The 55,000-nt window shown below is 43.5% G+C and overlaps 3 protein-coding genes across 3 annotated transcripts in view; 2 read left to right on the forward strand and 1 right to left on the reverse strand.

Annotated features, from left to right (window-relative positions):
• The first annotated feature begins 3,763 nt into the window (after positions 1 to 3,763).
• On the forward strand, positions 3,764 to 30,981 carry CFP (complement factor properdin). The gene is made up of 10 exons (XM_087956656.1): positions 3,764 to 4,064; positions 12,321 to 12,471; positions 14,867 to 15,033; positions 17,177 to 17,347; positions 19,121 to 19,318; positions 19,753 to 19,926; positions 20,938 to 21,126; positions 24,115 to 24,226; positions 29,134 to 29,273; positions 30,721 to 30,981. Exons 1-10 carry the CDS (start codon positions 3,986 to 3,988, stop codon positions 30,723 to 30,725), a joined length of 1,386 nt encoding a protein of 461 aa, XP_087812782.1. The 5' UTR covers positions 3,764 to 3,985; the 3' UTR covers positions 30,726 to 30,981.
• Positions 30,982 to 34,702: 3,721 nt separating this feature from the next.
• LOC148132320 (uncharacterized) lies at positions 34,703 to 47,746 on the reverse strand. The gene is made up of 5 exons (XM_087956655.1): positions 47,334 to 47,746; positions 43,202 to 43,361; positions 38,568 to 38,751; positions 37,937 to 38,008; positions 34,703 to 35,343 (listed from the first exon to the last, which is right to left on the reverse strand). Exons 1-5 carry the CDS (start codon positions 47,398 to 47,400, stop codon positions 35,200 to 35,202), a joined length of 627 nt encoding a protein of 208 aa, XP_087812781.1. The 5' UTR covers positions 47,401 to 47,746; the 3' UTR covers positions 34,703 to 35,199.
• Positions 47,747 to 49,141: 1,395 nt separating this feature from the next.
• SYN1 (synapsin I) overlaps positions 49,142 to 55,000 on the forward strand; it is a 110,605-nt gene continuing 104,746 nt past the window's right edge. The window contains exon 1 of the mRNA XM_087956657.1: positions 49,142 to 49,305. Within this exon, the coding sequence (XP_087812783.1) occupies positions 49,301 to 49,305 (5 nt within the window). The 5' untranslated portion in view covers positions 49,142 to 49,300. The remainder of the gene's footprint in view (positions 49,306 to 55,000) is intronic.

A 55,000-nucleotide genomic window follows, 5' to 3' on the forward strand; every position in this document is an offset into this window, starting at 1 on the left:
TCATTTTTTTTTTAAAAAAGGCCATACTTGTCTCAGGGATCAGGTAGTTCCAACAGACAGCCAAATAAAATGGATACAGATTAACAGAGTTGGAAGGGACCTTGTAGGTCATCTAGTCCAACTCTCCGCCCAAGCGGGAGACTCTACACCATTTCTGACAAATGGCTGTCCAATCTCTTCTTGAAAGTCTCAAGTGATGGCGCTCCCACAACTTCCGAAGGCAACTTCTGTTCCATTGGTTGATTGTTCTCACTGTCAGGAAGTTTCTCCTTATTTCCAGGTTGAACCTCTCTTTGATCAGTTTCCATCCTTTATTTCTTGTCTGGCCTACAAGTGCTTTGGAAATAGCTTGCCCCCACCCCCTGCCCTCCTCTCTGTGGCAGCCCCACAAATATAACAAATAAGGATGAACATTAAATAGCAGATACTATTGTTAAGATGAATTTTAAAGATTTGCAAAAATCAAAAGGCACAGACAGGTAGTCCTCAATTTACAACCATTCATTTAGTGACTGTTCAAAGTTACAAAGGTACTGGGGGTGGGGAATGACTTACAAATCGGTCCCCACACCTATAACCATTGCGGCATCCCCATAGTAGCATGTTCAAAATCTAGGTGCTTGACAATTGGCATGTATTTATGATAGCGGCAGGATCCTGGGGTCATGTGATTGCCCTTTTTGCGACCTTCCCAGCTGGCCTCCAACAAGCCCCGTGAGGAGAAGCTGGATTTGTTTAATAAACCACAATTCCCTTAACTCCAGTGGTTTGCTTTAACAACCATGACAAAAAGGTTATAAAATTGGACATGACTCATTTAACAACTACCTTCCTCAGCAATTGAAATTCTGCTCCCAACTTTGGTCGTAATCAGATCCCTGATTTGTGGGAAGAGCACCCCAGAGTATTGGTAGGGTGGACAATGGACCTCTTTCACAAGGCTGCTGTAATTGTATCTTTAACATCAGCTTCATTTTTAGACCATGCTAAAAATATTATCTTCAAACTGCATAGAGGAGGTTTTCCCAGCTTGGATCAGACAACAATTTTTGTCATCATAACTTGCAATTCTTCACTCAGAAATTGGCTAGGAATAACATGCATATGACATGCAGGGACCTTGGAGGTCTTCTAGTCCAACCCCCTGCTCAAACAGGATACTCTATACATTCCACACAAGTGGCTGTCCAGTGTCTTCTTAAAAGCTTCCAGTCATGGAGCACCCACAATTTCTGTAGGCAATTCATTCCACTGGTTAATTGCTTTGTCAGGAAATTTCTCCTTAGTTCTTGGTTGGTTCTCTCCTTGATTAGTTTCCATTCATTATTTCTTGTCTTGCCTGCAGGTGCTTTGTTTGGAAAATAGGTTGACACCCACTTCTTTGTGGCAACCCCTTAGATCAGGGCTGTCAAACTCATGGCCTGCCGGCCGGATTTGTCACGTCCTGGTCCTGCCCCCGCTCAGTTTAGCAAAGGGGAAAGAAGTCCCAATACGTCATGTGACGCCACCGTGATGACGTGAGTTTGACAACCCTGCCTTAGATAATGGGAAAATGCTATTATGTCAACCCTAGTCCTTCTTTTCACATGAATAGATCAACCAAATTCCTCCAACCATTCTTCATATGTTTTAGTCTCTGGCTTCCTAATAATCTTTGTTGCTCTTTTCTGCATTCTTTCCAGAGTCTCTACCTCTTTTTCATAACATGGGTAGCCAAAACTGGATGAAGTATTCTAAATGTGGTCTTACTAAGGCTTTATAAAGTGGTACTGTACTAATGCTTCACTTGATCTTGATTCTGTCCCTCTGTTAATGCAACCTAGGATTGCATTGGCTTTTCTGGCTGCTGCTGCACACTGCTGGCTCATATTTAAGCGATTGTCCACTAAGATTCCAAGATGCCTCTCACAGTTACTGCTATTGAGCCAGGTTTCACTTAATCTGCACCTGTACATTTGTGTTTTCTTGTGTAATTGTAAAACCATATGTTTCTCTACAATGAATTTCATTCTGTTAGATAGGGCCCAGTGTTCAAGTCTGTCGAGATCTTGATCTTGAGCCTATCTTCTGGGATGTTGACTATTCTTTCCAGTTTAGTGCCATCAGCAAATTTGATGAGTTCCCCTTCTTTGGTTCTTTTGCTGCCTCTTTAGGGAAAAAGGTATTTCAAGGGGCAAGGAAAGGAGAGAAGGGAGGGAGGATTTAACCAATTCTTATCTTGAGGTAGGAAAAAAAACTAGAAGTAAACTACTACTTCAGAACTGATAAGCTGCTGGTAGCAACCAGGCTCCCTTGTTGATAGCAACCAGGCATAGAAAATGCTGTCTCTTTGCTGCCATCTAATGGATCTGTGCAGCCCACTCTTAATTATGTAAGCTGTTGCTAGATTTACTGCAGCAAATCAGGTATTTTTACCCTCTGCATTTGAAGATGGTGAAGTCTGCAGGCTTTGGGACCAAACTTCAGCTGGGAGGAGCTCTACTCAAAGAAGGAGCCAACACAGATGGGAGAAAAACAAGTGTGTTGCAATAATGAAAATATAAGGTCAGCATGAAAACTTCCTCTTAAAGTTACCAAGAATTATTACACATGGTAAACTGTTATTGATACAGGCTAAATGTCTCCCCCCACCCCACTCTTTTATGTCTATTCAGCATTGTACCTTTTCTTTTCTTTTTTTTTTGTGATTTTTTGAGGGGGAAATCAAACTGCACTTTTCTTTCCCAAAATATAAGACATGTGCAATATTAAAAATGCTGAGGCAAATTTATTTCCCTTTGTATATTACTATCAGGCAGTTTCTCAGGAGGCTAAATTTCCACTAGCTGATAAATTCTAAGCAAGTCATTAATGTAAAACCTTTCCTGTCCATATTTAAGGGCTGGCAAATTTCTGTCAATGGCAGAGAGGAAGCTTCTGGATGGAAAGTTCAGCAAATACAGTGTAAAATGGGACAGTGACTTTATCTTTCTATCGTTAATGGATCCTTCTCTCTGGAAGGACCAGAAGGAAGAAGCAGTGGGAAAATACAAAAGTGTCTCACATGGAGGGCAATGACATTTTGATGCTCTATAAAATGTTATGAAGGAGGTGGAATGATTGTATGATTGAGGCCTCCTATGTGGCATCTAAAGATCAGCTAGATTAATTACAGCAGAATTTGGGGTTGATCAGAGTAGAAGTTACATCAGGTGCATCCTTATCTTAACAGACAACAGATAATCAGAGTTGGAAGGGACCTTGTAGGTCATCTAGTCCAACCCCCTGCCCAAGCGGGAGACCCTACACCATTTCTGACAAATGGCAGTCCAGTCTCTTCTTGAAAGCCTCCAATGATGAAGCTCCCACAACTTCCAAGGGCAAGTTATTGGTTGATTGTTGATTGTTCTCACTGTCAGAAAATTTCTCCTTATTTCCAGATTAAATCTCTTCCTTGTTCAGTTTCCATCCATTATTCCTTGTCTGTCCTACAGGCGCCTTGGAAAATAGTTTGACTCCCTCCTCTCTGTGGCAGCCCCTCAAATATTGGAAGACTGCTATCATGTCTCCCCTGGTCCTTCTCCTCACTAGACTAGCCATGCCCAGTTCCTGTAACCGTTCTTCATATGCCTTAGTCTCCAGTCCCCTAATCATCCTGGTTGCTCTTCTCTGTACTTTTTCTAGAGTCTCAACATTTTTTATATAATCTTGGTGAGTTATTTCCTGTTACTGCATTTAGACTATTGATGGTCTTATATACTGTGCATGCACTGTTTTACTGTGGACACACATCAGAACTCCCTTCCCTTCCAATGTCCATTGTCCCTGGCCAGAACTGCCCCTGCCCCTTCCTTACAGAGGCTTTCCAAAAGAGAGAAATTAATTCAAGACCTTTGAATGTCCCACCTACTAGGGCGGAGTCACCCACAGTCTTGGGACTTCCCCTGCTGCTCATTTAAAAGCCTTTCCATTTTTCTTATGCTTCTTCCTGGAGTTAAAACCCATCATGGAGACCCCAGGGTGGAAGAGTTTACAGTTCCTCGTGATAGTATGCTGGTTTTTCGTGAGCCTGGAATCCCTTGCAGGTAAAAGGGGAAAGGGAAGAGAGGTCAGGGGAAAGCTTTTATGCATGCACCTGTGCCTTTAACATCACTGTAAGAAATCCAGCCCCTTGCCCTATTCTTTTCCATCCTTGGGGGAAAAGCTTTATATCTATGTACCACCAACTAAGAGAAGCACAGGAACAAATCCAAGTTTTATAAAGTGGCAGTCTCAGTAACACTTTGCACTGGTCACTAGTTTTCTGTTGCCCAGAACTGGTGTACTTTGGATTAGTTCCATTGAAAGCAGTTCAGCCAGGGTTGTCTTCTATTCAGTTTCTGCCTGACATGCACCTGTTAAACAGTGGGGAAAAGAAAGAAAGGAAAAGAAAGGAAAGGGAAAGAGAAAAAGAAAAAAAAAAAGAAATATTTATGGGAGTCCTTGATGCTTAATGTTCTCTGAGCTTGGTTGTTGCCTTGCAGACATTTCATTACCAAACTGGGTAACATCATCAGTGTTAGTGATGTTGTGCTTCTGTTATCTAGTTTGGGTAATGAAACGTCTGCAAGAAAACCACCAAGCTCAGAGAGCACCAAGGACCCCTTATTTCAACCCCGAGCTACAAATATTCTCCTTTGTGTATTTATTTATATCCCACCTTTATTATGTTTATAAATAACGCAACAAACTTGCCTAATATTCCACTCTCGTCTTATTTTCTCCACAACAATAACCACCCTGTGAGGTAGTCTGGGCTGAGAGTGACTAGCCCAAAGTCACCCACCCAGCTTTCATGCCTAAAGCAGGACTAGACCTCATGGTCTTCTGATCTCTAGCCTGATGCCTTAACCACTAAAACCAAATGGGTTCTCCATTCTACTCCATTCAAAGTAGAATGCTTTTTGGAGAGTAACTTAAACCTGCAGAAATTGAACTTCAGCTGAAAACTACAGTGAAAAATATTTCCATGGAATTTGAGATGTCACCTCCAATGTGCTTCCCACGGATATATTGATTCTTTTTGAGTCTTTTGTTAAGAAATTGGATTAATACCTGGTTTCAGGTGAGACTGACTGCTGCCCAAGCAAAATCGATGTGAAATCTCTTTAGAAGTACTGATATTTAAATATCTATTTTTAGTACAAAAAAGATCTATAAAACAGTCGTAATAGTTGCTTTATATTGCTATATCTGCTCAGGCACTGAAACTGAAATATTAAGACAAATTATTCAAATTATTCTGAATTATTATCTGAAATATCTAGAATTGTAGCCAAACTTTGTAATATAGCAATGGCAGTTAGATTTTCTGAACATGATCACTTGCCCAGGGATGCTTAGCTGAGCCATAAATAATTTTTAGCAAACACTCATATTATGCACCTTTTTTTTGCTTTTTAAAATTTATGTGTGTGTTTGGTCCATGATCAAATATTTTATGATCTATATTTTAATAAGCGAAAGCAAACACACATGGAAGAGAGTTTAGAGAACATTAAGAAAGGCTTCTGTCTGTGAATGGAAACCTTCTATAATGTTAGTTTTTAATATGATCTTTATTAAAAGATTTTGGAAAAGGGAGTTTAAAAACCAATAGAAACTAATATAAAGCTAGAACAAGAAAAGAAAAAGAAATAAAAGAGAAAGCTAAAAAGTGTAAGAAAGTGGGGGAGAGTAAAAGAAAAATAAAAAAGGAAAATATACAAAGATATAGTTTCTGATTTTATAGATATTATAAATACAATCCTTACCACTTTCTACAGAGGGATGATAGAGAGCATTGTATTATTGGTTGGTTGGGAAACATTACTGCTTTGGACAGGGAGGCTTTGCATAGAGTGGTGAGCGGGACAGAAAAGATTATTGGAAGTTCACTTCCTTCTATCAGGACATGGCATATAAGCGCTGCTTGACCATAGTGTTGTCCGTAGTGTTGTCAGGGTCTCTCTACACATCCTGTCTATGATCAGTTTTCATTGTTGCCTTCTGGGAGGAGGCTTTGTGATGTCCAAAGCAGAACAACTAGATTCTATAACAGCTTTATTCCATATACTATTAACCTTGTTTTAACTCTCAAGTCTCTTTTTTCCACTATGTATTCAAAATGGACAATGATCAATGTAGGTTTTGGTGTCATTTTTGTATATCTTGGCATTTTTGGTGCTGCTGCTGTTATTATATTATTATTGTTATCTTGGGATGGTGACATTGTTTGGTGGGCGGCATTCCTTCTTTCAAGAGTGCAACATCAGAATTTCATATTAATGTGTTGTGTATACTGGTAAATGGCAATAAATCTTATCTTAATTGTATATTTACCTCTTACTCTGAGGTTACAAATTACTTTCTTCTTTCTATCCTGCCTCATCATCAAAACATAAACCATTAGGTCATTTTTCCTGGCATTCTGGTATGCTGGTATGCTTCCTAATTCCTCCCAGTCAATATTCTTTGGCTGATGGGATCCAGAGCATGCCCATCCTAGTGACCTAATTGGGCAGGGAGAAACATCTAGGAGAAGGTGTTCCCTGAGGGGCTATGAAGGGCTTTAAAAAAAGACAACCAGCACCTTGAATTGCATCTGGAAACACACCGGCAACCAATCCAACTCAAAAAACAATGGTGTTATGTGTGCCAAGTATCTGACACCATTTACTACCCATACATCTGCATTTTGTCCCAGTTGGACAAATGCTCTTCAAGAGCAGCTCCACGTAGAGTATCTTGCAATAATCTAGACGTCACATCACGAGGGCATAAGTCACAGCAAAACTAGGAATGGGCACAACCGGCCTGCAACCAAAAGGTGTGCAAAAGCCCTCTTAGTCATGGCTACTACTTATTCTTCCAGTAGAAGCTGTGAGTCCAAGAGGAGCCGCAGATTGTGCGCCAGTACCATGCCATTGAGGAGCAAAGCTGAAAAAACCTTGACACTGAAAGGCATAATTACCTAAAACCACGCAGTCTTGCTTGGGTTGATCCAAAGCCCATTGTGCCCCATCCAGGCCCCATGCAGCCTCCAGGCACTGAGACAGGACATCCTCAGCATTACCCTAGAGTGGCAATGTAAAGTTGACTACGATGAGCATACTGATCTCTTTAAATCATCGAATCACCTCATTCAGCAACCTCATGTAGGTTTTAAATAAGAAAGAGGACCGAGTTCTGCAGCACCCCATAAAGTAGGAGCTGTGGTCTGACTGTAGACATGCTCCTCCCCTAACAACAGCATGGAATTGACCCCAGAGGAAGGAGGAGAACCAGCAGAATACTGTGTCACCCACCACGTGGTCAACACACTATAAAAAGATGTTGAGACTCTCTAGAAAGAGTGCAGAGAAGAGCAACCAAGATGATTAGGGGACTGGAGACTAAAACATATGAAGAACAGTTACAGGAACTGGGCATGGCTAGTCTAGTGAAGAGAAGGACCAAGGGAGACATGATAGCAGTCTTCCAATATTTGAGGGGCTGCCACAGAGAGGAGGGAGTCAAACTATTTTTCAAGGCGCCTGTAGGCCAGACAAGGAATAATGGATGGAAACTGAACAAGGAAGAAATTTAACTTGGAAATCAGGAGAAATTTTCTGACAGTGAGAACAATCAACCAATGGAACAGCTTTCCCTCGGAAGTTTTGGGAGCTTCATCATTGGAGGCTTTCAAGAAGAGATTGGACAGCCATTTGTCAGAAATAGTGTAGGGTCTCCTGCTTGGGCAGGGGGTTGGATTAGATGACCTACAAGGCCCCTTCCAACTCTTAATCTGTTAACATCAACACTTTTATCCCTCAACTCCCAAAACTGCTTCAGAAGGATACCATGATCAATGGTACTGAAGGCTACTAAGAGCAAGGATGGGTGCACTACCCCTATTCTGCTCTCACCAGAGATCTTCCGAGAGCATGGTCTCAATCCATACCCTGGCCTGAATCCTGTTTATTTCATTCAAAATAACCTGTATTTTTCTTGACTTTTCTAAATTCGCTGTCATGTTATTCAAACTAACTTCTAATAAAAGCTTTTCTTGCACTCCAAACCATTCCTAAATCAGTACATTAACATAAACTGTTTTTGACAAATTATTTTAATTTCTCTTCACAGTCTTCCATAATTGCTTCTTTCTATTCCAATATTTCATTTAGTCTCCATCTAAAAGAATTAGATTTTTTTATATAAACCAAACTCACAGGATTATGATCTGAAAAACTCTTTAGTAACATCTGTGTTTTAGAAACCTTAGAAGCCAAATTATTTGAGGCCCAAATCATGTCTGTTATTGAAAAAGATTTACGTCTTTCAGGAAAGTATGTGTTCTCACTTAAACTGCCATTTTTTCTGTCTTCATATATCAATCAGCTCTAAATTGTCCATCAAATAATAATAAAAAACTTTTAATAATTTGTCTAGAGTAACCTTAATATTTTTTCTCAGAATTTCTGTCCAGTTGTGGGAAATTGTTCCACTCCAATTCCCCATCAAACATTTATATAATGTTAGATTGAACTGTAGGATTTCACGTTAATTGGAAAGACTTTCTAGTCAGTTCATCTAATATAATTGGTAGAAGTCTGGCAATTCATTCTGCTGTGCTCTCAAAATTTATCTATTTTAAAGGTTAGTTAAAGGTTATTTAATCTAATTATATATTGGGTAATTTTATTATTTATTATTCCTTGGGTTTACAGTATATGAGGAGTGGCACAATGGCTCAGTGGTTAAAATGCTGGGTTTGTTGGCTGGAAAGCCAGCAGCCCAGGTTTGAGACCGAGTCCCATGTGACGGGGTGAATTCCATTACTTGCCATAGCTCCTGCTCACCTAGCTGTTTGAAAGCAAGCAAATGCAAATAGATAAATAGGTACCACTTTGTTGGGGAGAATGACCGCAGAACCTTTTTGGGGACTGCTGGATCATGGCCTTGAAATGGAGATGAGTGCTGCCCCCTATAGTCAGCGGCGACTAGTGGAGTAATATCCGCACAGACTCCTTTCTTTTCCTTTCTTTTCCTTTCTTTTCCTTACTGAGGAGCACATGACATGGATTTTGTAACTTGCTAACTAACTTGTATTTTAATTTGATTTATTTTCTCTCTTTTAAAATGATGTTCAGGTTTTATTAGTTTCTAACAATCCTAAAACTGATAAACAGGCTGGAGACTAGCTCCAGATCAAAAAAGGTTTGTTGGTACAAATTGGGGTCTCTTTCATGAACTCCATACAACCTTTTTCCTTATAATTTACGCCCCTTCTTCAGGACCATCAGACCTCATTTTAATTAACATGTATGATATTATGAGATGCCAATGTGTAACATATTTGAGTACATGTCATTGATTTCCTATGCAAAGGGGAGGTTACTTTTATCCTATCCAATCAACTTTCCTCTTGTATTTCCTTTGTTCTGTTGATTATTATAAAAAGGAATGTAACATGGGGCTCGAGATTCTCCTTTTTCATAGGGAGATACCACTTTAACAGGGTACCCTAATAAACTACTTTTAAATGATCTTCCAACTCGGTTGCTTATTGGGAAGGTAAACTGAGGCAGAACCTAGGGTCAGATTTGGCTGTCAATACCATTGGAGCCAACAGAAATTACTCCTGTGAATAAACATTACAATACACTTTGAAGTTCTTAAGGAATATTTATTTTTTAAATTGCAGTATTGGCATATAGCCTTCCAGCAAACAAATCATAAGTAGTTAATATAAGGATATTATAATGATAAAAATTACAATGCAAACCCATAAAATCAATCTGTTACTTGAACACTATTTGTACCATAGCAGAAAGTCCGACTAACAGGAACTAAAAAGAATGAGTGGGTGTGTTGTGTTGATAATGAATTATAAACTTCTGAGAATATAAAACCTGGTGTAAAAGTGTAAACTTCCTGCTTTTGATTCAGAAATATATATTTTCCCGTGCTCCTTTTTCATTGAATGCAAGCTCTCCTCTTTATTGTCTGTGTTATCGGGCAGCTGTCAACAACATAGAATTAGGATTTATAAATTGCACTCTGGAGCTAGCTTCCATAAATCCCACCTTGAGATCTTTACCATCAGAAATAAAATAAAGCATGATGGTGTTTTTATGTTTACTACAGCAGAAGATTTCATAGATCAATGTCCACTTCCTTAGGCACATGAAATGTTACCCTTGCTTAGCTGGCAAGGGGAATGGGAACAATAGATACGTCGCAGAGACACATAAAAAGCGCAGTTGGTGAGCATTCCTTAAAATTGAAGCATCATAGCTATCAAATGACTGAAGGAATCAGGGCAACTACGATTCTGCAAAGACCCTAATCTGATTCAAGCAGAAGGAAAGATAGAAGAAAAGCAGCAGAGTAATCCTGGTCCATTTAAAAAGAAAGCTCCAAATGGAGTAATTTGGTGTGGTTGGGTCTAGCCACCATTTAACCCCCCCAATGTATGTCCTCAGGGGTGCTGCTATCTGAGTATCTTGTGGGAAATTTAAAAAGCGACCACGTTCAGCAATTCGAGGCGATGGTGGTAATTGGAGGGTAGGGAGCAGTAATAGTAGACCTTGTCTCCAGAAGTTGCTCCTAGACCTCTCTTCCAGCTGCTTTTTTGTTTGGAAAACAGAACTGGTTCTTCCCTGGGATCTTCCAGTACCCCACACAGCAGTTTTTCTGCCCTTACCATCCCATCTCCAGAACAGGCAGAAAATTCAAGAGTCAGTCAAGCTCGCTCCCAAATGAAAAGGTTTTTTTTTTAAATATCCTTTTCTGCAACTATGTGTTGCAGAAATCTACTCCTACATTCATAACAGACTTGGCTTTTCTGTTTGGTGTGGAACAAAATGTGAGGCCTTGGGTTATTTCTCTATATTAATAATCTGGATATCTATGGAAAGCAAGATCCAATCTGGGTTAGTCAACTGGACCAGACATTTAGCCTTCTGATTTGTGCTGGAGCCCTGAGAGAGAAGTTCTCTGAGGTGGATGGACTCTCTAGCACGAGCCCAAAGGTTCGGAAGACAAAACCTCTGGTCCCGGTGAGCGACCCAGATTGGATCCTGCAACATTATCATGGGACACATACAGGGGTGGGATACGACAGGGTTAACTACTGTTTCGGGATTCACGAGGTTCAGTGATTTATGATGTGCTTCCCTGCATGCTGTAAGCTGCGCGCCTGTAAACAGCCCTCTTTTCCTGCTTTTTTAACTGCAGCTGTGCCTCATTCGACAGCTGAGGTTGAAAAATCAGGAAATAAAAATCAGGTAAGAGCCCGGGTGGGCAGGTGGGCAAAAACATCAGCGGACATAGAACCGGTTCTATGTCTGCTGCTCTACAGAAGTGGACAGAACCGGTAGAAACCCACCCCTGGACACATATATTTGCCTTCCTTTGCCTATGGAGAGCATTCAGAGAGGGATTTGCTCCCTTTCATTTTTTATATGTCTATTTTATTTGTGTCCTAGGTAAATGGCTTTTTAAAAATGCAGATATTTGAACAAAACTGACATTGATTTTTTTTATTTTAAAATTTTTTTATTGAACAAAAACATTAAAAACAATGAACGTGATGAAATCGTCCTGGCAAACCTATTTGTCATACATATCCATTGTAGATAGCATATAATACCAATTTACATAATATATACATTTATACATTACAGCAATTTTCCATATTTCTAATCTACTATCTTAACATCCTTATCTTATTTTAATTTTAATTTTAAGTCCTTCCTTTTCCCCCCACCATTGGTAAAATTTATCCCATACTTTATAGCAGGGGTCCTCAACCACCGGGCCGCGGACCGGTACCGGGCCGTGGAGCACTCTCTACCGGGCCGCAAAGAATTTTTTTAAAAATGGCGGCTTTCTTCACCTTCGGTGAATGCTGCTGGGATCGGGATCAAGGACACAAATGAGAGAAGGGGAGGGAGGAAGGGGGACCACTGCTTTATAGTATTCAGTCTTGTCCTTATTTTTTATTTCCAACGTTAATTTATCCATTTTGGCGCATGTCCATATCTTTTTAATTATCTCAGTTTCATTGGGAAGTGACATTAATGATTTTGAATACCTATCCAACTAAGGGACTAATTGCTATTATGGACAACTAAATGCTCCTGAGGTATGAAAGGTAGAAAATGGAAAAGAAACAACCACTCTAAGAAACAAGCATCCTCTCAGCTTTCTGATTTTTATTTTGCTGTCCTTTCCTTGGCTCTTACACCTTCCTCTGGACCGTTCTGGTGTGGATAAAAATGTCTACCTCTGGGAAATGGCTCTCTGATCTCAGAGCTAAACTGGGTTTCCTTTTTCAGAGGCTGCGAATGTTCTGTGCTACAAAACTTTTGATGAAATCTCAGGGACCTGCAGTAACTTATTGGGAGATGGAGTTTCCCAGGAAGACTGCTGCCTAAATGATCAATATGGTTTCCAGTTGACCGAGAACGGAGCCTGCCAATCCTGCCGGTAAGTGAAACACTGACAGTTCTAATTAACTGCATATTTGTCATATGCTGCAGAAGTGGTCCTAAAACTACTTTCTTCGAACCCTCCAAATATTGCTCATTGGTTGAGTTCTGGGCATCTTCCCTTAGGGTTGCTTATCTCATCTCCCCTGTAGGAAGAGAGGCTATAGGGTAACCACATGCAATATGCATGCAGCAGCCTGCAGTTCTCATTTGCAATCCCTGCTATCCAGAGATGGGATTCAAATTTTTAACAACCGGTTTTGTGGGTGTGACTTAGGTGGCGGGTGTGGCTTGGTGGTCATGTGATTGGGTGGGCATCGCTTGGTGGTCATGTTATTGGCTGGGCATGGCCAACTCAATATCACTCACACCAAGGCACGCATCTCCTCTGCACGCATCTCCTCTGCTGGCCTCTCATGACTGTGGGGATGCTGCAACAGTCGTAAGTGTGAAAAATGGTCATAAGTCACTTTTTTCAGTGCCATTGTAACTTTGAATGGTCATGCCACACAAGCAAAGTACCAGCAAAGGAGGTGAAAAAAACTCCAGAGACGTTTGTGAGACAGGAAGTCTAGTCATGCCAAGAATGTAATAAGGGTTAACGGAGAGGCAGTTTCTGTAAGCAACACCAGAATGTTTCCTTCCTGCCTTCCTTACAGGATTAGGCCAGTAATTTCTTCTAACAACCGGTTCTCCGAACTGCTTAGAATGTTAGCAACCGGTTCTAGCGAATAGGTATGAACTGGTAGAATCCCACCCCTGCTGCTATCTCCAAGCAGGGCTAAATAAGTTCCTTCCCAAACATTCAAAAACTCCTTTTGTCCATTGACAACAATATTCCACCACATGCACATTGACAGAAGTGTTTAATTTATGCCCAGCCTTCCCCTTTTATACTTGACCCACCACTAAGGGCAACTTATTTAAAAGCCCTGGTGGTGCAGTGGTTAGAATGCAGTATTGCAGGCTAACTCTAACTACAGTCTCTAGACTAGAGTTCGATCTTGACAGAGCTCAAGGTTGACTCAGCCTTCCATCTTTCAAGATTGGTAAAATGAGGACCCAGATTGTTGGGGGACAATATGCTGACAATGTAAACCACCTAGAGCAGTGGTGGCTAACCTTTTTCAGCTCCCGTTCCGAAAATTGCACATGCGCTCGCATGCACGCCCTTGCATGCCAGCACCCAGAAGGCAGTGTGTGCTGGGCCCCCCATGCCCCTGCGTATGCATGCGTGACCTCCCCACACGTCTCTGCGCATACACACGCGTCTGCCCCCTCGTACATGTGCGGCAGATACCTGACAACCAGTTGTCAGGTGGCGGCACATGTGCAGTGGGGCTCTTCTGGGCAACCTCTCCCGTGCCCGTAGAGGTAGCTCTGCGTGCCACTTCCAGCATGCATGCAATAGGATCGCCATCACGGACCTAGAGTATGCTGTAAAGCAATAAGGGCTGGTATGTAAGTCTACTTGCTATTGCTATTATTTCAATAAAATGAGGACTATAAAACATAAGAACAGTGATGCAGTTAGAATCAAAACCTAAATTAAAAAGTTATTAAAATTAATTAAAATGGTTAATTTAAATATTGATCTGTGTCCATGAACTATGCTAAGCCACTGGTTTATTGAAGCCATTATCAGCCACAAGTAGCTGTAAACTTACGCTGTTTCCTACATTCCGATATTTTTTTTTTAATTTAATTTATTTTTGTACTTATAACTTCCAGATTTTTTTTTTCATTCTCTCTGCCTGTTGTTTTATCTAGCACTGGATTTGGTTAAGTGACCAATGCGTAGCTTTCATCACATCTGAGTACAGAGAAACACCTAGAGAAACAAAATGTTCTATTTTAATGTCAGATTATTCCTTCTAAAGAAATGTAACAGTAGATTTAAGCTAAATGTTGTTCTTGTTCATTGAATTAACACTCTGGCAATCAGATCTTCCACCCTCCCCCCATGTTCTTTGTGGAATTATGAAAGACAGATACTCTTACATACAATTCCCAGTTAAATTACAAAACATGTCATGATGATCAAAAATTTGGACAACTTTTTGACAAATTAATAATGGTTAAGTCTACCCTGAGTAGAAGCTTGCTCATATCTTGCTCTCTTTGGAGGCGTCTGGATGGCAGCTACTTTGGTATCAAAATAGCAATGCTGGGGAAAGATGGGCCTTTCCTCTTAGTCAACATGGTTCTTGTTGGCTTGTCAACAAGAAGCTCCGACTACTGAAGCTCCTTAAGTATTTCTTTTATTGTTGGGAAACAGGATGCTGGGCTAGATAGATCCTTGATCTGATCTGATGGAATCATTCATGGTTGGATTTTACATTATGGGGAAACCTTGACCCAAGTCAGTTATCTTTGCTGTGCTTTTCCTTTAGCGGAGCTCAGTGGAGTAAATGGTCCTCATGGAGTGCATGCTCTGTCTCCTGCACTGAAGGTGTCCAGCGGCGCAGTCGCGTATGTTATGGCTACCACGAAGGGACATGTCCAATTGGCACACGTGACAGGGAAATGAAATCCTGCCTTCTGAAAGAATGTTGCCCTGGTAAACATTTTTCTCTCCTCTTGATCTTTGCCTAAACATGAAGCTAGAAATGAGCCAGGGTCATATTTCTTTATCCTTGCATGACTTTGAATTTTGAGATTTTGCAGTCTTCAGAAGCAGGATTCTAAATTAGCTGGCAGTGTTACCTGTCCTACCCACCCATCCCCACCATTTTAAGCGATATTTCGAGAATCTCCCCCTCCAAAGCACCACCTGAATACTTATTCATTTATGCCATCTTGCTTTTCCTCATTAAAAAAAAAAAAACAACAGAAGTTGTGGGGGAGAGGTGTTTGTGACATCACAAGTGTTAGTTTGTCAGCACCAATCCCAATCAACTTTTAATGCCATGTTCCAGGATGTTTCCTTTTTCTTTTTTGTAGAATGTACCCTGGAGAGAAAAAGGTACATGTGAATTGGACTTCATGAGCGTCCTTCCAAATTTAGGCACTAGAGGGCTTTTGGTCTCTCGCCCACTTCAGTGCCAACAGCTTCCTATCAGCCTAAAATTAGATTCTCACTGTAGCTGCAATTTTACACCAGTCCCACTGAGCAAAACACAAGCTTATTTCTGAGTAACTGGACCAGACACAGTCAGGCTTAGCTTCAGGCAGAGCAACACCTCATCTTATTTATTTGAAATACAGGTAATCCTCAGTTAAGGATGGAAATTGTAACCGACAACTCTTGTCGCCAAGCAAGGTGATTGTGAAGCATAACATCAGGTGACTGTACCAAAACTACAATGGTCATTGTGGCAGTTTTGGTTGCCATTGTGAAATGAATTCCATGTAGTCATTAGGCGTGACATTATGTGATCGCCGTTTGTGACTTCCTGCCAGCTTCCCCGCTGATTTTTGCTTTGCTTGTGGGAAGCTGGCAAAGAAGGTCACATATGTCGATTGCATGGCTGCCAGGATGTCACAACTATTTGCAGTTATGAACTGGTTGCGAGCACTAGAACCATGATCTTGTGACTAAGGGGTCACTGTGATGGTTGCATCTATGAGAATTGGTTGCAAGTCTTCTCATTCAGCACTGTTGTATGTTCAAACAATCCCCGAACAAGTGGTTGTTAAATGAGGACTACCTGTATAAGCTTAGAACATTTTAGTTATATCCATAAATAACAATAACAATATCGCCCCCATAGTGCTTTACAGCACACTCTGGGCATTTTACAACATCAGCATATTGCCCCCAACAATCTGGCTCTTCCTTTTACTGACTTTGGAAGGATGGAAGGCTGAGTCAACCTTGAGCCGATCAGGATTGAACTCCAAGCAGTGGGCAGAGTTAACCTGCAATACTGCATTCTAACCACTGCGCCACTAGGGCTCCCATAGAGATAGTCAATGTTTGAGGCACCCACTTTGAGAGAGTATGTAGGCAATGTGGATAATATTGGCTTTGATAGAATTTCTATAGTTTATGAAATAAGGTTATTAATGAACTAGAAAGAAGAAAAACACCACAAGCATTCTCATTTTTCAAGTCTTCAGCAATTATTTTGATGGGCAGAAAAACACAAGACAAGTGTTGGCTTGGGGTGGTAGCTAAATTGTTTTTAAAGAGAATTGCAGTAGACAATTGAAAGCAAGCAAACAACACCTTTAGGTTTTGGTTTTTCAAAATGTTTCCATTGTTTTCCTTTAATATCTGTAATCTGAAGACAGATTTCTTGGTTTGATGATTTGCACAGGACATGGTTGATTCTGTGTGGAACAAAGATCCCATGTTTTTGCATTTTTGGGGCACAGCTCCAGAAAATGATGGCTAATAAGCCCACAAATGACCATTTCTTATGTGATAATTTGTTTTGATACTTTCACTTCCTCATGTGTGTAAGTATTTTGGAATTCCCCCCACTCCCCCAAGGAAATGGGTGTTTGCAATTTAGTAATTCCTGTGGTTGGATGTGGATTGCTTTATATCAGGAGTCTCCAAACTTGGCAACTTTAAGACTTGTGGAGTTCAACTCTTAGGATTCTCCAGCCAGCATAGGTGGCTGGAGAATTCTAGGAGTTGAAGTCCACAAGTCTTAAAGTTGCCAAGTTTGGAGACCTCTGCTTTATATTATGTCCAAGGGCTGATGAATCTCCAGGGTGCCCGAATCTTGATGTCAGCTGTTCTTTCCTTGCAGTGATGGGTGGATGGTCAGAATGGAGTGCCTGGAAACCTTGCTCAGTGACCTGTCAAACTGGGACCCAGTTAAGGGAACGAACTTGCACCAATCCAACTCCTGTCTGTGGAGGCACTTGCACAGGATACAACAGAGAAACCAAGCCATGCGATACCGGGCAGATTTGCCCAAGTAAGTTGGGATAGAGAGGCAGTTTGGTGTAGTAGTTAAAGCATATGTTGGAAGCTAGAAGACCGTAGGTTCTAGGCAGGGGTGGGATTCAAAAATTCCAGCAAACGGTTCACTGCCTGGCTGCTGGGTGGGTGTGGCCATGGTAGGCATGGCCTACCAGAACTTCCTGTTTCTGGCTTCTGGTGGGCCTCCAGAGCCTGGGAGAGACCGTTTTTGCCCTCCCAAGAGTCCAGAGGCCTCCCCTGGGCCTCTGGGAGGGCGAAAACAGCTTCCCCTGGGCTCTGAGGCCCTCTGGAAGCCAGAAACAGGCCCATTTCTGGACTTCCAGAAGGCCTGTTTTCCCCCCTCCCAGAGCCTCCAGTGAACCCTGAACTTACCTCCTGGGAGGGGAGGGAAGGGAGGGGCGGGGCCAGCCGGTCAGTTGAAATACCAGTTCGGCGAACCAGCTGTAACATTAACATCCGGTTTGCCCAAACCGTTCCAGACCAGTAGAATCCCACCCCTGGTTCTAGGCCTGCCTTAGTTCCAAAACCATCTAGGTAGCCCTGAGCCAGTCTTTTTCTCTCAGCCCTAGGAAGCAGGTAATGGCAAACCACTTCTGAAATCTTGCCAAGAAAACTGTAGGGACTTGTTTCCTGGAGTTGAAGGCATGTATGTACAAACACACACACACACACACACACACAAAAATTGGGGTAATTAAATACTGGAGTGAAAAGTAGCATGATGGAGAAAAGGGAAATGTTTACTAGAGATTGTATTTCAATCTCTAATTTAGAGTGGGCAATCCACTCTGCATATGGCTTCCCTGAATGTCCCTTCTCAAACATTACTGGATTTGGGCTGATGGGCAACCAGTTGCTGAAGGTTTGACAACAAACTGTACGGATTCCAGTTTCTGACTGAGGGTAATTTCACTGGCTTCCATTCCCCACTAGATAGGAAAAGGTTAAATAACAACTTCGTAATTATGCAAAACACCAGTGATCTCTTCAGTTTTACTAGCAGATTAATACAGAGTGGCTTTATTTGAAGTTGTTGACAAAAATCAAATTCCTCTTTAGGACTGTAAGATAAGAAACAACCAATAAACTTGATTTAAGGTTAAAAGACCTAAAACTGATAAGGATACAGTTGACAATTCCATAAGGAAGCTGTGACATTTTTCTGGCCTGGCTCACAATCTCCAGATTTGCAGCAGAATTTCCTTCCAACCATGAATTTTTGGTTTGTCAATTTTTTAAAAAGTTTGTACACTTCCTTTGCTATGGAAAAAAAAGGAAGGAAGGAAGGAAGGAAGGAAGGAAGGAAGGAAGGAAGGAAGGAAGGAAGGAAGGAAAGAAAGAAAGAAAGAAAGAAAGAAAGAAAGAAAGAAAGAAAGAAAGAAAGAAAGAAAGAAAGAAAGAAAGACTTTGAGAATGGGGAGATAAAAGATAGAAAAGTTATGTGTGTACTAAGGTAGTTAAACTTCAACTCCTCTAACTTCAGCTCTCAGGATTTTGCAAAATGAGTTCAACCCTTTTGGGAGGAACCAGCCGGGGAAATCTGAATTAAAGGAAATCTCCGTGGTAGATCAGTTTGATCAGATCAGTCAGATAGAGGGGAAGAAACCTGATAGAAAGAAGAAACCTGATAGAAAGAAGAGAGAATGAACCTAACATAGCAACAAGAAGTTTGACTGATATGAATTGTATCCCTGGTCTCTTCCACAAGTTTTTTTACCCAGCATCTTCTGATTCTCATTCTTCTTACATGTTCTTCTTCTCAATGCAGCTCATGGAAACTGGGGCAGCTGGGGACCTTGGCAGCCCTGCTCCCACACTTGCTCGATAGAAGGCTCAGCCGGACAGCCTCATCAACAACGATCCCGTCTGTGTAACAACCCCGCGCCTTCTCTCAGTCCTCTGGGCAAGCCATGTCCAGGAGCAAGAGAGGAATCCCAAAGCTGCACAGGACTGCCCTACTGTCCACGTAAGAGAAGGAAGCTACGCTTTCAGCCATCCTCAACCAGCAGGATCTAGAAGGCAACTTAGCCCTCCTATGAAGATGCTCTTTCCCTTTATAGGGGGCCATAGGACAGCCCTCTCAACAAAGCAGAGGACCAGAGGCTGTGCTCCTTGGGGTCTTGGGCCAACTAGTTCCAGGCGAATAGATCCATTGGCCCATTCGGATTTGCTCATATTTTGAAACATACTAATTGGTCATTTTCATTTGGCTTGAGGAGAGCTGCACTCCAGGACATCTGGAAGGTGCCAGCTTCAGGAAAGCGAGCCCCAGTTACTTTTTAAGAGCAGGACAGATGTAATATGCTTTTACGGCATTTCTCTAAACAAGTATGGGGCCCAGGAAGTTATGAGGATCTGCCTTTTCTCCCCGTTGACTCTACCTACTGTTTTCTCCCACAGGGGATGGCAACTGGGGTGGCTGGAAACCGATGCAACCCTGCACGGTGACCTGTGGGGTTGGCCAAATCTTGCAGAAGCGTCTATGTGACAACCCTCCACCAAAGCATGGAGGGAAGAATTGCCTTGGGGACGACGTGCGTAGACAACCCTGCACCGTTAAGGTGCCCTGCCCAGGTAATGGGGAAAACTAAGAAGGTCAAAGAATTAGGAAGAACCTCTGAGGGAGTAATCCACAACCTGAACACAGAGAGTTGCTTCTAAGGTAGCTGAGATGCCCCATCCCACCACCAGTTATGCAACTGTTCTGTTCTAGAAAGCTTTACCCAAGTTGACTACATTGGAATCTAAATTAGATGTGATTTCTGATCAATAAGGCAGAGGTCTCCAAACATGCCAACTTTAAGACTTGTGGACTTCCACTCCCAGAATTCTGGGAGTGGAAGTCCACAAGTCTTAAAGTTGCCAAGTTTGGGGACTCCTGAGCTAAGGGATGGGATAAGCTGAACACTGTGAAACAGGACTGATGGGTTTAATGGTGGGTCTCTTGAGTCAGGACCATATTTTATGCCTAGTCCTTAGTACTTCTGAGCTAGCAACATCAGATGTCTTCAGCAGAGTGGTACTGTTGTTCCTTCTCCCTCCTGGGTACACAGCGAGAGATAGGACCAAGATATATGGGGAAGGATGCAGTGGTGGGATTCAATTATTTTTTTACTACCGGTTCTGTGTAAGTAGCTTGGTGGGCGTGGTGTGGCTTGGTGGGTGTGGCAGGGGACGGATACTGTAAAATCTCCATTCCCTCCCCAATTCCTGGGGGAAGGTTACTGCAAAATCCTATTCCCTCCCTACCCCACTAACCTACTTTCCAGCTCCGTTCTCCTGTGCAGGACAACAAAAGAAGATCCAGCCAATCAGCTGGGTCTTGGGAGGCAGAGAATAGATGGGGGCGGGGCCAGTCAGAGGTGGTATTTGCCAGTTCTCTGAACTACTCAAAATTTCTGCTACCGCTTCTCCAGAACTGGTCAGAACCTGCTGAATACCACCTCTGGAGGGGATGTTCCTGTAAAACTGTGGGTGGCTTTGGGCTTAGATTCTTGTCTCTCAGAAAATCTGGCTGGAGAACTGCCCCCTGGCCCTCAACCCTTTTCTGCACTGACCAGATCTTTTTTTAAATATTTCCCACAGTGGACGGTCATTGGGATGAATGGGGTCCTTGGGCGCCTTGTAGCCGTCCCGGTTTTGAAATTGAGTGTGAGGAAATCCCCACCTCTCAGATGAGAAACAGGAAGTGTATTGGACGGCGCAATGGTGGCAAGCCTTGTGCGGGATTGCGCGCGGAAAGCAGGGTCTGCTACAGTTTCGAAGGATGCCCTTGTGAGTATTGGGAATCAGAAAAGGTACAAAGAGCTTCCTGTTCTGACCAAGGTTTCCTAGACCAGGGGTCGCCAACCTTTTGGACCTCAGGGACCACCAAATTCATAATTTTAGATCCCAGGGACCACTAACCGGTTCTGTGGGCATGGCCTAATTTGTGGGTGTGGCTTGGTGGTCATGTGACTGGCTGGGCATGTCTTGTATGTAAATATTATAAATATTTATATAAATACTGATTTTTTTTTATTAAAAAAGAGCAACTTTTACCCAAAATCAGGCAAAGCAGGCAGGCAGATTGAGTTGCTCACAGAATCACAATTCATTCAGAGATCTATCTATCTGCCATTGGCTAGCTCAGTCTGTCACATAAAATTTGCCAGCAAGCAAACTCACAAAATTAACTCGCAACACACCATGCATGTAAATATTAAAGGTTTTATAAAAAAGACCAACTTTTACCCAAAATCAGGCAGAGCAGGCAGGCAGATTGAGTTGCTCACAGAATCATTCAGTGATCTATCTATCTGCCATCGGCTAGCTCAGTCTCTCAAATTTGCTTGCCGTGAGTCTGCACTGAATTTGCTTGCAAGCAAACCTTCAGTCCTAAGGGAGGTTCGGCTGTGCTAAGCCGAAGATCTAAAGACTACTTAGAAAGCAAGAAATCCAACCATTTCCTGCTTCCTAGCTAATCTAAATCTCCCGGCACAGCAGAACAGATGATGGTTGGAAAAAGGAAGAATTTAGCAATTTAGCAGGCAAGTTTGCTGGGTAAGGAGTGAGTGGGTGGGGAGGGTTCCCGCGGTACTTGTGGGTGGTGCAGACTTGTGTTTCTGTGCAGCCTGGATTAATTGCTTTGTGGGGGTGCTCTGGGGGTGAGATTTCTCTGTGGCCCACCAAAATTTTCTCGCGGCCCACCAGTTGGCAACCGCTGTCCTGGACCGTAACTACGCACACACTTATTTTCAAAACAAGACTTATTTTATTGCAATGTTGGGAATTGTTTTCATTCCCAGCTGTAATTAATCTCAAACAGTTCCTTGAGATAAGCACCCACCTTTCTTTTCTGTGAAGTGCTGCCAATAACAGGTGTCAAATGAAGTAGGAAAAAAACCCCAAACGAAGTACAAAGAGCTTCAAGAATGAATCTGAACCGAACGAACGACTTTGCTTCCTGCAAAGGTTTCGTCATCGTTGCCTGTCCTTTATATTTGATGGGAGGGGCAATCACCTCCCAGCCTTACTCCCAAGTCGCCCCTTTTGTTTCAGCTCCTCTCGCCTTCTAGCAGCTCTGCGCACACGTTCACTGGGAACAGGATCCCCTGGATCCTTGGCCTTGCTGCTGCCAGACTCCGGAGGCTCCGGAGGCTCTGGAGTCAGCACCCCAGTCCCAGATGGTCCTGGCCCCATCCCTGCATTGGACGCAGAACCCTTGTCCGAGTCCTCTCCAGACTCCCTGACTGGTCCCTGTTCTTCCCCACTGTCCGATTCTGCTGCCATCTGCACCTGCTGCTGGCCAACCATAACACTTCCATGTGCCAGAGCAGTCTTCCCCAATCTGGTAGGCTCCAGGTGCCTGGCAATTGCTAATCTCATTTTACTAATTACTAGTTACTAATACAATTACTAATCTTAAAGACCTCACTGTCTGGGAATTGAATTTCAGGCCATCTGGAGGACTCAGAAGGTGGCTTAGTCTGTTTTTCTCTTACACAATCCTGAGAAACTTCTAAGAAGTAACAGGGATTCCACTGAAATGTGTTCTGAATATTAAGATCCTCCTAAGTGAGGGGCACATGGCATGGATTTTGTAATTCGTTAAGTAACACAGTTATTTTGAATTTTAATTTCACTTATTTTCTATGTTCAGACTCATTACAGATTGGAATGTAGGAAAACTTGTTTCCTATGTTTGTATGGACTCATTAGAAAGCTTTTAACATTCCTAAACTGAAAAGATAATTTCACAGAAGGATGTCTGGATACTGTCTTCTTATAAGAAACAGTTTCTTAGTTTATTAACAGTTTGTTAGATAATATCTGGTTCTCTACATTCAAACAAGCTTTGTGGTTGGTTTACTGTGCAAGGAGGGGTTACTCTTTTCTTGTCCAACCAACTTTCTTTCGTTTTTCTTTCTTGTGTTAGCTTTAAAAAGGAATGTAACATGGGGATCAAGGTTCTCTCTCCTTTTTCAGAGAGAGATCCCACTTTATCAGGGGATAAAGTAAATAACAAACTGCTTTTAAATGACCTTCCAACTCGGTTGCTTATTGGGAAGTTAAACCGAGGCAGAATTTAAGGCCAAATTGGGCTACCATAAGTCCAGGTAGAATTTATCTTTTTTATCTTTTTGTGAGGATATCTATTATCGTCTGAAAAAGTTCAGGGCTCCAGCATTTTGTGCACGACCTGATGCACATGGTGAGGTCAGTGCAGTAAAGGGAAAGCAAGAATTCTACAGAAGTAGGGATTAATTTAGAAGGGCTCTTTCTGCAAGTTTGCAGCAGAAGCTAAATTTCACAAGAAATTTGTGGTTGAGGATTAGACATTTTTTTTTTTTTTTTATTTATTTTTTTTTTTTTTTATAAAATTACTATTTTTTTTTATTAATTTTTATATTTTGTTAATTTTACTGGCTTAAAGTTTTTGAGTGGCTATGTTTACATGATGCCCTTAGCTAGTTTACTTAACAAACCTAGGAGAGTCATTCAATGTGTTTGGTTAGTTTAAACTGGGTTAGATTGTTTATGGGAGGCTTACTTTATCAGGCAAACATAACTCATCTGGTTGATTAATGGAAAGCCAAAAAGTTGCTTAATATAGTAATCAAGTTACACATGCCTGAACTCTATGATAAGGCAGGGATTCCCACTCATGTCTTTCTGGGCCCAGCCTGAGATGTCAATCATGGTCCTATATTAGATAAAGGGCAGTGGTGAGGGCTGCCCCCTGATGAAGCCTGTTGGTTTGATTGGTGTGTTTCTTCTCAGTGACGGGGACCTGGTCAGTTTGGAGTCCTTGGGGTCTTTGTGAGCCAGTCTGTGGACCTGAACCTAAAAGAACTCGTAAGAGAGTCTGCACGCCCATCTATCCTAATTATCCGTAAGTCTGAAATCTGGAAGGAAGGAGGGTTGGAATAAGAACAGTTTCAGTCAAAGGTTAGGACTGCCCTACTGTGTCTGAACTTTGCGCTTGAAGTGGAAAAGAATGAAACTTTGATTTTGGGTTTTAATGATTAGACCAGGGGTGTCAAACTCAAGGCCCAGGGGGCCAGATCCGGTGCTTCTGCCAGCGAAAATGGGCTCCAGAGCTCAGTTTTCAGCTGCCACATCCTCCTGCAAACCCTCTGTTCTGACCAAGGCTTCCTGAGACCGTAATTAAACACACACTTAGTCCAAACAACTCTTGTTTTATTTCAATGCTGGGAATTATTTGCATTCCCAGCCCATAATGAGTCCCAAACAGTCCCTCGAGATAAGCACCCACCTTTCTCTCCTTTGAATTGCTGCCAACAGCTAAAGTGCCAAATTAACTGTAAAAAACCAACTGAAGTACAAAGTCCACACAGAGCTTCAAGGTTTAATTCAAACAGAGTGAATGACTTTGCTTCCTGCAAAGGTTTCTCTACCTTTGCACCTTCTTTATACCTTAGGGGAGGGGCAATCACCTCCAAGCCTTACTCCTGAGTCGGCCCTTTTTTCTCAGCTGTTCTTGCCTTCTAGCAGCTCTGCGCGGATGCGCAATGGGAACAGGCTCCCCTTGTTCCTCTGCCTCGCTGCTGCCAGACTCTGGAGGCTCCGGAGTCAATACCCCACTCCCAGATGGTCCTGGCCTCATCTCTGTATCAGACGCAGGACCCTCGTCTAAGTCCTCTCCAGACTCCTGGACTGGTCCCCATTCTTCCCCACTGTCCGATTCTGCTGATGTCTGCACAGGCTGCCGGCGAACCACAATACCCTCTGCCAGTGAAAATGGAGCTCCTTTTTCACTGGCAGAGGGTTGCAGGAGGCCGTGGCAGCCAAAAACGGAGCTCAAGAGCCTGTTTTCGCTGGCTGAGCGCTTGGGCAACCACAGGTGCCCCCGACATGAGTGACATCAAGCTGACCACGCCCCCCTGGCCACACACCCCCAAGGTCAAACACAACCCTAATGCAACCCTCAATGAAATCAAGTTTGACACCCTGGGTTACATTGATAGATCCTTATAGAAATGGCTAGCTTATATTATTATGAAAAAACAAAAAAGTTGTGATTTGATGTTAATGTCTTATTTTACTGCAACAGAGAGAGTCGGAAGTCAATGCTTCTTTTTCCTTTTCCTAATCTTTCCTCAATTCTCTTCCCCCTCTTCCTCCCCATTGCTTTCCTATTTACTTTTGTATTTTGTATTTTATTTTATCATATAACTCAATAAAAATGTTCAACCGGAAAAGAAAAGAGGCTAGAACTGCACTAACATTTTTAATCTAGTTCTTAACTCTTGGATATTTGTTGCTACAGCTCAGTCTACTTGTTTTTATGGCGTTAGTTCAATCATGGTCGTTCCGTTGCACTTGCCATCTAGCAGAACTTAGAAGGAGATCCTGCTCATCCCTTCATATGTATGAAGAGCATGTTCTGACGGGGGATTTTCAGCATTCCTAAAAATTGCCCAAAGCAGCTTTTTATCTTTTGGAACCTTTTCAAATGGTTGAGGACTGATGGGGATTGCAATTCTAAGGATTGCAATGTGCGAGAAGGTGCCATCTTAGAGAAAGCCAGTAAGAAGAAACCCTTCTGCCCTTTGCAGCATCTCATTCTGAAATATCCTCAAAGGAACAAGGGAAACCATAGTCTGGGGGGTGCCAACAAGTATTTGGGAGAGATGTTTTTCATGCCTCCTTCCCAGAGGTGGTCTTCAGCAGGTTCTGACCAGTTCTGGAGAACCGGTAGCAGAAATTTTGAGTAGTTTGGAGAACCGGCCAGTACCACCTCTGACTGGCCCTGCCCCCATCTATTCTCTGCCTCCTGAGTCCCAGCTGATCAGCTGGGTCTCCTTTTGTTGCCCTGCACAGGAGAATGGAGTTGGAAAGCAGATTAGTGGGGTGGGGAGGGAATGGGATTTTGCAGTAAACTTCCCCTGCCACGCCCACCAAGCCATGCCCACAGAACCGGTAGTAAAAAAAATTGAATCCACCACTGCTCCTTCCCTGTACCCCTTAAGTACTTTATACAAACATAAAGGATAATGCTATTGTTTCCCCTGGGCTGAAGTATTACTGTACAGATAATTTGGGGAGTTTCTGCATGTGCATAGCTTCCTTCACAGTGTGCAATTTTTTGAGCCAAACTAATGGGTAGATCCTGATAGGCATCATCGCGAGGACGAGGGTTGCTGCATTCTTTTAGCAGACTTCTGGTTCCCCTGGGGGACTTTAATAATTGCTGGACTTGCAGGGAAGAAGCCTTCGATTTGGTTTCCAGGTTAGAGCTTCCTATATTTGGCAGTGCGGCTCCCAGTTCTGAATGAGAAGAGTCAGACCGGCAGCCGTTCTGGAGTCTTTATCTATGAGCAGCATGCCTTGATCCAATCAATAAAAAGCAAATCCCAAACCCATTAAAAAGGATTGTAGGTGTGACACCCAAACAATTCTGCCTAGGGGCAGCAGCTACAGCTTTTTCCTCAGAGATATATATATATATGATGAGGGACAGGTTAAGGAAAGCGATACATGATAGTGGAAGAAGCATTAACTTGTTGCTCCCCTGAACAACTTAGCCTCAATGGCAATCAGTTCGTGTGATAAATGATTTCCTGTTTCTGGGTAAAGAAACAGTTTCCGCAACTGCTCTTGGCATCTCTCCATTCCTGTTGCTCCCTGTCCATTTCTCACCTTTTCATTTACTTGCTTGCTAAGACATTGACTGGGGATGCTCTGAGCTGGCTTTCCAAACTTTGGGGCAGGGTTTGGGGGTGATTTGGCTTCCTTCCTTCTTTCCTTCTTTCTTTCTTTTTTAAAATCTGTTGCCTTTCTATCTGTTTGGTCTTCTTGCTTTCTCCCACAGCTTTCTTATCAGGGAAGTGCCTCGCTCTCCTTGATGTCCCAGGAACAGCGCCATTTGATGCTCAGAGCACAAAAAATGAAACCAGTACAAAACAATGGCAAATTTCCTGAGCCAGAAACCATTTTTGTGCCCCGCAGCCAGCTCTGCCATGAGTCCCAATGAAATAGCCACTGCTAGAAGGTGGGGAGCAGCAGCACATGCTTGGAAAGTGGGAGCAGATCTGACACGTCGCCCACCTCTGGGTCAGGAGAAGACAATATACCCCATGGCAAAGACAAAATGTCCGCCGCTCATCTGTGTACCACCTTGTTCTGCCCTAAGCAGCCAGTAGGAGGGTTGTGTGGGGTCTTCATGTGAGGGATGGGCTGTCTAGCTTATCCAGTTAAGATTGCCAAGAATGACATTCAGGTTTGGGGGTGTTGGGAGAAGAGGGTCTTTAACTTTGTCCCATTAAATCCTGTCACAAGGCAAGATTAGGGCTCTTCTCATTGTACACATGTAAATGGTACAGCGCCTCCTGGCTCCAGCAACCAGGAGGGGAGCAGAGACGGAGGGGATTCCGGCCATGGTCCGGCTGTCCCTGGCCTTCCCTTCTTGAGGGCTGCAGCCCCGATGGGGGCAAGGTCCACCTGTCTTCTGCCTCCCGTCTCCTCTGGAGCACTGACAATAAAGGTAATAATAATAGTAATAATTATATTTTTTCAATGGTGTCGATCAAAGTGTTGTTTCCTTGCTCTTAGCAGTTTCTTCTGTTAGTAGTGGAGACAGTAAATTTGAATCACTGCAGGAACCTAAGACCTTGCAAGGAAAGACCATAGTAATCTCTGCACTACAACCTGTAGCATCTTTTAGAGCAGTGGTGGTCCCCAACTTTTTGGACACCAGGGACCGGTTCTGTGAAGAGAGCTTTTCCCACAGACCGGAGGGGGGCGTGGTTTCGTGTGCTGCCTGCACCCCATGGATGGGGCTTCACTTGTTTGCACTGCCCGGTTTCTGCAGACTGGGGGTTGGGGACCCCTGTTTTAGAGTCATCCAACCAATGTCTTGTCAAAATAACAGTAACACAAACAGGCTTTATATCTGGGTCGGTGATATTATAAAGGCATTGTGAGTTGCTAGTGCGTGAATGATGCTTTTGTGTTCTGTTCCTTAGCATCATCCTATTCCCGATAGCCCATCAAACTTTTTTCCCCCCAAATAATTTTTATTGTTTTCCACCAGTACAAATCGTAACTATATTTTCAACAGCATTTGCATCATCTATTCATACATACCCTTAATAGTTTTGTCTTTATTTACATTTCTTATTTATTATCTATCCTTATCTATTTTATCTATCTACCTATCTGCGTATCACTCTCTTGAGGATTCTTCTTATACGGTCAACTTTATTAATTCTTATCTCTCTTTTCTAGCCACATGTACCATCTATGCCAAACTGAGTAATATTCCAATTCTTCTGTGCAGAAATGGATATGCTCACACTAAAAATAAGGGAAAAAGAAGAAGCCCATCAAAGTGTGACTGGTTGGGATTCCAACTCTTTTTGGAAGAGGGTGTTCAAAGAAAGCCAACTTTACTCAGGGTTTTTTGCCTGAGCAGCATATTCTCTGTGGCAGCGGGGAGAGGAGAGAGAGGGCCAGGAGCAATTGGATCACAGTAATGGGAAATTAAAGAGGTGATGGGTAAGGTCTCCGAGCACCATATAAACCCTAGATATTACTCATATCTAGCCTGGACAAATAAGATTGGAACACCAGGAAGAGAAAATGTACCATTCAATCTTTCTGGGATATTGGCTCTGATTCTTTCTCTCTCTCTCTCTCTCTCTCTCTCTCTCTCTCTCTCTCTCTCTCTCTCTCTCTCTCTCTCTCCCTCCTCTCTCCCCTCCCCTCCCTCTCCCCTCCCTCTCCTCTCCTCTCCTCTCCTCTCCTCTCCTCCTTTTTTTTTTTCCTGGGCTGCAGAAAGGTGATGCCAGGAGAGGACGGGAAGGAATATAATATAACCATTTGGGGAAACCCGAAGCCTCAATGTAAGCATCTGGAAGGACAACCCTTGGAAGTGGTGGAAGAAAAACGGTGCCAAAATGTGCCTCTTTGTGAAGGTGAGGAGGTGACAGTGAGATTCCCTTGGAGGAGAAAAAACAAAAACAAAGCTTCACATGTGTGCTCATCTCAGGAAGCCGGGGGCAAATTGCACTCCTTATTCTGGGCTATCTTGGGAAGCATCATGGACAAATCTGCATTCCTGTATTTAGGAATGTTTTGAAGCTGCTGGCATTTATCTCTGGTTATAGAGATAGCAATAGCACTTAGACTTATATACCGCTTTATAGTGCTTTGTAGCCCTCTCTATTTATTTATTGCCCCCAACAATCTGGCTCCTCATTTTACCCACCTGGGAAGGATGGAAGGCTGAGTCAACCTGGAGCCTGGTGGGATTTGAACTGCCAAATTGTAGGCAGCTGGCTGCAGAAGTAGCTTGCAGGACTGCACTCTAACCACCGTGCCACAGAGGTTCCTATGAAATGATACCTATTCCAAGTCCAATTTTCCTGCAAAAAAAAAAACTGGGCAGAGGGAGGGTTCAATTATGCACACGAGAATGCTCCTGTTCTCCATTGGATTGGAAATTTGCCATCCTAAGGGTTTTGAGTATCAGATAATTGTGGGCCTTCTGCCCAGATTCCATTTTACAATACAACTTGGGTGGCAGGTTAGTGATGAATGTAAAGGAAGCATTTTTTTGGGGGGGGGGGAGGGTCGTCTTTATTCCTGCATCAAAAGCTAAATCTGTTAAAGAACAGGGAGCCGATTGGAATCTGCTTGTGGAGTTCTGCATGAATTGCTCTAGAGCAGTGATGGCTAACCTTTTCAGCTTGGTGTGTCAAAAATCGGGAAAAAGTATAGCCTTCCTCGGGTCATGTGTCACTTCAAGAAATATTAATAATTTGGTTTATGACGGACTGGGCTGGGGTGATCACACAGGGCTGTGAAACTCGTCTCCCTGGTCTCAGGGCTGCAGGTGCAGGATGTGGGGATCAGAAGGCCACCTTACAGGGCTGTGAACCTCATGGATCTCTTTTCCTCCTGTAGCGTTCCTGAGGTAATGAAACTGACAAACCTCAGTTTATGGCGGTTAAAACTGGTTCTCTGCTGCAAAGATCTCGCGGCAGCGGTGACACCACGCCTCCACGCAACAAACAGGGAGCAGGGATTGGAGCAGAGCACAGGCAGCCTCTAAATGTGCAGGTTTTCCCCACACCAACAGGCGTGTCAGTCAAAGTGCCTCGGCGTGTCACGAGTGACATGCGTGTCATAGGCTAGCCATCACTGCTCTAGAGCAACAAGGACTTGACTCCTGGTTATTTAACAAGGGCAATTACACAAAAGCATTCCCCCAATTCAGTATAAAGCTGCTAGGATAGAAGACATTTAGGAAAACAGTTGTTCTTGATGTCTGAATTCAAATGTGGCACTGAATATTCAAAGTAGGACTGGACTTCCTGTTTACTCCAACTCCTTTTTTTTTTTTTTTTAACTTTCTTGTAGATTGATTTTCCAGAACTGGAGGCTATAAATTGCGGTACTGAAAATTCCTGCAAACCATAACGTATGCAGCTGTGAGAAATGCTGACTTTGCTTCCTGTGATTTTTGCACTCATCATCTACTTCTTTTTTAATGATTAAATAATCACAGGGTAAAAGGTTACACTTTTGTCTCTTCCATATACAGTAAAGGAGAAAAAATGTATGTGTTCTGTGTTGTGTTCCTGTTTTTCAAATGCTATAAAGCATACTTGATTTAAAATATTTTTTAGCATTGCATCTATATTTACAGTTTAAAAGGGTATAGTTCAGTGTGTGTTAAACCAATGTTCCCTCATTTAAGAGTTTCACAAGAGTTACAGATATACTTTGACAAAGGAATCAACTTGGCATCAGAATGTTTTACTTGTAAATACAATGAAAAACGCAGTGAACATATAGATGTGCTGAAAAATAGATTAGACAGTTTGCTCTAAAGCCATAAACACATGTAAAACAAAAATCCACCTTAAAGATTTCATTATTAAATGAATGGCATTGTCAGCCACCACTTCATGCTTGCTTGTGCTTCACTGCTGTGAAGTGACAGACAGACACACTATAAAAAAGACGACAGACAAACACACTAGAAAAAAAACTCTAGAAAGAGTGCAGAGAAGAGAACCAAGAAGATTAGGGGACTGGAGGCTAAAACATGAAGAACGGTTGCAGGAACTTGGCTAGTCTAGTGAAGAGAAGGACCAGGGGAGACATGATTGCAGTCTTCCAATATTTGAGGGGCTGCCACAGGGAGGAAGGGGTCAAGCTATTTTCTAAAGCGCCTGTAGGCCAGACAAGGAACAATGGATGGAAACTGAACAAGGAGAGATTTAACCTGGAAATAAGGAGACATTTTCTGATAGTGAGAGCAACCAACCAATGGAACAGCTTGCCCTCGGAAGTTGTGGGAGCGCCATCAGTTGAGATTTTCAAGAAGAGATTGGAACTGCTATCTGTCAAAAATGGTGAAGTGTCTGCTTGGGGGAGGGTTGGACTAGATGACCTATAAGGTCCCTTCCAACTCTGTTAATCTGTATCTGTATCTGCCATGAACTGTGGGGAGGGAGAACGAAGGGGGGAATGCTCGGGGAAACGAAAGTGCTGTTTCTCCTTAAGACAGGGGTCCCCACCCTGTGGTCCACGGCCCACTACCGGGCCATGGGTTAATCACCAGTGGGCTATGTGAGGGGCCAACTGGTGTGCACGCACATGCAAGTGTAGTCACAGGCTCCTTGCACGAGTCTCATTGTGGGCGCTCACAGCCCCACTTGCAAACATCACTGTGAACATCGCAGGCTCTTATACGCACATGCACTTGCCCCTCCCACAAAATCACCCCCTCTTTCCCCCCACTCCCCCCGCCAACCTGGAAAGATTGGGGAACTCTGCCTTAAGACATTGCCACGAGGTCACCCATCTGGAAGGAAGGAGCCGCCTACCAAACTGCACTTGGATTGACCGTGAGGAAAACATCTTGTCTGAACCCGATTGGTGATACTGGGATGGGCAATGAGAGAGAGTTAAAGGGAGAGAAAAGTAGAAGATAGGGATTTTGGCAGGCGATTCTCAGTTCTAGCTATATACTACCACAATGCACTTGATCTCTAATAAACGATACCTTTCTCAACAAATGGAGCCAAGGATCATTTCTGTTTAGAGGTTTAAGTTGTGGCATGTCTCACACTCTCAGTTTATTTTTCTTGGAGATGTTAGATAATGATCTATTTGAGAAGTGTGTGTGTGTGTGTGTGTGTGAGGGGGTGGGATTCTACTGTTTTGAACCAGTTCAGGCGAACCCCTTGTTCCGACGATCAGATGCTCCGAATCGGTTTGCTCCGACGAGCATGTGGGCCCGCCTGCCCCTGCTCTTTTCTACGCTTTATGCCTTTTGTGTTAGACGCAGGGGTCTCCAACCTTGGCAACGTTAAGACTTGTGGACTTCAACTCCCAGAATTCCTCAGACAGCTTTGCTGTCTGAGGAATTCTGGGAGTTGAAGTCCACAAGTCTTAACGTTGCCAAGGTTGGAGACCCCTGCGTTAGAGCACAGCTGATTCACGCGGCAGAATGGTTTGCCACGCCTCAGCTGTTTTCTTCAGCTGCAGTCGAAGGAAAAGCATTAGCTTTTTTAAACACAGAGCACATGCACGCTCACCGAACCGGTTGTTATACCAGCTGAATCGCACCCCTGGTATGTGTGTGAGTTTACCAACCTTTTTCTTCTTTCTCCAAATATTATTGATCCTGCAATGCAACCCTGAAGCCTGATTGGCAACATACTAAAGTGGCAGGGATCTGAAGTGGTAGAATGGAGTGCATTGCATTAGACCGGATGGATGTTTTTTTAAAAAAAATATTTTTTTTGGCCAGATGAAGAAATAATATAAAATAGCTCCATGGGAAATAATTTAAGGCCTTTTTTTCCCCCTCTCATGTTAGTTTTTTTTTTAAAAATGATTATTTGTAGAGTTTGACAGGAAGCACCAAGAAAATGGTATTCTTTCCTCACGGCAACCTCCCATCCCGTTGCACAGAGTTAAATGCTACTTTATTGACATCCATGAATTACAAATAGGAGAGATGTAGGTAGGTACATAGGAGCAGAGAAGCTACTCTCCATTTTCTAAGCGGTGGCATTTCCTCATCTGATTCTTCCAGTGTCAGCGGTTACTTGCGGTTTCTAGGTCAATTTCCTCTTTCCTGTATTTCTTTGCAAGTCATCGTGTGTTTTGTTCTAAAGATTTCCCCATTGGTGTGCGTGTGTGTTGGAGACAATAAAATTACCCTTGCCGAGTGCAACATGTCAGAACGATTAGAGCCTGCTGAACTTTTTCTCCTTCATCACGGGTAGCCCTTACCTTACGACCACAACTGAGCCCAACATTTATCTTGCCAAGTGAGAAATTTGTTTTGTGAGTTTTGCCCCACTTTATGACCTTACTTGCCACATTTAGTCAGGGAATCACTGCAGTTGTGAAATTAGTAACCCGGTTGTGAAGTGAATCTGACTTCCCCATTGACTTTGCTTGTCTCCGAAGGTCACAGAAGGGGGACCATGTGACCCTGGGACACTGCAACTGTCATAAATATGATCCAGGATGTTGCAAAGGTCATAAGGGTGAAAAGTGGTCATAGGTCATTTTTTTTCAGTGCCGTTGCCACTTTGAAGGTCACTAAATGTACTGTTGTAAGTCAAGGACTATCTGTACTATTAGCCTGCACATATCTCTTACGCATACACTGTCACCATGCACACTCTTCGATAGATAGCAATAGCAATAGTACTTAAGACTTTATCTACCACTTTATAATGCTTCACAGCCCTCTCTAAGCGGTTTGCAGAGTCAGCCTATTGCCACCAACCATCTGGGTCCTCATTTTACCCACCTCGGAAGGATGGAAGGCTGAGTCAATCTGGAGCCTGGTGAGATTTGAACTGCCAAATTGGAGGCAGCTGGCTGCAGAAGTAGCTTGCAGTACTGCACTCTAACCACTGCGCCACAGAGGCTTATTCATATAGATCAGGGGTGTCCAACCTTGGCAACTTTAAGACTTGTGGACTTCAACTCCCAGAATTCCTCAGCCAGCAAAGCTGGCTGAGGAATTCTGGGAGTTGAAGTCCACAAGTCTTAAAGTTGCCAAGGTTGGACACCCCTGATATAGATGATTGCTATAGCAGGTAGGATCTGCAAAAAAAACCTGCTGGGTTCCAGATAGCCATGCCATTTCCTTTTCTAGGAAACCCATTTTCAATTCCTCCAGTTTTCTGTTCCCCTCTTGCTGATGTTTCTGGATCATGATAGTGTTCAGTTATCAATGGGCTAGATTTGTCCTCTCTTCCTTAGACCGAGGTTCTTCTTTGACCTCTAAATCTCCTTCTTCTGCTTGGAGAATGTCATTTTTTGCTCCCACAGGATTCTGAGATGATTATTGGTATAGATAAAGAGATTTTTCAAGCTTGGCAACTTTAATGTTGACTGGGGGAAATGTGGGGGTTCAGATCCACGCATCTTAAAGCTGAAAAACACTGGTACAGATGGCAATTAAACGGACCTTAGTACATAAAGGCAATATCCAAGTACCACTTGGCAAGGACAAAGAATATCATGTCTTGCCTATTGCAAGACACATGGCTGGTTTTCCCTGGAATCGAAATGCTGAACTAAAGACTCTTCCCCCATGGAGATTAGCAAGAAATTATCTATTTGGAGTGGAGCGTTCACATATATGGATTTAAAGTCAGGAATGCAGCTACCAACAAGGTATTTGGAAGGAGATCCGTAAGCCAGGTTTAGGGTGTAGGTACAGAGTAGACTACCAAGATACAAAAAAAGGGAAGTGTTGAGCGTGATATTGGGGCCCGGCCCTAGGAAGGACAGGCTGCTACAGGCGTATAAGAGGACTCCCCCAGGTCAACGACAATGAATAAGCTATCAAAAGCTAGGTTAGAGATTCCCATCTGCCTCTTTGACCGTCTGCCTGGGAGATGCTGCTCTGCTGAATGACGCTGAGATGTTGGCGGTCCATGGACACGGCCTTTGAGAGTGGGGAAAATTGGAGGTCCCATTTGTACGCTTTGCTGGGGAGAGCTAAGGAGAAAGGGAAGTAGGTTAGTTAGGAAACATTCACTTCTGGTTTCATTGCTCTGTGATGACATCTAGCCCCTGCTGCTTCCAGATGCTTTCTGGAGTTCAGTTATTAATAGTTGCGCATTCTCATCTTCTGATGAGGAATGCATTCTGTGTTACAGCGTTAGTGGGAAGGTTATGGTTCCACATCCCCTTTTCTAAATGATTTCTTTCCCCCTTCCTTCCTCTTCTGATCTCCAAAAACACACTGGAACGGGTTGTTCATGGTCCTTGACTCTAATATGGAGAAAGACACAGCAGTTAAAGGAAATTCTGCTGAAGGATGACTCTTCTGACTCTACTAACCTTGACTTGTTGTCTAAGCCCAGAAACTACATACCAACTTATGGAGTGGAGTTTGCCAGTGGTGTATTAACCATTAAGCAGACGAAGCATGTGCTTAGCGCACCAGGCCCAAAGAGGGCACTACAAAGTTGACTTTGTATGGATAGCAAGTACAAAGGAGAGGAGCACCAAGATTTGTCAGTGCTTAGGGCACCAGTGAGCCTTCATCTGCCACTGGAGTTTGTGCTGCATTTACAGGTCTATCAAAGAGACCTTTGGTAGATACTCGTCTCGGAACAATCCAGAAATTCCCAAGGAGGAAACAACCCTGACAGGGCAAGGTACAAATCGCACTCTCTTCCAGCGCTGAAGATGCTCCCTAGTCTTGTCACAAAAACATCTATAAACAAACAACCAAGTTCAAGAGAGCACCAAGGATTTCACAATAAGAAAGATGAACGTGATGGATACAGATCATCCTCAACGTACAACCACAACGGAGGCCAAAACCTCTGTGCTAGGCAAGATAGTTAAGTGAGTTTTGCGCCATTTTATGACCTTGCTTGCACACCGTTGTAAAGTGAATCCTGGCAGTTAAGTCGTAACCGTCGTAAACCCATGTCAGATTCCAAGCCTCTGAATTTCAGTCACATGACCAGATGCTGCAACAGTTGTAAGGGTGAAAAATAGTCCTGAGTCACTTTTTTCAATGCTATTGTAACTTTGAATGGTCACTAAATGAATAATTGTACATCAGGTACTACCAGTATATGCAAGAACTATCATCTAGGCAAAAGGTAAGGGGTTAACAAGTCAGAAATATACCCTGTAAACCGCTTACAGCAGGGCTATCAAACTCAATTTCATTGAGGGCTGCATCAGGGTTTTGGTTGACTTTGGGGAGGAGGGAGGCAGGCGTGCATGGCCAACTGGGTAGATGTGGCCAACTGGGTGGGCGTGGCCAGCTTTGATGCCACTCATTGGGCGTGGCCAACTGGATGGACATGGTCAAATGGGCAGTGTGGCCATCTTGATGCCACTCCCCAAACTGCTGGCATGTTTCCTCTTCGCGCTGGGTAGACCAGACTGAAGCCACACCTTGCCCAATGTTTCCTCTTCGCGCTGGGTAGACCAGGCCAAAGCAATGGTAGCCGACACCTTACATTATCCAGGGTGGCCTCCACAGGCTGGATCTGACCGCATCACGAGCCAGATGTGGCCCGTGGGCCTTGTATTTGACAGCTTAGAGCAGGGGTGTCCAACCTTGGCAACTTTAAGACTTGTGGACTTCAACTCCCAGAATTCCTCAGCCAGCTTTGCTGGCTGAGGAATTCTGGGAGTTGAAGTCCACAAGTCTTAAAGTTGCCAAGGTTGGACACCCCTGGCTTAGAGAGTGCCATAAAGCACTAGGAAGCAGTGTATAAGTCTAAGTGCTTTTGCTATTGGTAAAAGGGGCCGACAGATTTTTTTTTTCCAGTCCAGAACAAGAGATAATTTTGGGAAATCTTGCAAATACCAGAAACCTCCCTAATTCACTGAACTATAAGAAGGAGGGGGAGTATACAGGTAGTCCTTGACTTACAACAGTTCGTTTAGTGTCCATTCAAAGTTATAACAGCACTGAAAAATGTGACTTATGACCATTTTTCACCGCTGGCAATCTTTGCAGCTTCTCTGTAGTCATCAAAATTCAGACCTCCGGTACCTGGTTCATATTTATGACCGTCGCTGTGTGCCAAGGGTCAGGGGATTACCCTTTGCGACTTTCTGACAAGCAACGTCAATGGGAGGAAGCCAGATTCACTGAACAGCCAGGTTACTAACTTGTGAACTGCAGTGATTCACTAAACAACTGTGGCAAAAAGGTTGCAAAAGGGAGCGAAACTCGCTTCACAAATGTCTCACTTAACCACAGAAACGCTGGGCTCAGTTGTGTTCTTAAGTCGAGGACCATCTGCAATCAGACTTGCAAGATTACAGGTACTCCTTCTTGAGCAACGATTCGTTCAGCGACTGTTCAAAGTCACAATAAGGCTAAAGAAGGGGACTTACGAAAGTCCTTGTAGTAGCAGCCTTCGTAGCATCTCTGCTGCCTAGTGACCACAATTCAAGTGCTTAGCAAACACCCAAGCCGTCCCCACCAGGGGTACTTCTTCCCAGGCCCATCACAAGGGTGAACAAGTCGGTAAAGGAGAAATGTTCTTGGAGGGTTGGTGAAGGGCTCAAAGGGAGGGAAAGGGAGCGCGAGTGGGGAAATGGGAGGACTTACTGGGGAACTGGGGCTTGGCGGAGCCTCTGGGCAGCTTCGACGTGGGGCACAGGTGATGACTGATGGCCGCATCTGAAAGATCAAGTCGGAGAAAGAAGTGAGGAAGAGAAGAGAGGAGAGAAGGGAAAGGAGGGGAAAAGAGAAAAGAGAGGAGAGGGGAGGGAGAGGAGAGGAGAGAAGGAAGTGGAGTGGAGGAGAGGAGAGAAGGGAATGGAGGAGGAGGAAGGGAAGGGAAGGGAGGAGAGGAGAGAGGGAATGGACTGGAGGAGAGGAGAGGAGGGAGGGAGTGGAATGGAGGAGAGGAGAGGAGGGAGTGGAGGAGAGAAGAGGAGGGAAGGGAGGGAGAGAAGGGAAGGGAAGGGAGGAGAGGAGAGGAGCGGAGAGGAGAGAAGGGAATGGACTGGAGGAGAGGAGAGGAGAGGAGAGGAGAGAAGGGAGGGAGGAGAGGAGAGGAGGGAATGGAGGAGAGGAGAGGAGAAGAGAGGAGGGAAGGGAAGGGAGGAGGGGAGAGGAGAGGAGAGGAGAGGGAGGGAGGGACTGGAGTGGAGGAGAGGAGAGGAGGGAAGGGAATGAAGGAGAGGAGAGGAGAGAAGCAGAGAATGGCGCAAAAAAGGGCACTGAGCCAACTTACCTGCTGCAGCTGGGTGACTGTTAGGGCGGGCTCCACGAGGGGCTCCTTTGGGGGGCGTTTCTGTGTGCAGGAGGCGGGAAGCCCCCTGGAATCCTTGCAAATGGCAGCGCTGGAGGTGGAGACGCAGGACACGGCAATGGGGGCAATGGGGACGGATGCAGGAGTTGCCACCCGGTCCTGAGAGCTGGAGAGGGAGAGAGAGAGACACACAAAGGCTGTCACCCTAGGCTTCACAGTGCTGGATTCATTGCATCTTTCCAAATGCCCCCACATGGAATCCAAAACATGGTGATTGCAAGAGAGAAAAAAAGGAAATTGATTCAGCTTTTTCCAACTGGGAGAGCTCCGGAAATGCCGGAGGAGTTTAAGTGGAGTGACTTTTAGAACCTATAATGCAAGACAGTATCAGATGGGTTGGGATTCCCTTCTGTGACTTTAGGGTCAGTCTCATCACTTGAGCAGTGGTAAGAAAAGTGCTTCTGAGCCATGTACAGAGTGTCATGTCCCTGCCAAGGTCTAACACCAAGGAGGCCTCCTCATGCAGCATAACGTTGCTTATATCAGAGAAGTTTTTCCCGCTGTTCCTCTTGGGCATCACACTTTCTTATGAAGATAAAAGGTTTGGTCGACTCTAGTGGTTAAAGAACCAGCCTAGAAACCAGAAGAAGATTTATTTATTTTTTATTTATTTATTTTATTTATTTTATTTGGTTTGTCAATTGCTTACAAGATAACAGGTATAAGTAAAAACATAGTTATGAATACATGGATACATATAAGAAAAATAAAAGAAACAATAGGACAGGGACGGTAGGCACGTTGGTGCGCTTATGCAAGCCCCCTACAGACCTCTTAGGAAAGGGGTGAGGTCAATAGTAGACAGTCTAAGGTTAAAGTTTTTGGGGTTTGGGGAAGAAACCACAGAGTCAGGTAGAGTATTGCAGACATTGACCACTCTATTGCTGAAGTCGTATTTCCTGCAATCAAGTTTGGTGCGGTTAACCTTGAGTTTGTATCTATTGTTTGCTCTTGTGTTGTTATGGTTGAAGCTGAAGTATTCATTGACAGGTAGGACATTGCAACGTATGATTTTATATACTATACTTAGATCATTAGTTCTAGTCCTGCCTGCCCTAGACATGAAAGCCAATTGGGTGACTTTGGGCCAGTTCCTTTCTCTTAGCCCAGCCCAGCCCACCCCACAGGTTTGTTGTTGCAGGGGGGAAAGGAAGAGGAAAGAGCATTATGTCAACTTGTTAAAACATTCCTATGCCTGTTTCCAAGTTGCCATAAGAAAGGTGTGGGGGGACCTTGAAAGAGCATACGGCAAATGAACTCAGAAGCACATTCCAAGCTTATCTCACAAAGATTGTAACTGAGGCAACCAGGTATTCTGGGCGGGAAATTCCTCTATTGGAGAATGTGATTGATGACACCCAGCCCATGAATGTGTTTAGTTGGACAATCTGAATTATGATACACCCAGAGCGGTGGGGGGAAACAGGGTCATAGGTGATTGTAAATTACATATCTCAGAGTCAGCTTCATACAGGTCATGCCAGCATGTCGCTCCTAATAAATCCTTTGAAGTTTTTTGAAGTTTGGCTCGAGGCTCATGATTTAATTAGGGCGATCGCTGGAATCCTGACACATTAGTTATGCTTACTGCAATGTAGGTGGCAGACCCCTCGGTTTATTATTTCAGACACAAGATCGGTTAGGTTGCATTTGTGCACCAGAAAAGGAAATCAGGGTAAGAACTCAGGAGACCTCAGATTATATGGCTCAGTGCTTCGATCCGGCAGCCCATTAATATGGATGGTCCCTTTTAAAACAGAGATGTGTGTGGGGGGGTGATATTCAAAACAGAAAGGCCTCTTTCCACTCTTTGCACCCCCACCTCCTTCCAGTAACGGCCTGAAATTTGTTCCAGGGATGATTTATATATATATATATTGGAATACTAGAACAGGAAGAGAGGCCTGTGGTATACCGGATGCAGAAATTTGTTCCAGGGATGATTTATATATATATATATTTTGGAATGTGTCTTCTAGAACAGGAAGAGAGGCCTGTGGTATACCGGATGCAGACCTCTCTGCACTGCGTGTGTGACTATCACACCATCTTTTGCACTTGGCGTGAGGGGGGCCTCAGTCCAAAAGGTAACAGGGATTGGGAGCTAGGACCAAAAAAATGGACCAGACCAGGAGAAATATTAAATTTGATTTAATTAAAATTAAACCCATTGATCCCATTGAGAATGATCACTCCGAATATATTTAATCATGTTCTTTTTGTGTCACCTTAAGAAAGTGATCCATTTATGGCAACTTTTAAATAGGCTGTGGACTTTCAAGGTGTGACTCTTCTACCTTAAGATAAGATAAGCCCCTTAGTCTATGAATCAGTTCCCAGAATAGTTTTTCAGCTTAAAAACATGGCTCATATCCAACCTGTCGGTCTCTTTCAGGTCCCTCCCCCCCCTCCCCCGCATTAATATAAGACAGACAGAAGTGAAATGAATCAATGATAGCCTACATATTTTAATCTCTTATATTATTCATGAGAAATTGGTTAAGAGATTAATGATTCACCCAATGCAATCGGATTTAAAATTCACAGCGTGCCATTTAAACTGGAATGTTATTAAACCGGAAACATTTGCCTCCAGACAACGGCTATATATCATTTGCACCCTAGCATTTTAAACTTTTGAAAAAGAAAACAATGTCAGGTTTGCTAAAGTGGGTCCTTTTGCAAAGAAAACATTCAACCCAGCTCTGCGTTTTCTGAAACAGAGAAAGACGTGTGGGTTTTGTCCAGAGGTGGTATTCAGCAGGTTATGACCAGTTCCGGAAATTTTGAGTAGTTTGGAGAACCAACAAATACCACCTCTGACTGGCCCCGCCCCCATCTATTCTCTGCCTCCCGAGTCCCAGCTGATTGGCTGGATCTTCTTTTGTTGCCCTGCACAGGAGAACGGAGCTGGAAAGCAGGTTAGTGGGGTGGGGAAGGAATGTGGATTTTGCAGCATTCTTCACCTGCCACACCCACCATGCCACGCCCACCATGCCATGCCCACCAAGCCTTGCCCACCAAGCCATGCCCACCAAGCCATGCCCACCAAGCCATGCCCACCAAGCCACACCCACCAAGCCACGCCCACCAAGCCATGCCCACCAAGCCATGCCCACCAAGCCATGCCCACAGAACTGGTAGTGATTTTTTTTTAATCCAACCACTGATTTTGTCCCTGTGTTTGGAGACGTGTTCACAGGGGAATTTATTCACAGGCACTTAAATATCTTACCAGCTATTAGAATAAACGAGAGGGTGAAGGAATTTCTAGCTAACAGCTGGTAGTCAACCATTTGGACTTTTTCTCAAGGGTTTTCCAGAAATTCTGCTTTTCAGATAAGAAAATACAAAGCCAGGTCTGGAGTCACTGCCTAAAGAAATAAACCTCTTAAAACAGGAGTTTCTCTTTGAGGAAGGAGAAGAAAATGAAATCTTATTAGCGGAACTGACTATCTTGAGGAGCCAGGAGCATCTTGAAATGATAAGGCCATGATACTTTGGCAGGTTGGGTTGTACCTGGCATAAAAGGGAGCACAGATAGTCCTTGACTTACAACAGTTCATTTAGTGACCAGTTGACGTTACAATGGCACTGGGAAAAAAATGACTTATCACTATTTCTCACACATATGACTGTTGCAGTTTCTACATGTTCACGTGATTTATTTTGGGATGCTTGACAACTGAGTCACATTTATGACAGTTGCAGTGTCTTGGGGGGTCACGTGAACCCCTTTTGCGACCTCCTGACAAGCAGAGTCCATGGGGAAGCCAGATTCACTTAACAACTGCATTATTTATTTAACAACTGCAGTGATTCACTTAACAAATGTGACCAAAAAAATCCTAAAATGGGGTAAATAACTCACTTAACCAATTTCTCACTTAGCAACAGAAATTTTGGGCTCAATCGTGGTTGCACGTTGGGGATGTCATTCATGTAATAAGGGGGTGTCAAATTCACATCGGTGTCACATGACATATCGGGACTTTTCCTCCCTTCGCTAAACCAGGCATGGGCGTGGCCAGGGTGTGACGCATCCGGCTCGTGGGCCGCAAGTTTGACATCCCAGATATAAGAGAACAAGAGAAACTTCCGCAGAGTTAAAGCTGCTATAGGTGGAAAACGTTTCTACGTGGTAGGAAATAAATCCAGAGTAAAACTGTGTCTCCAATAGGAGATTTCAACTCTAGGGTGTAAAAGCTGAGCTGCAAGCCAGGACATTTTTAGCCTAGAATCTTGTGAATTCCAAAAGGCAACTCTCACAATAGGTATGCTTCTTTATGAGTTTTTCCTCCTAAGGTATTTCTTTGCTCCCGCCCACCCACTTCTTCTTATAATAAAAGGCATGATATGTTTCATCAAGTCCCTCCTGTTTGTCCTCTCTATGAAATACAGAGGTGAGCTACCTTGCAGGGTTGTTATAGAAAGTAGAACAGAACCTGGAAGCCTCCAAAAAGGCTTGTCATTCTTCAATGGGAAGATTCAAATCTCTGGGGTGGATTTTCTCCTTAGGGTTACACTGTCCCCTACTGGGCACTCAGTATACTCACGCTGCAATAGGCCTGCTCGACGATCGCCTGACTTTGGACCCCTTCTGGCCTTCAGGGATTCTTCTCACATCCAGGCTGGCCTTGCGCTTGTTTGGACAGGTGGGCAGACGGTAGGCTGGGAGGCGGTGGAACCTCTGCTCGTTCTCAAAGGAAGAGTGGCCTGGCAAGAGGAGATAGGATGGCAGCAGCTGAGAACAGTGGAGAAACCTTGATGTGTGTGTGTGTGTGTGTGTGTGTGTGTGTGTACCGTTGTATTTCACTCCTAGAAAAGGCTGCGAGCAAGTGCTAAATTGGAATTTCTGGGTGGTGTTTGTAAACATTCAGTTGATGTTACGAATGTCATCTATTGTTTGAAAAGTCCATGTTTGGCATTGATATATTAAGGCCTTAAAAATAACCCATTCCAGAGGTGGTATTCAGCTGGTTCTGACTGGTTCTGGAGAACCGGTAGTGGAAATTTTGTGTAATTCAGAGAACCGACAAATACCCCCTCTGACTGGCCCCGCCTCCATCTATTTTCTGCCTCCCGAGTCCCAGCTGATTGGCTGGGTCTTTTGTTGCCCTGCACAGGAGAGCGGAGCTGGAAAGCAGGTTAGTGGGGTGGGGAAGCAATGGGGATTTTGCAGTATCCTTCCACTGCCACGCCCACCAAGCCATGCCACGCATACCACGCCCACCAAGCCGCGCCCACAGAAGCAGTAGTAAAAAAAATTGAATACCACCACTGACCCACTCGGTTAAAGATTTGTGAGTTCTTCCAGATAGGAGAGTCTTATTCAGTTATTATTTCTATTTTGTATTTTACAATATTAACAAATAAAATTATATATACATATACATACATATATGTATGTATGTATGTATGTATATTTCACAGTAAAAAAAAACTTTTCTGCAACTCCACCTTTTTGTCCTTCATTATTATTTTTCTGGTAAGAAAAACTAATAGGAAAACAATGGGAAAACAGGTTCATGTGGACTTTGAAAAATTTGAAGCAAGCAGCTGCATCGAAAAAGCTTCCCCCCTGAAACATTTGATTTCCCAAGCACCGGAGAATGAAATGGTGTCAAAAATAACAAATGGATATCATTTCAATTCAGTTCCTGACAAAGAAAAGCAGGTACTTCTGGCATTTATTGCTTTTGACATTAAGTGTCGAACTGGGTGTGTGGGAAACAAAAAAATGCCAGGTCCTGCCATGCAAGGAGCTATTACTAATGTACCACTTGTCTCTCTTCCTAGAGGTCCTATTAATTCTGGAATAGATATTTCATAAAATTGTCAGATTTTCCTTCCCCCCTTACTTTGTTGAGGCTATCTAGCCAATCAAGGATGGTTGCCGTCACTTTTACTAAGATTCCTGACAATGTTGTAAGGGCCAGAGTCCAGACTTATATGAGGGTATCTCAAATCAACACCGGACTGAGTCAGAAGTTCCCCATTTCCATCCTGAGTAAGCCAATGCTTTCACCCTGTTTTAAAGGTTCCCTGAAAAACTCAGCCAAAACAAGTGTAATGTTTTTTTCATGGCATGCATCTATGCTTAATTCAGGTCAGACCTTTTCAATATTCCCTGTCAGCTTAAACTCAGCTCCGGTTCCAGCTGTGAACTAGAAATTCTATCCTCTCCAAAGATCAAAACATGCCTTCGATTCATGTAGCATTAGGGAAGCCATTTTTTTTCCAGCTTTTCTGCCCTGCTTCCAGTATCTAGCAATGATAATACTAAAGTATGGTGTGCGATGGCAGGGGTCCTCAACCCCCGAGCCGTGGCCCACTAACGGGCCATGGCTTATTTGGAACTGGACCGCACGAGAGGCGGGTTGGTGTACATACACATGCATGGTAGCCCACCCGCTCACGTGAGTGGAGCTGCATGTGCATGCATACCAGCCCGCTGCTCGCATGTCCACTTTCCCTCTCTCTCCCCCAGCTGGCCCACCAACCAGCGAAGGTTGGGGAATCACTGGCTATGGTATGGTATGGTATGGCATGGTAAAAAATTTACTACGTTATGACTATATGGGCATGTCCATGTAATTTTCTTGACTACAGTATGTAAGTAATTCGCTACAGCCTTCATCCACAATGATTTTTTTAAAAAATTTCCCAGTCTTGTCTATAATCTTGGGATTTCCTTTTGGTCTCCAATCCAAATGCCAACAGATTTCAAGCTCGGTTAGCTTTCAGGGATCAGCGAATACTTCTCTCTGCTATAGGTGATATCGTCAGACTTACTAAAATAATGCATTAGGGGGAAATGTCATGATTTTGCCCCATTGACCAGCAACATGGGCCAGGGGTGATCAAGCATGCGGCATGCACAGAATTGGCAATCTGAATAAATGGCATAGGAATTGCAGAATTCCCCATTGCTGTGGCATCCAAGAGAAACGGAGATGAGTCATAAACCCAGATTTTATAGATTTACATGACATGTAACATACCTATGGAAAGCCAGTAAAGTACGTAATTGATTCTCCTAGTTCTTCCTTGTTTGTTTGGACATGGTCCACTGACCTAACCCTTGGTTTTTTTTCCAAATAGGTAGCTTTCGTACCTGCATGCTAAGGAGATCTAATGCATTTCTTGGCAGGCTGAGACATACGCTTTCCCTGAATCTCTAAATTGGCCCTCCGGGAAGATGTTTAAGCTGAACTTTTCTGCCCTTATTAAAATAGGTGGCATAATCATTGTGACGAACGGCTCGTGTTCAGACAAGTTTGGTATGGCATTTGACACACATTTATAAGAGGCGCATCAGGACTTGCATTTTTACGTGTGGGATTTGCTAATTAGCAGTGAACTTTGGCCTATTTGCAGGCCAGGTTTCCTTTGTTTCAAAGAACTAAGGTGCCTGGGTTGGTTGAAATTTGGAGAGAGAAAAAGAATAATTTTGGAAGAGCCCTTTGTAGCCACAGAGGCTGAAGTCCACAAACAAAACTTCGTGTACTGCAAGATCTTCATTTGGGGGTGCTCGCTTGTATATGACTTGAATGGTGGGATTCTTCAATATTTGGTTTCCCTTCTACAGATGCTAAATCCGAGTGGTTTCATTTCTGCAACGAGGACCCCCCAAAACCATTATTTTCATTAAGGGTAAATAAGAATCACAGCAATAGCAAAGAAAGACAACGCTGGATTTAAAATTATTAACACCTTCTCAACCCATATCAAAAGGAACTTTACTAAAAAAAATAAAATCCCTCATTCATCTGTTTCATGATCATATCTGAAGGAATCTAAGAGAATTCTTCCAATTTAAAAAATAAATTCCTGAGGGAAAACACCTCTTCCTTTCTCCTAAATATAGCATTACATGTTCTCGCCCAAAGAGCTTCCAATTAAAATGTTAGCCATGCACAAGGCAATCCATGGGACTGATTAGAACCGCGACGTGACAAAGAAATTGGAGATCCAAAAGTAAACTCGATGAGGTGGAAAATAAATCAATACTAATGGAAGCAAACACATTGAAATTTGGATTATGCGTTTGAGGCTGTTGCCTCTCTGACAATAATTGTTTTGGCTTCGAGGGCGGAACCCCCCCCCTGAGCTAATGGAGTGGGATGGAGAGAGTGGGTTTGGCTACTTTCATGGAAGGGGGCAGGTTTGGGTGGCAATGGATGGTATTTTAGACAGGATAGCAGTTGGTTGAGGGGTGCTAGAAAAGCAGAGTGTTGGTCCATGAAGGCCCGCTGGAGCCTCATGAATGAATTTTCATGCCCCTGAGGAGATTGTCAAGCTGTCTTGTACAGGAGTAACAGCAGCTGCTGCAAAGAAGCTCTTCCCATTCAAACTGGACTTTCCTGATCTGATTGATCTTCAGGATTGGATGGATCACCCAGATTCAGTGAAACAAACACACACACACACACACACACACACCATTCTATCCCACTGCCCTCTGGGAATTAAGGAGAAGGCCGGGCATTGGAATTGACAGATTCTGATGGCTGTTGCTTTTTCAATTAATAAAAGTCTCTGGCAACCCCTCCCCCCCCTCCCATGGCAATGTTTGGCCCCTGAGCAGATGCCAGTTCAATCCCGAACTATTCATTCAAAGCCTCAGGCTTGCCAAACCCCATAGAAAAAGATGGGGAGAAAAACAAAAGGTTTTCAAATACTCACCTTCCAAGATATAGACTTTGAATCCACTGCTGATCCCTGTGGTGTAATGAAAATCAGCCAAGGCCATCACTGCTGGTGGGGGAGGGACTGTCCACACAGGATGGATGCTGACCCCAGACAATTGCAAGAATATTAACTGCGCTGCAGAATGGGGGTACCAAGGAGGTGGTCCCCAGAATCTAAATGTTTCAGGCCTCCTTAAGCTCAGTGAGCAGGGACTTGGGGAATACCAGCCCTAAATCCTTCTTTCTTTCTCTTTCCTCTCCTACCCTTCCTGCATCGAAAGGGTCCCCTTTCTTCAGAGAAGGGAGGGGATCACCAGCTGCCCTGGACCCTGCAGGTTGTTCTTTCACAGAAGTCGCACACCCTTGTACCGCATGCTACTTCCCTTCATGAACTTCTGGAGTGTGCCTTTGAGGGGGCAGGGCTTCAGTTGGCCAGCCACAACAGGCCCGACACACGCCTCTCCGAGCCTGTTAGCCCCCTCTGGGCAAGTGCGTGTGCCTGGATTGTGTCACTCCCTTGCAGTGTGTGTGTGTGTGTGTGTGTGTACAGGGTGGGGTTGGAATGGAAGTAAAAGGCAGAGGCAGGCATGGTGGGAGTCCAGCAGGAGTAGGAAATATTGGCTCTGTCAGGGAACATTGCGTGATCAATTTCAGAGGAATGATCTGCATGTACAGGTTCATTGCTGACAAGAATAGAGAGAAGAAAGGAACTGACAGAACAGCTGCATTATTTGGGGGGAAGATTTGCTAGTCTAGTATTGGTGGTGCTCATGAGAACTATTTTATTTTATTTTTTTTGTATTGCTCTACCATACATCAATAATGCAGTAAAACAGGATACAATGGGATAATTTTGCAGCCGCTTAACTGCATTTTTATATTGCTTTCTTTATGTTAATTTATGAATGACAAATTGAAAGATTGGGCTCTTCTGAAGAATTCAAGAGTCATTAATCAGCTAATCAAAAGGACTGGTTCATGTGATTATTTCAAATACTAAGCTACATTCTGAATTTGGGAGGGTTGTTCTTTACTTGCCCTCCCCAAAGACCCTGAAAAATGGATGGAAAGAAGGAAACATGTTGGTTGGAAAGACACCTTATTGGTATAAGTCAAGAAATGAGAGAGTTATTATTCAGGATTTGCATGCAGGAAAGTTTCAAGGGGCTTACAGAGTGGGGGAAAGATGTGAGGATTGTCAGCTCGACATGGGATACAATTCTGGAAAGCTTTCTGGCACAAGCTAGTTTCTCTTTAAAGTGACATGAAATCTGGGTAATAAGCAAACATTCATGCATCTTGGGCAACAAGCAATCTGTGTGTTTATGTGTGCTTGCATTCTCGCACCTGTATGCGTGTGGTTATGCACATGCATGTATGCATGTGTGCACATGTTCAATTATTTCTGAAGTCAAGGGATGTGGAAGAGTTTGGAATACAAAGCGGGTTCTTATAGAAAAGAAGGATGCTTGGAGAAATGGCCTAAATTGATGCTGGAGAAGCTCGGATATGCATTCTAGTTTAAAGAAAACTTTAGCAATCTGATGCCCTCCAAATGTGTTGGCCTTCAATCAATTCAATAATTCTCTAGATGGGATTGTAGCTTGCCATGCTAACTGCGTATCCTGGGAACTTAGATCCGGTACTCGTGATGGGCACAAAGGTTGGAAAATCCTATTTTAGAATTTACCACTGCTTACCACTGATGCGGCAGCTTACATCTTTCCCAGCAAACCCTGATGGGCAGCAAAGCAGTGTGTGCATTAGGCTTGTCAAGGGTTCTCTTTTCCACAGCACTTTATCCCTTTGTCTGAAAGGCTGCTTAGTTTACCTGGAAGGCAACGAATCCTAAAGAAGATGCCTTGAATTTGCTCATCCAAAATGAACATCTGGTTTGCTGACTGTACAAGAACACAGCCTGGATAAAGAGATGGAGGAAATGTTTGCCATGTCTGCAGAGGGATGGAGTAAATCATACACTAGAACAGGGGTCCCCAACCACCGGTCCCCGGACCGGTACCGGTCCGTGGATCATTTTTACCGGGCCGCAAAGCTTGGGCGCCGCCATCTTGTTTCGACGGCACTTCCGGGTTTTCGGTTGCTTCCGGGTTTTCAGTTGGAAAGCGGTGTTTGGGTGCTCGCACCTTAGTTTCGTCGAAGGGGGGGGCGGCTCCGAACGAAGAGCCATCCCGATGGCGGTGGAGTCTCGTGTTACTCAGGTACTGGTCCGTGGAAGAATAAATAATTGTGAAACCGGTCCCTGGTTCAAAAAAGGTTGGGGGCCACTGCACTAGAAGATAAAACTCAATTTCATGAGAATTTGATTGGTTAGAGAAATGGAACCAAAATAGCAACATGAATTTTAACAGTGACAAATGCTGGTTCTTCAGTGAGAAAGCAAAATCGTGTGTACAATACTGCGTGTGTGTATCTTGTTTGTGTCTGTGGGGCACTATCTGGTTTTTATAATGGTACTTGTGGGGAAAAAAAATCTCAAAGCAAACAAGGGATGCTGTCCTCTTCACAACTGCTTATACATAATTCACATTTTTCTGTGGTTCCTGGAAAGAATGAATTTAAGTCTGAGGGATGCTTCCGGAACATTCCCCTTCTTGTGTCCTCTGAAACACCATTTCCTCTTCAGAACCAGATTGTTGAATAGCCCAATTAATTACACGCTTAGTATGAGTTAGCAGTGTGATTTAGCTACAGATGAAGCCAATGCAGAATTCAGATGGCATCAAGCAGCATCACAGGCAGTAAATATTTTCATCTTATATATTCGTGTACAGTCTGGTTCGGTGCCTTACAGAAGTGACCAGGGGATGAAAAATGAAGTGAAGAAAGAGTGAAGGAGCAGCTGGATATGCTAAGCCTTGAGCAGAGAGGAGCGAGAGGGGAATAGAAAGCATTCTTTACATAGTTGAAAGCAAAGGATGTCACAGAGAGGAAAATTAAGACCTGTTCTCTCTTGCTTCAGAAGGCAGGACACGGAATAAGGGTATTTCAATTAGAAGACCGCCTAATATTGTGAATAGGTTCACCGTGGAATTAATTACCCAGGGGGGTGGTCGCCTCGCCTTCTTGGGATGTGTTCAAACAAGGACTAGACAGCCATGTGCCGGGGAGGGGGCTTTAATTTGGGGCTGGGGGAGGGAAAATTGATGGCCTTTCCCAGCAATGAGGCTCTGGCTATAAGCTGGCTGGTATTTCCCATTTTGATGTGATACTCTGTGTTTCGATCCATTATATAATATACTTATTTCCAGGTGTGTTTTTACACATATTAAATTCCTATTTTATATACATTTGCATAAGATTCTTTGAGATGGCGGTGGGAGTCTATTAAGCAGATACCTTGTTATTTCTATTTTGAGTGTAAGGGGCTGAAAGCCTGCAGCTGGCCTAAGGCCATCCACTGACAAATTTTAATTGGGCTAGCCCTACTTTAGCGTTTAATCTCCCTATGTAAATGGGAAGAAATGATTACTCTGGATGTGGGGTGATATTTATGCAAAGTCCCATGATAACTAGGTATGAAACTCAGGGATTGGTAGAAGGGATCTGGTGTCTCTTGGATTAAAACGGAGAGGCGGGGCCCACGAGTCCTGGCGTGAGGGAGCCACGAGCCAAGCAGCTGGGGGCGCGTGTCAGGGCCGGCTCCCTGCACACCCCAAAGCAGTTGAGCTGCATTCCAATGGCCTTCCCCACCCAACCCACCCAACTCCCTGAGGGAAGGAATATCCACCAAGGCGGGCAGGTCTTGGTTGGTGCACTGGGATCTGCCTCGCCCAGTGCCTGGCACGCCTCATCCTGTCTTGGCATTTTGTAGGCAAGGAGGGGAAGTTGTGAGTGAAGGCTAGCCTGAGTGTCTACGTGGGCTCAGGAAAGGGCTGCCAGCTGTGCTGCACATTGAATCTCAGCTGGGGAAGCAATCAGAGGAAAGGCTGAATAGGAAGAAAAACTTGCCCAAATTGGCTCCCTCATTCAAGCTGCTCTGTTTTTCTTCAGCCCCCCTGCAGCTGCTTCCAAATCAGTCTTCTCCATCTTGGCACTCTTGACTTCTAGTTCCACAATCCCATAATACTAGGAGTCCACCTGAGAGTGCAAAATCAGGGAAAACCAAGTTAAGAGGGCAAAATAAAGCCCAGAAATGGCCGGCAATGAAGGACACTCACTTACTTGACTGACCAGAGTTGCCAATTTCTTTTGTTTACTGGATACAGCTCTTCTGCCATCATATAGAGTTGACAATGTTTAAATGGTGACCAACCAAGGCCTACCCAAATGGAGCCCTGTCCTGAACCACTCCAATTATTTTTAAGGAAGGGAGTAAGGTTGTTTTTACTTTCTATCTCCAAATATGTGCCTGTCTACAATCACCAGGGAGATAATACATAAATGAGGTTATGCAGCTAAATCTCAGAGATTAAAGCCTCATTTTGTATTCCAAATTTCCAGGATAAAACCTAACACTTAATTACAAGAGGTGAGCCTTCTTTAAATAGATTAAAGTGCATTTAGGGATGCCCACTTACTGGCAGTGGATTTTAGAGACAGCCTTGAGGAATGAATGCAAGAATTGATTAGTAAACGTCAGTTGAACCCTGGGAAGGAAAAGTGTTGAGAAAGACATTCAATCTCACTTTGATATACAGCCAGTCCTCATCTTAGACCACAATTGTGCCCAAAATTTCTGTTGTTAGGTGAGACATTTGTTTTTCCCTGTTTCACGACTTTTCTTGCCACAATTGTTAAGTGAATCATAGCAGTTGATAAGTTACCAACTCGGTTGTTAAGTGAATCTGGCATCTCCATTGACTTTACTTGTCAGAAGGTGGCAAAAGGTGATCACGTGGCCGTGGGACATAGCAATGGTTGTAAGTATGAACCAGTTGCCAACCACCTGAATTTTGATCACATGATCATGGGGATGCTTCAAAGGTCGTGATTGTGAAAAATGGTCATCAGTCACTTTTTTCAACAGTGTGGCAACTTTGAACGGTCACTAAATGAATTGTTGTAAGTCGAGGACTACTTGTACTCTACAATGAGGATGCAGAGGGAGACTGACTGGCTTTTGAGGTTCTGTTATGATATTCTAGTCTACAACAATAGAGTTGCAGTAGTCCTTGCATTGTCTTTTCCCTCCCACTTGTGATTGTATGACCGTAACTTTGTCACTTGTATCCTTACGATTTATATGGACTGTTTCCTAGTATAATTTGATTGCTTATTGTACCCTATGACTATCAGTAAGTGTCGTACCTTATGATTCTTGACTGTTGATGAATGTATCTTTTCTTTTATGTACAATGAGAGCCTTTTCACCAAGACAAATTCCATGTGTGTCCAGCAACACTTGGCCAATAAAGAATTCTATTCTATTCTATTCTATTCTATTCTATTCTATTCTATTCTATTCTATTCTATTCTATTCTATTCTATTCTATTCTATTCTATTCTATTCTATTCTATTCTATTCTTACCTGGCTTATCTCAAAGAGCTAAAACTCCCCTTTCCCCCCCCACTATAGTTGTCCAGGAACACTAAACAGGGTAGCAGAAGAATATAAGACACTTTCTTCTCCATTCCTGTCTGCGCACTGGAGGAACTGACTGAGTCATTCCAATTTTTAAATCTCTGTGCTATGAATAATTGTCTGTATTATATGAATGTAAGCAGGCTTTTCTTCCCTGCCTGATCTCACACACACACACACACACACACACACACACACACCGCTCCCATCTAACACACTTCATATGTGTTGGGATTCTAGCTCCCAGGATACCCAGCCAGCATAGCTAATGTTTGAGAATGATGGGATGGGATGGTACTAGTCGAGTTTTCTTCAATGAGAATAGTTTCAGCACTGGAAGATTTCTCCTGGAGCAATCACCTTTGGTTAATTCACTTTTTAAGGGGCTTCTCTTGTCTATCATCTCCCATTTATTGCTCTGCAAAGTTTTCCTGGGCTCTCTGCTTTTCTTTGAATAGCATAAAAATTAAACTTCTTGTAAAACAAAATAGCAGCAGTTCTTCTAGAGCTCAGCATAGCTTTCCTGTTCTTCCTCTATATTTGATCAAAAGGCAGGTAAGACAATAACAAGAATGTGTGAGAGCGTGTGCCGTTTGAAGTATTTTGTAATGAGGTACACATAGTAAAGTGTTCCATGTGTCACAACTCCGCAACAGCTTTTTGAACGCGCTAGCCTAGGAATGTATTTTCAGGTCTTACTATGATGGAAAGGAAGACGTTATAACGAGAGCTCAGGAAGTATTTCTACAAAGGGTAGTGCTGTTTGGCAGGAAGATGGAGAAGATAGCCTGACAAACAGCATTACCACACTGATTAAGATGGAAGTGGTTATGCGTGTGAAATTAGAAGCAGAGTTTCACATTCAGCATTTCAACCCAAATGGATCCTCACAGCCACAGTTTAAGAAGGAAAGAAGGAGAATCTTTGATTTCCCATTGTACTCAAGGTCACATACTTCAGCATTTCAGAACAGGTGTGGCATGATTCCATCTCAGTATCCGAAAGCAGAATGCAGATTCCAATTCTTGAGTCTAGAATGGTTTCAAGAAGATTCCTCACTTCGGCATATAACGTACATGAGTAAGTGACACAGATATGAATGAGAAAAGAGAGTTGATTTAGGCACAACGCTAGTGGTTGTTTGGATGCACAGGCTTCAGAATAACCAAACAACAGAATAATAGAATTAGAAGGGACCTTGGAGGACTTCTAGTCCAACCACTTGTTCAAGCAGGAAATCCCACATCATTTCAGACAAATCTTGTCCAATCTCTACTTAAAAACTTTCAGTGTTGGAGCACGCAACTTCAGGAGGCAAGTCATTCCACTGAACAAATGTTTAACTGTCAGGAAATTTCTCCTTAATTCTAGTTGCTTCTCTCCTTGATTAGTTTCCACCCACTGCTTCTTGTCTTGCCTTCAGATGCTTTGATTTGGAGAATAGCTTGAACTCCTTTTTTGTGACAGCCACTCAAATATTGGAGAATTGCTATCACATCACACATACTCCCCCCCCCATTCTTCTTTTCATTAAACTAGATTCCAATATACTACGTTTTGCAATTCCTCTTTCACAAATATAGTCCATATTCAGTGATTGCATTAGGTTTCGTCTTTCCTGGAAGATCTTAAAGATGCCCATTCCCATTTTATTCTCACAACAACCTTGTGAGATAGGTTGGTGGATAATGCCTGGTCCATCATTGTTCAGTGGGTGTCATGGTTAAGGAGGCAACAGAATGCCAGGTCTAGCATTCTAATCTCTCCTCCACCACAAAAAAAAAAAAAAAAAAATCTCAGTTCCCCCTTTAAAAAAAATTGTATTGTCTCCTCCTCCACCTGAAGTCTTCCTACATCAAGTGGAAAATTTCCCCCCTTACCTTCATCTACAAGCGCTGCCTGAAGGCAGCTGCGTTTTTGCGCTCACCAGCTGGTGCCTCTGAAACACCCGGTGAGGCCTCCATCTGTCTGGGCCAAGAGTTCATGCCGGGCCTGTCAGAACCTGTTGAAAGTGTCTTCCAGGGGTCTGTGTTTAGGCCTGCTTAGGTTTTAGCCAGGTGGAGCTACAGGTGGAAGCTACGAAAAAACTACTGAAGGGCTGTGTGAAGCAAGAAGAGGA

The sequence above is a fragment of the Notechis scutatus genome, chromosome 2, assembly GCF_049901735.1.
Source record: "Notechis scutatus isolate UNSWTSFEM ecotype Mainland chromosome 2, rNotScu1.2, whole genome shotgun sequence".
Classification (NCBI taxonomy): Eukaryota; Metazoa; Chordata; class Lepidosauria; order Squamata; family Elapidae; genus Notechis; species Notechis scutatus.

Coding starts and splice junctions, on each gene's coding strand:
- LOC148132320 (XM_087956655.1), bottom strand. CDS start 47,400: ATGGCCTTGGCTGATTTTCATTACACCACAGGGATCAGCAGTGGATTC. Junction 43,362..47,333: donor CAAAGTCTATATCTTGGAAG/GTGAGTATTTGA, acceptor TCCTCTTGCCAG/GCCACTCTTCCTTTGAGAAC. Junction 38,009..38,567: donor CAGTCACCCAGCTGCAGCAG/GTAAGTTGGCTC, acceptor TTGATCTTTCAG/ATGCGGCCATCAGTCATCAC.
- CFP (XM_087956656.1), top strand. CDS start 3,986: ATGGAGACCCCAGGGTGGAAGAGTTTACAGTTCCTCGTGATAGTATGC. Junction 17,348..19,120: donor TACCGGGCAGATTTGCCCAA/GTAAGTTGGGAT, acceptor TTCTCAATGCAG/CTCATGGAAACTGGGGCAGC. Junction 19,927..20,937: donor CGTTAAGGTGCCCTGCCCAG/GTAATGGGGAAA, acceptor TATTTCCCACAG/TGGACGGTCATTGGGATGAA.